At 48.2% G+C, this 72089-nt stretch overlaps 1 pseudogene; it reads right to left on the minus strand.

Moving 5' to 3' along the window:
* Nucleotides 1-37174: 37174 nt before the first annotated feature.
* LOC149349306 (uncharacterized) lies at nt 37175-37760 on the minus strand (annotated as a pseudogene).
* Between the last annotated feature and the right edge of the window lie 34329 nt (nt 37761-72089).

The raw sequence follows: 72089 nt of genomic DNA on the forward strand, positions 1-72089 counted from the left end.
TATCAGCATCTTCTTTTGACAACCTGGCAATAATTTCTGCCGATTCACAAGGCAGCACATGCAATATTTTCTGTGGCCAGGTCTCTTGTTGCATTCCTTCCTTCTCACAAACCCTCTCAAAGTTTATGTTGAACAACCCGATGTCCTCGTTTGCTTTGTAAGGCTGCAGAAGATCTTTGATTTTAATTTTTCTAGGCGCCGAGACCTCATGATTAATGGTCAAATTATTTTCGGTGCGCTTCGCCTCTGCTATTTTCAAATCTAAACGCTTTAGAGTAAGTTGCCTTTCTTCGGCTTCCTTGAGGTAAAGGCGTTCTTTTTCAACCCTGTCGGCCTCCTCCTCAGCCTTCCTGATTCCCTCCTGAATGACCTCCCAGGACTCCGCAATTTCGTCGTCCTCGGTACCACATTCCTCAATAGCCTCAATCAGCTGCGGCTTTCTGCTACTTTTCCCGACCTCAATACCCACACAGCAAGATCAACTCTGGCTTCCTTAGTTTGCTCAAATCCATGGAAATTCTCGAACGAGGACTTTCAAAAACAAGCTGCTACGTAAAATGCTTTAGCAAACTCGTGCAGAAAAATAATCCACAGGTTTTAAGGCAAAAGCCTTTAATGTCTCTTCCTTGTAAGCAGCAGTTGTCGACAGAAATGTCACGCTTTTCAATTGGTCGAAACGGTCGTGACGTCACAGTGCGCGAATTTCAAACGGGGCCACAATTGTACTTTGGCTAGTAACTGTGCAACCAATTGAAGGGATCGTATGTGATGCTCCAAGTGGGATGAGCTTAGTTAATTGCTTAATTACCCAATTAGCCTAGTTAACATTTCTTGTCAGGCCATATAAATAAACAAAACCGAGTAGGAAATTGGTCGAGCTTGGGAATCGAACCCCGGTCTTCGGCGTGCGAGACGAGCGTGCTATCCACTCCGCCATGCCAGCTCCATGGTTTGGAATGAACAAAGGCGCGTCTAGTGAATACGGTGTCTTAGCTCACTCCCATCCTCCTCCCTTTCCTCCTGGCGAGGTTTAGGAGTCCACCGAGGTATGAGAGACAGATACATATGCTTTCCCTAAAAACCAATTTACCGACGAGCTAGGCGTAGAACCGAATGGGCGATGGCGTTCTATGGACTACTTGGCAGCGTTGCAAGACGCTGTCGCGTTCCACTCTTAGAGGCGAAGCTTAACATCTTACCCACTCATCAGTGACCACACTTTAGGTCAAAAAAGTGCCCCCCTGAATTTTGACGGCTGTCCATCTAGATATGCGATACAGTTACTGCGTAATTTCTTTTCCTCAAATACAATTTTCATTTTCTTCATTACGGCCCCTCTTTGTCTTCTTTCACTCCTACTTCCTCCATTCCTCTACGGTGCGGTTCAGGTGTCCACCGAGATGACAGAGAATTACTGCGCCATTTCCTTTCCTCAAAAAGTGTTGCGTTTAAAGGGCAAGGCATCGCGCCGAACGGGTGGTGGCGTTCCGTGGACTCCCTGGCAGCGCTACAACACGCTGTCGCGTTCCACTCCTAAACGCGATACTTAAGCGTAATTAATTAGCAGTTAATTAGTACTCAGACATTAATCAGTAATTAAGCATTAATTAGTGATTTGTCATCACTTAGTGATTAGTACTCAATTATATGTGACGCCACCAGTGCCGCAATAGCAGCGAAAGTGGTGCGGAAAACGCTTTCGCCTGTACGCACTTTAGACAAAGTGCCCCCTGAATTTTTTGGTAAAATTTGTAGAGTTATCAGCCTGGAATATTCTCTAAGAAAGTCAAGCGCTTACCACTGCTGAAGCCAGGGCCAAGCGTGGACGATCCCGCCGCTGCCAACCAGTTGATATGTTTTGCCGGGCTAATAGCGTGTTCCACTAGGCATCGGGTCCAGGAGCACTACCGCTGTGCCGACGGTGGAAGGAACGTGGGCCGGAGACAGGGAATAGGAGAAGCAAAGGAAAACTATATTTACACATTTACAACATTAGTTACAAGCAACGACAAGCAGGGTAAAATCTGAGAACAGTCTCAGGAAATCGCTGAGGGAATCGCTGCTCGATGAACGTCTCGAGTGCTTTAAATAGTCCCTCCCGTGGTCTCCCCGCCTTTTTCGACCAATAGTAGGGACTTCGTATTGAGCGCCTCCTTTGAGTGGAGCTAACGACGCTCATTGGCTGGTTGTGCCATCTTGTCGAAATCGGATACTCCTTAAGCGCGCTCCCCGCTCCATCGTCTTCCTCGGCTGAGTCACTTGGATAAAGTCTCCCGGAAGTGTCCTTTCCGGCCAGGTGGATCCCATATCTTGTTTCAAGGAAACGCCCAAAGGCGAACACTTGCAGCGGCGTCCCCCGCGCAGTTGACAAAAGAGCGAAGCGCGGATGAATGGCAGACGCTCGTCTCCGCGCGTGGCAGCAGGCGTTGAGTGATGTCACCCTGGCGGATGTACACACATAGTCGCAGGGTGAATACTGCTGCGTTGGGTGCTGTTTAAGGGGAACTCTTAAGTCGGGAAAACGGGCGGTGGCAGTTATGCCGCAGTGGAGGTACGTGGAATCAAGGAGTCGTATCCGTCCCTCGTGCCCGGTTCCACCTTTCTTTTCGGGAGGTCGCATGGGAGCGCGTGCTCGGAGAAACACCACTTTAGCAGAACCCCGCACTGCCTCTGGGAAAGGCGTATGTGGAGACGGATGTGGCGGGAACAAACAAAGAAGGGGGTAGGGGGGTTGATTCACAACAGTGGATATAGGTAACATGACTAACTATAGGCCCATATTTTTGACATCAGTTATTTTAAATTATTACATGTTATATCACCTCCCAAAATGATGCATATCACTGAGATTCATATTGCTATGTACACTGGGAGGACGACGACGACGCTCTGGTGCGCGTTTGTGTTCTGTTCTGCTGTCCTAGGCCAACAATCCTGCGTCGAAAATTAGCTCTGCTGAACATAGTCGTCACGTAACATTTGTTGGACGTTGCCAAAATTCAATCTCAGACCCAAAGGTGGATCTTCGCAGTGGCCACCACCAGTCCGCCCCATCACCGCCAGCAACGCAACCCATCGTCCTGGCTCATCCCCGCGAACCAGGCACATTATGCGGGACAGACGACTTTGATGTGAACGACTGGCTCGCCCTTTATGAACACGTCCGCAGGCATAACAGGTGGGATGCGATGCTGATGCTCGCAAATGTGGCATTTCATCTGACCGGCACCTTGCGAGTGTGGTTCTTCACACACGAAAATGATGTAACCTCGCGGGACATCTGTAAGCCGAAACTCCGCGACCCGTTCGAGGAGCCTATCGAACGTCAACTCGCTGGCAAGAAGAGCCTCGCGCCGCGCGCCTAAGCATCTACAGGGCCTTACATAGCTTATATTAAGTGCGTCCTGGCCTTGTGACATAAAGTTTACAAATGCATATCCGGGGCAGATAGATCGGCCACATACTGAATGGTATTGCCGACGACATCTTCATGCTGCCGCTGTGGAAAGACTGTTCTACGGTCGCTTTTGTTCTTGAGGTGTGCCGGTGCTTCGAGCAGCCCAAACACAGGCGCATTTCCCACCGTTTTGACCAGCTGCCGAACACTGCTGTCAGCTCATCATGTGATGATCTGTCAACGTTGCTAGCTTAGCTCCGGCTAGCTTAGTCCCGGCTAGCTTATAGCCCACATCGTGCGCCGCGAACTGGAGGCGATGACGCCCGCTGTCTCCATCTTCCAACTACCGGTCAACACCATGGCCCTGATCCAGGCTGTCGTTCGCAAGGACGTTGTGAACATGGACGTCCCTCCTGGACAACGTTAATGCCAGCTCGTACCCTCCGGTGATCGCGACTGTCACTTCCAGTCCCAGCGTCTCGCCTCGGTACAGGTACAGCAGTCCTGACGAATGCCGTTCCGCTGATGACCGACCTATCTGTTTTCCGTGTTCGCGCTTCGGACACACCTCCTGTCACTTGGTTGGCTCCCGCCACCCCGTCCCTCCTCCGTCGACTGCCACAGCGACTACGCCGCGCGGTGTTACGTCGCCTCGATTTACTCTGTGACGAGCCCGCCCTCCCAGCTCGTGGGTCCAGCCGCTCGGCATCCCTGCGAGCTCCCGCTCACTCGCCGCAACTCATCTCCATCAGGCTCCCGCCATTATTTGGAAAACTATCTCATGCAGCCCCCGGAGGTGGCAGTGCATTATTGACCCGGCCTGCAAATCCTCTCTTGACCCTTGCTTCCCAACGCAGTCTCTTGAATGTTCTTGTGGATGGTGTCCTGGTCTCTGCCTTGTTTGCGCCGGTGATGTTTGCGCCGCCGCCTCAATAAAGTTTTAACACCAGCCGCGACGTCCACCGTTCGCCTCACCGTTGGCGGCACAGCTGCCGCGACTGGAATGGGCAGTGCGCGAGTAAGCATCGCCGGACATCATAATGCGGTTCTGTTCACCGTCCTGACCAGGTGCCCGAAGGACGTGATCCTTAGTCTTAACTTTTTAACCACCAATTCCGCTCCTAATGACTCTTCCTCTGCCGTTCTTTGATTGTATCTGCCCCTGTGCTATGACGACTCCACCAGCTCACCTCGCGTTCACTCCACTGATTTTCTCGTCTCCAGCCTAAAACTGCATCTACATATCTATGTCGCCTTCTCCTCCCGTCTCTGGTGGAGTCTACATCGATTGCCCTGTCACCGCTTTGATTCTGCAGCCTCACGTCGTCTTTCCCAACATTGTTGTCCATATCACCAAGAATGGCACTTACCTCCCTGTCATCAACTTCAGCCTGTCTACTCAAGTTCTTGCCGCCGGCATTTCACTTCGTGACCTGTCCCAGCTGACCGATTGCACAATTTCTGCCGTAGCTCCTGACCCAACGACTGACGTCCCCAACGCCCCTACGTCGCAGACCTTCCGTGTGGATTCTATTACCAGGATGATTACGCACCAACTGTGCGCTGCTGACTCCACAGGTTTTCACAACCTCTTGTCCTTATTTAGCGACATTTTGTTTTACTTTAATGACCGTCCTTTGGGTCAACCCTCTGTTGTCGTCCACCGCACTGACACCGCCGATGCAAGCTCTCCTCAGAGATGCCCTATAGGGTGTCTCTCTCTGAGTGCCATGTCTCTTGAAACCAGGGGCGGTAGCCGCACCGGGTATTACCCATTTGCCTTGAGACAAGTGGGCGCCGGACCTCCCCAAACGAGGACCTCGGATAGGTTATATTCCCTCTCCGGAAAGTGAAGTCTTCCTCCCTCGTAGAGAAAGGAGAAAGCGAAGGCCCAAGACGGTCGCGGAAGGGGCTGGAAGACGGGAGTAGTGTGTGTGAACTAGCCGTGGTCGGTGATGTAGCGTGCCGCCTTTTCTCCTCCACGGAAAAAATGGTCGTTGTTGTGTTGCAGAAAAAGAATGTGTGTGTGGTGGTGAGTGACTGATAACGTCGATCGCATCACTTCGTCACTACACTAACTTCTGGTGCCGAAACCCAGGAAAGATACTGCAACATCAACGTACCACCACGATTGACTCCTGGACAGACATGGAGGTCTCGAAAAAAAAGAGGAAGAAGACCCTGGAAACTTTAGCGACGCGTCAGGTTGGTGAGGCGACAGCTTTGCTGAAGTCTACCGCACCGAATGCCGATGATCTAGAGGTAGGCGATCAAGCCTCTGATCACCGAACAGGAAGCCGACACAGAGTTTGCAACCATGATCGAATATGGCGACAAGATCGTGACTTCTCCAACCAAGCTGAAGTCTTCAGCGAAGCGTAGCACAGAAGGAACGAATGTGGACAGCACTAACCCCATAAAATGGAACTCCTGAAATTTAACGGCGAAAGAAAGAGTAAAGTTCAGGTTCTCTTCCTTCCTTGCACCAGGGGTGCCCCGCCAGAGACGGTTTGTTCAACTGGAAGACTGAAGCTTTTCTTCGCACCAGAGGTGCCCCGTCAGGTACGGTCTTGCGATGAGTTACGATGCAGGTATAAAGCGAATACTTGAAGTTTATGTACTGAAATTTACATCACATATAAATTTAGGTACTACAGACAAATTATGCGGCAGAAAGACAAACAAAAACGTGGAACTGGCTCACACTAGGGGAGGCCCCTACTCGGGGTAGCCGAAGATGCATAGCACCTGACCTTAGCCCAGAACCCTTTTTCCGGCTCCAGAGCCCGGTTTAAAAGACCTAAAGGCACGGCTCACATTCGGTAGCATCCAATCCTGGTAGACTCTTAACATGAGTGGTTCATCAAGAGCATGGCCAGCCCTCCAGCTTCCGTAAGGTAAAACACTCTCTCCATTGCAAAATAGTAGTAAGTAAGGTTCACTTTTTTCACAAATGTGCGTACAGTCTTTAGAATGAGCCACAGGCCAAAAGTTAAAGGAAATAGCTTGAAAATGCCTGTGGCTCATCTAAGAGCCATAAAAATAAAACCAACACAGAATCATGCCAGCACGTGCAAGGTAGAACATTCTCTCCCTCGCAAAAATAAAAGAAAAACCAACAAACACACTCGTGCGAGCACATGCCATTGGTTTCTCCGATGACCCTCGACCTTGGCGTCGTCTCGGAATTGGGGATTATCGTGCTTAAACGGGGAGTTACCGCTGTAACTGCCACTGCGAGCTTGGACCCGCCTTCCTAGGCTGTTAGCTGTCCGGCGCCTCACCGACACCCGGTCAGTCGCGTCACCCGACTCAGGCCTGCGCTGTTCCCGGCTAGCCGCGCTGGCGCCGGCTACTCGTCATTTTCATTGCACCCTCCCTCGCCAACGGCGCCCTGACACCGTTCCGTCCGGCAGTACTTAATCTTCAGGAGGCCCGCCGACCTTTCGAACCAAACGTTCGTCGCGAGCTTGTGTCGCATATCTGTGTCCGTCAAGACGAGGGGGCGATCAGCGTGCGGCGGCTCTCACCGCTCCCTGGGCAGCCGGCGCGAATCGGCCCCAAAGGGCGATGGACACCCGCCCGGCCGGCGCGCGGTAGCATCGTTTCGAGAAAGGTGACACAAAGGTCGAGCGCCCCCAGCCGCCCCCTCCCGCGGCGAGGGGGGGGGGGGGGGGGGCATTGAAGACGGCAGCGGTGGGGTGCTGAGAAAGGATTAGCGGTCCTAATGACCCCGCACGCACTACCGTTCCCTTACAGGAGGAATTGGCAGCCATTTTGGGAGCTATTCGAAACAGCGATCCACAAGGATTCGGGCCTCTCAGCAGCACTGAAATTCCAATATTTGCAATCTGCACTGACAGGAGACAAAGGAACTGCTATCGAGGGGTTGCTGCCGACGGCGGAGTGCTACAGCCACGCCACTGACATTAAAACAGCGATTCGCTAATAAAGCCCTCCTCATCCAGGTCCACATGGAGGGCCTCATGGCTGCCGTAAAAGTGTGATCGACAGTCAACGCCCGCGCTCTGCGGCGCTGATATGGTCTTCAGGCTCACATATGAGGCCTTAAGGCATTGGGTGTGGGCGAAGAATGATATTGCGCAATGCTCTACCCTGTTGTGCTTTGGGCGCTTCCGACCGACCTGAGCCTGCTGTACAACAGCATGCTGGCTTCGAAGGACGCAGACGGTTCCAGCAACGGCAACATCTCAACCACCGACACTAGCTCCGAGACAGGAACAGAGTCGGTGCATAAGAAAGAGCGGCTCGCACTTGTGGAATTCCTTCGGGTTGAAGTTGAGAGCCGAGAAAGGGCGGGCAGGGAGCAGCCTAACGACGCAACCGGTAAGTCCATGTCCCCTAATCAGGCGCATGAACTGGTGAAGAGTGCAGCGCATCCTGACAAGCCTCGACACTCGTCAGCGGCAGCCTTGTATGGCACAATGAACGATATGGAATGCTTTCTGTGCAAGTCAAAACAGTATGCAACGGAGAATTTCACCGCTGCTAGGGAGCTGCCGGAGAAGAAACGCATGTTACGCGAGCGTGGCAGATGTTTCCGATGCACAAGGCCAAAACATACTGCGAGGTTGTGAAAGAGCATGCTGTCGTGCAAGCAGGTATTGCTCAACGATGTACTGCGTACGATCCGAACTTCACTCGGGACCGCCGAGCCGCTCGATCGCATTAAACGCTACAAGGCATAAACAGCGTTGTGCCAGGCAGCCTGCAAGCAACGCAGTGTAGCCCGACACCAGCTGTTCTGCTCCAAATTGTGACAGCATAGGCCGAGAGTGAGAAGAAAACTGACTGGAATTATTTTTGGCATTGGTAGCCAGCGCTCCTTCATTACTTAACAGTAGGGGTGTGCGAATATCAAATTGTTCGAATACGAATCGAATACGAATACTTGGCTCCGAATATCGAATCAAATATCGAATAATCAAGGACAGACGCACTTAACCACTACAAAACATTTATTTGAGCACCCAAGAACATCACAGTTCAACTATCGATGATTAAATGAACACAAAAGGTGTGTGTGGCTGCTCAAAAAGTATCAGTCTTCAACATTATTCTTAGAAGAGTGGAAATATCAGAGAAGATGGCTGGTGCACAGCATTGATTAAGGCTAGCTTGCCATCAGCACGAACGCGCGTTGCTGGGATGAACATAAAAGGTTGTCGTGAAGGAAAACCCGCTGCTCCACATGGTCAGGCAGAAGCAGTCCCTTCTATAGCTGAAACGACTCTTCCAGCTGCAGAAAATGCCCTCTCACTTGGCACTGAACTCGCACGTACTGCGAGTTACGTGCACAGCTCTGACTATACCAGCTTCGCAGGTATAGCCACAAAGAAGCTCACTAGCGCAGTAGGCTACGGCATGGCCCTTGGAGTATCTTGGAGGAAGGAATGCGCATTGCTCTGGGCGCCAACGTTACTAGTAACGTTGCTGGGCGCCGCCTTGTTGTTATGTCTCTGACGATAGGGCTTGCGGACCGAAATGAACGCCGGTGCTCACAATGAATATTCGGCTAGATACAAATATTCGTGTCGGGTCGAATATTCGAGACAACACGAATACTTGGATTTCGAATCGAATACGAATACTAAGAATATAATATTCGAATTATATTCGAACATTTCGAATATTCGCACACCCCTACTTAACAGCTATCGAAGAAGCTGAACAGCAAGCTGCTCGGTACCGACATCGTGATAGTAGGTGTGTTCGGAGACGGCAAACAAGAACGAACTTTTCTAAGGGTTCAGCTCCCTTTGCGAAGCAGGCGAAATAAGAAAAGGTAGAAGATCGACGCCCTCGGAACATCGACTATATGTAAATAGGATCTCCCAAGCCCAGACGACAGTATTTTGGAAAAGTTGGACGACTTGGGCTGGAGGTTAGGCGATGACCTCAAACAATTATAAAACCACAAAATAGACATTCTGATCGGATCGGACCATTACTAGGGAGCGGTGACAGGCCATATTCGTCGTCTGAAAGGTAGCCTCACCGCATTAGAGACCATGTTCGGATGGGCAGTGCAGGGAATGAGCAGTTCGTTTTCTGCGATCCAGAGCTTCACCCATGTGATCCTTCTGCGAGCCACACTATAGCAAAATTCCGCCGACCTCATGATGCGATGCACTTCCGCCTCTCGACTGGCCTCCGCGTGCTCTTGTTGGACGGGACCGAGAAGGTTGACGCTAGGACCGACGGAGTGGCCCCAGGAAACGCGAAGCGAGCTTCCTCGCGACGATCTTGAGGAGAGTGGACCGAGAGCATAAGTGCTCCAATGGGACCGTTACCAGAAGACCGGACAGCACGAGCAGACCCTTTCAAACTGGTCGGCATAGACTTTGTGGGACCGCTACATGCAAAGACCAATAATCGCCCGTGCAAAGCTTATACAGTGCTGTTTACTTGTGCGGTCACATAACCTGTGCACCTGGAGCTTGTCAGTGACATGTCGACAAGCAGCTTTCTGTTCGCCTTTATTTATTTAGTATTTAGTAAGGAACCCACAGCGCCGTGGCATTACAGTGGGGGGGGGGGGGGGGGGGGGAATGTACAAAAAAGAAGCACACATGACACCTCCGCTCGCAGGCGGAGTTACAAGCATAAAGCGTTCGCCATGTACATCTCACTTCAAAAGAACACATCACAATCGCATCACATCATTAAAGAACGAAAGAACGCATCATTGGATGTCACACTCACAACATCGCTCTGTAGTCTGTTCCATTCTCTAATGGTTTTCGGAAAAAAAGACATTTTAAACAATTCATTTTTTTGCCGCGAATTCGCGGACTTTAAAAACATGGTCAACACGGTTGGATCTATAAAAAGGCTCCTGCACATACCTTTCGCGTTCAACCCGAACAGTTGAATAATAAACAGCATGAAATAGCTTCAGACGCAACTTCTTTCGGCGCGTGTCAAGCAATTCCCAGTTGAGTGCATCCTTCGTACGCGATGCACTGTAACGAGCCCCGCGAGTGCCAGACACGAAACGAGAGGCAATGTTCTGCACCCTCTCCAACTTATCTTTATCTCTAGCAGTAGGCGGGTCCCAGACAGTGCACGCGTAGTCCAGAACCGACCTGACATAAGTCTTGAATAAAATGTCACGACATGACAGTGGAAAAGTGCTTGCATTTCGGCGAAGAAATCCCAAGTTTCTGCATGCTTTAGCAGAGACATAATCGACGTGACGGCGCCAGCTCAAATCAGGAGTAAAATAAACGCCTAGATATTTAAATTCAAATACCTGTTCTAACATTGTGTTCCTAATAACATATGAATACACATCAGGGTTTTTCTTTCTTGTAAACTTCATATGGACAGTCTTGGACAAATTCAAATTCATATTCCATTTAACGAACCACTCTGAGATTCTGTTCAAATCTTCTTGGAACATTTCAGCATCTCGATCACTAGTGACAACACTATAAAGAACGCACTCATCCGCAAATAACCGCATTTGGGATACTATTCCGTCACCAATGTCATTCACGTAGAGCAGGAACAATAGTGGTCCTAACACGGAGCCCTGGGGAACACCAGACACAACCTGCACTCTTTGAGACTCGGCGCCATTCATAACCACAAACTGCTGCCGTAAACATAGGTAATCTTTTACCCATGATATCACTTGAGGGCTAATATTGTAAAAAGACATTTTTTGAATTAGCAAAGAATGCGTCACGGTATCAAAGGCCTTTTTAAAGTCCAAAAACACGCAGTCCACGCTAAGTCGCCTGTCCAGTGCCTCAGCCAGATCGTGCGCAAATTCAGTCAGCTGCGTAGTACACGATAGGCCCCTTCGAAAACCATGCTGACGAGGATTAAACAATGAATGTGCGTCCATATGTGCTGCTATACTGGTGAACAAAATATGTTCGAGTGTCTTGCACGCAACTGAAGTTAGAGATACCGGTCTATGATTTGATACAGTGTTGCGAGGGCCAGATTTGTAGATTGGCACAACACTTGCAATTTTCCAGTCATCTGGAAGGCAGGATTCTTCAAGCGATTTTTCAAAAATTATCTTTAAGTAGGGTGCAACCGACTCAGCACACAGTTTGTAGAATTTGTTTGGCAAGTCATCAGGACAACCAGCCTTAGCAATGTTCAGATTCTGCAACAGAGACTGTATACCGTTGATGCTGATCACAACATCATCCATAACACTCGCCACTGGCTGGAAACTCGGGGTATTCATATCAGCATGTTCGATTTCAGAGCTGAAAACAGAGCTGAAATATTTGTTAAAGAACTCAGCTTTTTGTGCATCATCATCAACAAAGGTGTCACCAGAAACAAGAGGTGGTATAGTTACAGTCTTTTCCATTTCTCTTTACATGTTTCCAAAATTCCTTTGGATTTTCTTTTAATTTCGTCTCCATTGAAATGCCAAACGAATTCTTTGCAGCTGCCACAGCAACTTTCATTCTTCCGGCAATTTCCTGCAGCTTGAACCAATTCTCACGCGTCGCATTTCCTTTAAATTTAACGTAAACACGTTGCCTTTTGCGCGTAAGACTGCGTAGCTCCCGAGTAAACCATGGTTTGCTTTTACTCCTCCTTTTCGTTAATATCCATGCCGGAACAAAGCACTGCCTCAGTTCAAACATCTTATCCTTAAATCTAGACCATAGTTCAACCACTCCAGAGTTATCGGCATGCGTTTCAAAGATCGTTCGGTACTTATTCAACTCTTCGTTTATCTCCCTTACGTTTGCTTTTTCATAGTTATATACTCGCCTATGTGCTGTACCAGCGCTCCTTACATGTTCAACTTTCATTTCACAAAGCACAGCACTGTGATCGCTTATTCCAGGTAGCACCGGAGTGGAATTGACGAATTCAGGTTGATTTGTGAACAACAAATCTAGGATGTGATCCCCACGTGTCGGTTCCAGAACCGTTTGACGCAATGCATAAAGTTCAACCAAGTTGATCAGTTCTTGGCAGGAGCGACTCGTAAAGGGCTGGAAGTGAGGCTGATTAGTCCAGTTAATGCTAGGCAGATTGAAATCACCTACGATCACCATAAAATCTGTTTGAATTGCGTCAACTGTCCCCGCCAGCTGCGCAAACACATCAACGGATGAATCAGGCGGGCGGTAGAACGAACACACAGTTATAACTTTGTTGTTATTAAGCACCAGTTTACACCATACAGCTTCACATTCATCTGCAACATTTATTTGGTAAGAAGAAATTGTAGCATCCACAAGAATAAATACACCTCCTCCATGCAAGTGTCTGTCCTTTCTATAACATTTAAAGCGATCTGGGAATACTTCACCATCTGCAATTTCATTTGCTAACCATGATTCAGTGCCGAGAATAACAGACGGCTTCACCATATCAATTAGAGCTGCAAATTCATCAACCTTGTTTTTTATGCTACGGCAGTTAATTACAAGAAAGGAAATAAGCGTTGCATTACGACGACACCGTCACACAACCGGTACTACCTCCTTTGTAGCACTGGCCTTATCACCTACTATCGGTACGACCTCATTTGTATTATCATCAAACAAGTACTTCTCCCCGTTTATAATAAGAGTGTCTACCTGAGGCTGATCTTGTCGCCACTTTGTTCTCGTGATTTTGCGAACTGCCATAGAAACTTTCTCTTTCTACGTACTTCCTCAGAAAAGTCCTCTGAAATACTGACATCACTTCCTTTTAATTTAAAAGCCCTCTTTAAAACCTTCTGCTTGTCAGCGTATGAGGCGAAAATCGCTTTTAAAGGACGGTTGCTACCAGACTTGAATCTGCCTAACCTGTGAGCAATTTCTAGTTTTACGGATTGAACACCTAATTTCGAATTACACACGTCAATTACGCATTCTACTGAGTCCTCATTTGACTCGCTTGGTTTTGTATCCTCGACACCAAAGAAAAGCAAATTGCAGCGCCTCCTCTGGTTCTCCAGATGCTCAACCTTTGCCATTACTGAACTCAACATCCGCTGCTGATCTTCAAATCGTTTTTTCCATTCACCAACTGCACAGTTCATTTCATCAAGGCTCGCTATTCTTGATTCTATTGATGCAATACGGCTGCCGAGATCATGCATGGCTCTCTTACTTTCAATTTGGGTCAATTCTATTGCACTCAACTTGGCCTTAATCGTATCTTGGCCATCTAGGAGCATCTGCAGAGTTTCTGCGGTAGACGGACCTGGGTTAGGCTCAACATCACCACATAGAAGTAGCAACAACAGATAAAAGAAAATACGACGCAATAACCGAAAACGACGACGCGAGTAACCTTTCGGTTGCGAGCGAGTTCTGAGACAAGCAAATAACACATGGGGTGGAACCGGCAAAACGAAATGCGCGCGAAAACAGTGCTAGTTTCTGTTACAAACCTGCAAAAGCAACAGGAAAACCATGAGCGGCAGTGCTTCAGCCATGCCGGTTCTACGCCCCCCTGATTGACTGCATGATCCCGGTATTTGTAGGCTGTCGATAAGGCAATCACTGCACCAGTGTTCATAGACCGGTACGGCACATCTGTCGAAGTCAGCGGCGACGCACGTCGAATCGTCCCTGGCAGCAGCAGACGAACTTGCGTTCCTTGATCCGTCGGCGCATATCCCAGACGAAAAGGGTGAACTCGTAGGTGATGAACACGAAACGGCGCAACCGCAACATTCCTTCAAAGCTGAGACGCCATGTGTCTGCAAAAGCAACAGGAAAAACGTGAGCGGCAGTGCTTCAGCCATGCCGGTTCCACGCCCCCCTTGTTGACTGCAAGATCCCGGTATTTGTAGGCTGTCGATAAGGCAATCACTGCACCGGTGTTCATAGACCGGTACGGCACATCTGTCGAAGTCAGCGGCGACGCACGTCGAATCGTCCCTGGCAGCAGCAGACGAACTTGCGTTCCTTGATCCGTCGGCGCATATCCCAGACGAAAAGGGTGAACTCGTAGGCGATGAACACGAAACGGCGCAACCGCAACATTCCTTCAAAGCTGAGACGCCATGTGTCTGCAAAAGCAACAGGAAAAACGTGAGCGGCAGTGCTTCAGCCATGCCGGTTCCACGCCCCCCTGGTTGACTGCCAGATCCCGGTATTTGTAGGCTGTCGATAAGGCAATCACTGCACCAGTGTTCATAGACCGGTACGGCACATCTGTCGAAGTCAGCGGCGACGCACGTCGAATCGTCCCTGGCAGCAGCAGACGAACTTGCGTTCCTTGATCCGTCGGCGCATATCCCAGACGAAAAGGGTGAACTCGTAGGCGATGAACACGAAACGGCGCAACCGCAACATTCCTTCAAAGCTGAGACGCCATGTGTCTGCAAAAGCAACAGGAAAAACGTGAGCGGCAGTGCTTCAGCCATGCCGGTTCCACGTCCGAAGGTTTGTGTCGCGAATGGAACTGCGCCGTACCATCTCCTCGGACAACGCGCAGCAAAGGAACTGACCCAAGTGTGGAATACGCTGCGGCACCTCGAAGTCGCAGATCATTTTGCACCAGAAGTTGAGCGGCGCTTTAATGTCGAGTGGGCGCCATGGTAGGGCGGTTTCTAGGAAATGGTTTTTTCATAAACTATAACCTTTTTTCACAAACTATAACTTGAACCCCACACCCAACTCGCACCGCTAATTAGGCCTGCCATACGTACATTTCATCAACTTGACCACAATAAAAAAAATCGAACCTGCATTTGAGCGAGCCGACGAAGTCAGGTTTTCGTTCCTACACCTAACGATAAGCGAAAAGAATGCCCTCCCCCATTCTATTATTATTAATTGCGATAAATTTATTTAAGTACTAAAAGGTAGTCTAACAGAGTAGGTGTGCAAGATTGATCTTATGACCGGTTTGTTTTACATTATTTGCGCCTGAGCTGTTTTCTTCTTAAGCCTTTGAGTATGTTCTGTTCCATGCTTGCATATTTCAATTTCAGAATATTGTATCAATAATGTTATTGTTGACTGCTTCAACCTCTTATGATGTACTCCAGAATACTGTTTAGGCGCCATTATATTAGTAATGTAGGTATTTTGTTCATTGCTTTTCTTCTGTGATGTTCGCCCCTATGTAATGCCCCGGGTACTTGATTCTTTATAGTAGAAGAAAATAAAAATAAATAAAATAACAATCCTCCTTTCAAATAGCAGCATGGCTTTCAACAAGGAAATCTTGTGAAAAAAGCTTTCGAATTCAGCACTGATGTTCACTCGGTTATTCACTAATTAGGTCAGATTAACGCCATGTTCATAGATTTTTCGAACGCATTCGACCGGGTTCCTCATTATTGCCTGCTTGTAAAACTTTGAACTTATAATCTTAGTGAAAACATTTTAAGTTAGGCCCACAATACTCTAAAAGATAGATCGCACGCTGTCCTGCTAGACAACGCCCTCCTGAAAAAAAGTTGTATGATGCAATAACCTCAAACAGGCTTCGTTGGATATTATTGGATATTGGAATTTGGATGTTATTTTAGATCTCTATGAAAAATGTGTGACTTTGCAAAAATGAATCATATTTGTACGATAATTTTTCATAATCTGAATGATAACTGTATCACATTTGTACGACAAACTCAGTGAGTATATTGCTTTCATCTCCTACTGCTTTATTGGTTCATCCTCTACTGCTTTTAAATCTGTACCTCCTCAGGGATCTGTATTAGGTCCACTACAATTCCTGTTGTGCATAAATGATAGCCCCGATAATATCTCGTCACAAATTCGTCATCATGGAGATGACTGTATCATTTATCGTCCGCTTAATGAACCTAACTATTCTCTTCTACAGCACAGTCTGAATTGATTATTACCATGGTGTGACGTGTGGTTAAGGCTGATTAACGTTAACAAAACCAATGTAATGACATTAAATACACGTCGCTACAAAGTCTCATTTTCTTATAATATCCACAATGCTCCCATTGGAAGGGAAAATCAGTTCAAATACCTTGGTGTTATCATGTAAACTAGATAACATGGAATCACATATAGAATACACCATCAGGAAGGCAAGTAAATAACAAGGACTAATTCAAAAAACACCATACGGGCACACTAGACACAAAGCTTCTGGTATACAACACTTAGGTCAGACTGTACGTCGAGTATGCCTCAATTATTTGAAATCCGCGTCAGGGTTATTTAACGCAGTCAATAGAATCATTACAGAACCGTGCGGGTAGTTCTATAATAAGCAACTACACAGCGACATAATTACTAAGCTCCGAAACTCCTTTAATTTGTAAACAGGGTAACATAGATGTCGCATTTCTTTACGTAAACACTTTTTCAAACCCTACAGGAGCACTACCACTTTCTGACTGGTATAGATTCGCCCTCCTTCGAATATATTGCAACCTGTAGACCACTGATTCGAAATATATCTACAGCATTACAGGGCTAACTTGTTCCAATTCTCACCTGCGATTTTAGCCATTAAATTTTGGAAGGAGCTGCATTGAGTCATTATGTCTATTATTAAATATGATGCATTTTATACTGTTTTACGTTGCGTATAGACCTGCGGTTTTGTATTCTGTGTTGTCCTTGAGTGTACGATGATCTTTCCCCATTTATGTTATACCTCTTGTGTGTCATTAAGGGTATTGTAAATAAATAAAAACAAATAATGGTCGTTGTTTTCTGCATATTTCAAGAAGTTGCATGGCGCTTTTATAGGACGCACTCAATAGTGCAGAAGGTGGACACAGTGCCGCGTTCAGCTGAAGCTTCCAGTTGCTGTAGGCGCCAGCAGAGTGTGCCGGTTTTCTTTCTCTTGCTCTCTCGCACCGCCATGGCTATGAGAAATTTGGGTTTTGCGAAATGATAAGTTACCGGGAGAGCAGCACAACGGGCTCAAAAGAGGTTGGTGCTTATATGAGAGAGTGTTCGTGCTTACTCAATGTACAGAAATAGCTAGGGTGCAGGACAGGTCTCTGAAACTTCCTGGAAATCAACCGTGCGTATGACCGCGTATACAGAGAGCTGCTCTGAAGCATATCGAAGGATGAAGGTGTCCGTGATGCGATAATGTCACTGATAAAAGAAATTTACCAAGGTAATAAAATTCAAATTGCATACGAAGAGATAAGGAGAGCAACAATAGTTGAGATGAACAATGGATTAAGGCACCGTTCTCCACTACAACCATTACCGGGGCGCTATGCTGGAAGGCCCGAGTTTGCTGAAACTCGGAATCTTCCCGAGCTCTGGCGACGCCCTGAAATGAGCGAACTAATGGTAGCAAGACAAAATCCCACCCTCGTCACGCCTCAAACTTCATTGGGTTATCTCGATATATTCCGTGCTTTATCATCACATCGGCGCCACCTCATCGGCTTCTTGGGCGGTCTACAAAGAACGGGTCACGTGAGCCAACCGCCGGTGCACTTTTCATTTGTGTGTCGCTCCACCAAGTGCACTGCGTGAGCAATTAGACAGACGAGGTTTGTTGAATTTTATAATGCACTTAATACACCTTTATAAGCATGTTATAGTGTGCAAGATTTGGATTTAAAGCGCTTTGGAGTGATTTATGCATTATTAAATTTTGCTTTGTACCGCGAGGGAACGCTACCAACGCCCGTCATCAGCTGACCGCCAATGGTGACGAGGTACATGTGCAACGCTACGGAAGTAGTCCGCAAAAAAAATAAAGAGAGGTGTATCACTCCGCGCTGTTCTGTGGCCGTTTTTTCTTGCGGTCTAACGCGTCGCTCCGGAGAGTCGACAGGCAATGGGAGCGCGTGGGTTCAAATCCCGCATGGTGAAACTTTTTTTATCACATTTTTTTTCATCGCAAGTTGAATTTCGCGTGACTTGAATGAGAAAACTCGTTTTGTTCAGAATCGCTTCAATATTATGCCGTGTTCTGAAATGAACTGCATGCATCTGTTCATTTCATGCATACCGCGTTAATGTGAACTGTCCGAAATTCGTTGTCAATGAGCTCGCACCGGCTTTTGGCCAGCAGTGGCGGTTATCTTCACGATTCTGCAGCATTGTGACTATACTTTTTAGATGCCAGTGAGAGGTGTGTGCGAAAGATGACATTCATTCGTCGGATTTAATTAATTAGCACAGTGGTGAGTGCTCTGCAGTGGCCCGATTAACAAGTGGCCGTCTGCAACTTTCGATTTCGCCGTTGCCGAGGAGCCCACTTTTTTTTTGTGGGCCTCTCTTAAGGTACCTGGCATGTTATGAATTGTTCTGTGGAACCGGTTAGCGGCTGATCCAGTATTCGCCAAAAGAGTCTGGGACCGACTTTGGCACTGTGCTGTAGAGTAGCCCAAAGGACTTGGCGAGAACAACTATTTTTTACTGATTGCAATGTTCAATGCATAATGTGCCTTCCTCGTTGGCCTTCACCATGTCAGGGCTGGACTTCGAAGGGGCCTTTACGCCAATGTAGGTCCCGTGGACGCATCCCACGACGTCTGTGATGCCGCCGCGCAGAAGGAAACGCTCCTCAACATACGCACGCTCGGCCGCAGTCGTGGGAAAAGCGAGCCACCGCTTCTGCACTGCCGCGTCGATAAGCGCGTCGGAGACGTTCCTCACACAGCGGCTCATAATGCTTTATTGGCGTCCAATAAAGCGGTCTGCGCCAACCCTCCCCTGGAAGCTGCCGGTCGCGAAGGACCGCAGGGAGCAGAGGACTTGCTCTTCGACCGAAAGCGAATGAAGCCCGGTACGCACTCTCCGCAGGCATGGGTCGTCGCCTAACTATTCACACAACCATCGTACCAATTTTTTGGAGAGGCCAAAATGTCGCTAGAATTCGTCGTCGGCCAAGGCAGCAAACGTCCAGCCGGCCGTACTGACCTTTGCCGTCAGAGGAAGCGATTACCCAGGCTGCTGCTGCTGCCGCCATGTCAGTCCCGAGATGAATTCGGGGCACTTCACCGTTCACGAGTTTAGCTCCGAGTTCACCTGTCAATCAATACCATTGGTCACGCCCCCGGCGTGCCGTACATAAATTATAGGCGTACGCGCTATGGGTGGGCCACTCCCAACATCCCTGCCGGCTAGAGGTATGCTGCGCGGCTGTGCTGATTGCTGACAGACATCGACGATGTTTACCATCGCAATATAAGAGGCAAAACGGACGTCATCGCTGATAAAACTAAGCACCTCTGCGAAAGACACGCAACGTGGCGAACCCGACGATTTCTTCGCTCGTATACCAAGATTGTACAACAATATAGCCTGTTGCAACCACGTAAGACACAGCACAACGCTGAAGGCGCGTCACACCTGCTTGCAAGGCGTCAAACACGGAGTGCGACGACGAACCGGTGCTTGGAGCACGTCCTACTCCAACAACATCGCATCACAGGTGTTTGGCTTGGCCGTCCTTTCATCGGTGATAAAGCTCAGCATCAATGTGACAAACATATCTGGGATCGACGAACGATCGCTGCTCCAGACCCAGTGCAATAAAGTGTTTGTAATTTCTAGCACGCAAGCACTGCGTACTTCACAACCGTAACTCCTTTTTCTGTTATAAGTCCGATTCCATTATTAAAAACAGGATCCCTCACCTGCCCGAATGATATTAATGCGATGTCCGTGCGGTATACAACGGCGATCGACGTTAGTGACCAAACCAGTCCGCAACACCTTGAAGTGCTCGACGTTAAAAAATACTACGCAGATACGCGCGCCACCCCCTTCACAGCTTTTAGTCAGCGTCTGATGACATAGGATGAGTTGTGTCGCAGGGTAGCACGCTCTTCGCATCCGCAGTGCACTAAAGAGGCGTCACACACAACAGGCATACGTAATGAATCATTGAATACAGCCAAACAGCAATTTTTTTTTCTCACACCGCATCACAGCCGCTTGCACGGCCAATTTCTACCGCTGAGATTCGACAAGAGCGTACTAAAAGCAATGGTTGGCCATAGCGGGGTGCGGCAGCGGCCGTAGCAGCGGAGAACTCCACCTGAGGTCACTGCAGAGAGCAGCAGTGACGCGGGGGTGCAGTGAAGTTCAGTTTTATGCGAAGCATACTAAAATAGCCCAACCCAGCTCCTCGAGCGCGGCGGTGTCGTTACCATTGACCTTTCGTGACCTCCATGTCATACCACGTGATGCGTGACGTCACAGCAGATGAAAAACGGGGGCCCAACTCGCGCCGTCGCGCGAGGCGTCGTGACCAAGGATGACCACGTGGTGCGTGACGTCACAGCAGATGAGAAACGGGGGCCCAGCTCGCGCCGTCGTGCGAGGCGTCGCGACCAAGGAGGACCACGTGATGCGTGACGTAACGACATAGGAGAAACGGGGCCCCAGCTCGCGCCGTCGCGCGAGGCGTCGCGACCAATGTGTTTCCTGCTTCTGCCGCTAGGTGCACTGTAGTGAACACGTGATGCTGTGCGCCTGCCTCTGCTAGGCGTACACGGGATAGGGATGCCTCCTGGAGACAGGGCTGCTCGTTGGAATGAGAAGCAAAAATTTAGGGGGCACTTTGACTGTCTAAAGTGCGTAGAGGCGAAAGCGTTTTCCGCACCACTTTCAGTGCTTCTGTGGCACTGGTGGCGTCACATGTAATTGAGTACTAATTACTAAGTGATGACAAATCACTAATTAATGGTTAATTACTGATTAATGCCTTAATACTAATTAACTGCTAATTAAGCTTAAGCTTCGCCTTTAGGAGTGGAACGCGACAGCGTGTTGTAGCGCTGCCAGCGAGTCCACGGAACGCCACCACCCGTTCGGCGCGATGCCTTGCCGTTTCAACGCAACGGTTTTTGAGGAAAGGAAATGGCGCAGTAAATCTCTGTCATCTCGGTGGACACCTGAACCGCACCGTAGAGGAACGGAGGAAGTGGGAGTGAAAGAAGAAAGACGAAGATGGCCCGTAATGAAGAAAATGAAAATTGTATTTGAGGAAAGTAAATTACGCAGTAACTGTCTCACATATCTCGGTGGACACCCGTCAAAATTCAGGGGGGGGGGGGGGTGCACTTTTTTGACTTAAAGTGTGGTCACTGATGTGTGGTTAAGATGTTAAGCTTCGCCTCTAAGAGTGGAACGCGAGAGCGTCTTGCAACGCTGCCAGGGAGTCCATAGAACGCCATCGCCCATTCGGTTCTACGCCTCGCTCGTCGGTAAATTGGTTTTTGAGGAAAGGAAATGTATTTCTCTCTCATATCTCGGTGGACACCTAAACCTCGCCGGAAGGGAAGGGAGGAGGATGGCAGTGAGCGAAGACACCGTATTCACTAGACGTGCCTTTGTTCATTCCAAACCATCGAGCTGGCATGGCGGAGTGGATAGCATGCTCGTCTCGCTCTCCGAAGACCGGGGTTCGATTCCCGAGCTCGACCAATTTCTTACTAGGTTTTATTTATTTATATGGCCTGACTAGAGAAGTTAATTAGGCTAATTGGGTAATTAAGCAATTAACTAAGCTCAGTCCCACTTACTTGGAGCATCACTATATGGTCCCTTCAATTGGTTGCATGGTTACTAGCCAAAGTACAATTGGCCCCGTTTGAAATTGGCGCACTGTGACGTCACGATCGTTTCGACCAACTGAAAAGCGTGACATTCTCTGTCGACAACTGCTGCTTACAACGATGAGACATTAAAGGCTTTCGCCTTAAAAGTTGCGGCGTGCTACAGAGACTGACGAAGAACGTGAAGAACGTCTAGCCAAGCGGCGTGCTCGATATGCAACTCGGCGACAATATGCTTCGCATCTGACTAGGCTTAACCTAAGCTAAGCCTCAGCCATTTTTTTTTTGCTTTTGTTTATTATGCAAGCCAGAAGATGCATGACTGTTATATTTTGATATACGACACCATAAAATATATTATCGCAATGGCCGAAAAATAAGACAGATTCAGCGTGTAGTAGTTGCCCAGTCTTTCCAGTCGAAGGCAGCGCTACCGGCGGCGTGTCAGCGCAGGAGCTCTCTCGTTTTCGACACGGTGGGCTGCCGCTCTAGTTCGTATGGAAGCCACGCTGCAAGCAATTGCCTCACTATCGCCTCTAGCGGCAGAAAGTGTCAAATCTTTGTTAGTTTCCTAAAGCTATGCTTTTCAACAACGCTTCATTGGATTCAGATTTTGAAATACATTTGGAAATGAACAAAATGCTCATAATATTATCTGTTGCCTTTTAACGTATTCGAGAGAAGAGAAAGGGTTGATACAAGATTGCACCTAGTGCGCACTGTTCGTCTTCGGAAATGGAGAGACAGATAGAGCTGAAAGAGAAGACACGCCTTTGACGCGCCCGAAAAGGCGTGTCAAACAGCTAGCGGCGAGTGTGGAGATAGATAGCAGAGAAGTCACGAATTCGCGATTGCTGATATGGCGCTGATAACTTCAGGTAGCTCTGCGGCCTGGTATTGGGCAGTGTATTGTGTTTGAAGTGCGAAACAGGCGCGCAGGGTGCGCTTGCATCGCCTTTACGTGGCTTTATCTCTACATTTTATTGTCCGCTGCCTGCGCACGTTCCGCGCTATCTTCGTTCACTGACTGCCGTCATCGCAAACTCGGATGAAACTCGGGCGAGCGCCAAACTCGGGCCTTCCGGCATAGCGCCCCTGTTCATTATTTACACGATAAATATGGAAAGAAGGGTACAGGCGAGTAACTTAAGCTGTAATCTGTGCACATTAAACTGAAAAGTTGTAGAGAAGGGGCTACCGGGCATATGGTGTGCTGATTAGAGACTTGCTAAAATTTGTAGACACGAATGACTCGCTTCAGGCTTTACTTTTAGCGCAGATAAATTATTCGTTCATATCAAGAACAGCATTCTTCAGATACTTACTGAAGCAGGCCATTAGATGCCGAAGTTGACAAAACACAAGTGTCTCGAGGTATGGGTAAGCCAACGCCAGGCATACATGGAAAAGCGCAAGCTACTTGGGTTAAAGAACGGAAAGTTGTCGTGATAATGAAGCATAGGGTATGATGGAGGTGCAGGGTATATAAAGTATGAAGAGGAATTTGGATAAAAAAAGCTACTGGGTGCACTTAAGTCTGCTTACGTACTATCCAGGTAAAAGCATTGTGCACTAGTCCTGTTTCTCTTGGTGCGTTTGTGGCTTGTGCGCTTGTGTACCTTAGCTCGCGTTGGTCGCCAAACTGCGCACCATTCAGAGATCCGTGGGTTAGTGGCTATATATGCAGAATTGGGCATTCTCTACTTATCGGTTATAGACGGCAGCGAGTCCTCCTTCGCGGGGCGCTCCTTCGAACTTACCCGGGCTTTCTCTCATTGGCTACAGCTTGCGCGGCGCTCCTCCTAACTTACATGAGTTACTGAGTAACTCGGGAACGCTCGGGTAAGTGTCCACACTTTCTGTTCATACTTTCTGTACACACTTTCCGTGGACACACGCATGAGCCAAGTAATCCTTACGCAATAATATTGGTGCCAGTTCTGACTTTCGGGATTTGGTTTTGTACCAAAGGGCAGAAGTTCAATCTTGCCTAGAAATAACTCAGGGAGCCCCGGCAAATTAACACTAGTTGATAGAAGCTCACAAATAAGGAAGGGCAGGGGGACATGGGTCGGGAGCACAAAATAAAACCATTCTGATGAACGCCTGAGGAAACTGCATGATACAAGATGGGCAGTTTAGTCACTTAGTTATGTGTGCAGAAACAGGGTTGATTAAAAGGGGCAGACATGGACTAGAAAAATGAATATTAACTATGCAAGAAACCAGAACTGCCAAGTTACGAGGTTGAGAGACCGGATCGAAAAAGCAGAGGGTGACAGCTGGATTAATCCAACGGCAAAAACATCGGCTCTTGAATTGTATACTAAATGGAAAAAGAAAATGATGAAGGAAATGATCTATCATAATTCAAGAGGCAGAACCTTGGCCACACATACAAAAAAAATTAACCAAGGTGATGTCAGATGCACAGTGTGTGGTAAACCAGCAGAAATAATTGCGCCTATTTTTTTTTAGAATGTGGCAGCTTCCATGCAGATGTTGCTGACACAGTTTACTAATGCGGAAGTCTTAGGGTTTGGAGATACACAAAGTTTTGTGAATGGAACGGCGGTGGATGTCAGTAACAGAACGGTTGGAAAACCGTGTCTTGGTTTTCTGGCGTGAGTTCCTCGTCCAGCAAAACAGCACGTCCCCCTGCTCCTGTCTTTCGTCTCCTCGTCTTTTTGTGCGTGTACTTGTAGCATCTTGTTGTTTTCAAAAGAGCAAAACCAACTAGCCCGGCAACATACGTTACAATGCCGTATTTTGTGAATCACAGCTACCATCGAACATGGCCTGGCCGCGCTAAGAATAAAAACATGTGCTAGGTCGTGTTTTTACGCGAGGGCAGGCTGTGTTCACAGGCTGTGTTCGCTTCGGCCACACTTGAAAGGAATCGCCTCCAATGGTGAAAAGAACGCGCACTGGTGAAAGTTATCGAGGTTTAAATCCCAAAAGCGAAGCACTAAACGCACACTGCGCTGCTTAATCGACTTTGCCGCTGTGGCGAAGCAAGGAATTAAATGTACACAAGTATCGCAGCACTGTTGTATTGGAGAAATTCTCCATTCTTCTTCAAAGCGACGTAGAAAGGACTGCATTCTTTTCACACCCTGGTGCCCAATAGGCGGAGTAAGCCTGTTCGCACCGTAATATTAAGTATTCTACGGTGTGTTTCGTGGATTAAAATTGCCAAGTTGAGCGCAGCGATGCGAAAGGATCGACAGCAAGCGCTCGCGTTGATTCCACACACACCGAGATTGACGAGCGCGCGACTGGTGCAAGCGGGAGCGATTTATCACGGCACCCGGTTTTTCTTGCGCGGAAGTTTCGGGCAGTTTAGACGCAGATACCGATAAAGGAAGGGCATGCAGGATTGGAAACGAATGGTGTCTTTGTGCGTGAAAGGTCACGGAACAATAGCCGCCAGCTGGCGCTTATTCACTCTTAGTTGCGTGCATAAAAGGTCGAGGCAGAAAAATATCTATGCGGAGTTTTGTTCAAACATATTGCTTGTGAGGAACGGCGAGGTATTATATTATTCGTGTTGGTATGCTTTGTGTCTGACTGGGAGGTTGTGTTTACCTCGAATAAGTGCGTGCCGTTGTATGCGGCATGCGGCCAAAGACTTGAAGGAGACATCTTGTACAGAGGCGATTAGAGGGATGACCTTGAATCTGCCTTAGACGGGATTCCCGGTACCCCCGCCCCTGTGCCTATTACCGACGCCCCGCTAATCTGAGGTATTTCCGGGCAGGCACTTTCGATTCCAGCCGGCCCTAGTTCTATGAACCAATCCACTCTTTATATACATGATTTTAGTTTCGATACCTGGGCGCCGCCATGTTTGTTTTACTCGAGCGCCGCCTACCGCCGACGCCATCGTGGGCTGATAATTTGCAGCCGGTGGGCTGCAGACGAAGTAGCGTGCGATCTCTGAAAGTGTCATTCACCCGTTTTATTCCTGCCAAGCCTAGAAATTTTGGGTGGGCGTCGCCTCATGTCCATCCTCGTGTGTGCTATGCCATTAGCTCCTGCAATAACCAACTGGGAGCAAGCGACCATTCCTCGACGCAGCGAACGATCAGCATCGGTGAGTACCATGCTCGCAGTTCACGCGTGCTTTTTTGTCGCCGGTTGCCTGTAGGGCAAATGCGGCACGGTGTTGCATGTTAGAAAACGAAAGCAAAATGTGTTGAAACACAAAATCGCGGAGAGCAATGAATTCTAGTTTTTCGTGGAACGCAGTTTTTCATGAACGCTTTCGCTGCCTGCTTGGACATGGCGAGTGTGAAAGTTTAGATGCTGAGCTAGCGACAGAGTACCCCGTTTACAAACTGAACATTTCGGAAACAGCGAGTACATGACCGAAACGAATCCATTTCTGATGATTAGAATGTTTGTTTGCTGAGATACGCGCGATGAAATTGAAATTCGGCCCCTCCTGCAGCTTGCGTAGAGCGGTTCGTACTACGAGCGATACAAGCCAGTTGACTGAAAGCAATTCGCATTCTCGCCTTCTCCGCTCCCGCCAGTACTCACTGGTGCACAAATACCAGAAAATGTGCAATTACACGATCTAATAGGTTGGTACGCTAATGGAACGCTATTACCACTTACTGACAGGCAGAATCGCCGCACCTGTGTTGAGAATTCCAATCTCAATCGGGTCGGGGCACTGCTCAAGTCGCTTCGTTTGTTGTATCTTTGGCACGGTTATGCATAGTGTGGATTTTTTTTTACAGTGCATTCGATGCGATTTCAGTGGAATAATTTATTACAATGCGTGGCATAGTTTACCGTCCTGTGCATGCCATGTATTTTTTCATCTTACGTTGCCATGGCTGCCTTTTTCCTCACTTTGCAGTTGGGTAAAAGTTCATGTCGCCGCTTCTATTCATGCCATGCTGTTCAAATTAAATTAGCATTTTTGCGATAACGACATGTTTATTTTTTTCAGGTGGCGATCCCCACACCCTCCCGATATTGACGATCATGCGGGGCGGCGAAACGAAGTTGTGGCCAAATTTGTAAAGTCCTCACATAGTGTACTGCTGAATTAAAAGAGCTCTGGCAAGGCCGTCCAAATACTTGATCTCTTAAAATTATGCACAGATTATAGTTTGGTAACTCAGGCGCTGCGCTTCGTTCCGCGCCCGATATTAGGCACAGGCAGTGGGTTTGTTTCTGTCTGCATTTCGTTCACAAAGTGCGCTAACGTTTAAGTTTTTTGTTGGCGCAAGTATTTTTGGTTCCACAACTACGCCCACTGCCAATGCAACTCGGGACCGGCGGAAAAGCGGTGAAGAAATGGACAGCGCAGAAGTGCTGAGACCTTCACATAACATGGTGCGCGTACATACTGGCGGCCTTTTTTTTTTCTACTTTCGTCGACTATAAACAAAGATGTCTAGAAGACATTGGTGCTCCGTACAACATTGCTGCTTTTGTTGCAAAGACGAAAACACGCGCTTGACCGGTGGCTAAGCAGCCGCGGACGTTGCTCCGCGCGCCGGATTATCAGCCCAGGGGAAGACGGCAACAGTGGGGTGTCGCGCAGAGCACGTGTTTGAGAGTATTTCTGCCTCTCCTGCCCGCTCCTCATAAAATGGTGTATAGGGGCTCGCGGTAACGTCGTAGGGTAGCGTGACACGGCGGCCATGGTTGAATTACCTTCGTTTTGAGCGGCCCTCGATTGGTCTGACCACTTCATCTGATGGCAACGAAGTCGGTAGTTGAGCCGTTCATAATAGGAACTGTGCAGTGCAAGGGCGCTATGCGGGAACGTTTGGAGAGCTAGGACCCCAAAATTGGCTTTCAGCTAGTTACGCTTCAGAACCTCAGGGTGAACATACCCCAGTGGAGTTTCCGGTCCTCCCCCAAGAAAGCACACTTCCCGAAGTGGTGCCTACAATGTTAAAGAGAAAAGTACAACACTCTACTGAACTTCTGAACTCAAGGTACGAATTGCGTGATACATTTCAGCAAGTGTCTGTGCTCAGAGAGCACAATGATTTGTGAACCATTAACTTTGTTCGCGTCATTATGCTTCGATATTTTTTGGCCAAGCAAGCGCTAATGCTTGATACAGGCTCTGTACAAAGTGAGCTCTCAGGCAGCGTTTGAGCAGTGATTAGAGAAAAACTGTTACAAGCGGATACGAAAATACCGGATGAGCGCGACTAACAGCTGAAGCGAATTCCGGTGAGCTTTGATGCTCTCATGTAAGTACGTGAGAATAACTCCCGGGACATTTACCCCAGGTAAAAGCGATTTTGAGCGCAGCTCTTGTCGCTCCAGCGCGCTTGTCTGCTGGTTCTACCGCACCCATCGCGCTATATGAGCATTCGCGTCGAGTTGGTATCTTCGAGTTCGGTAGTTTGTTCACTCAGCCTGCGTCCCGACTCGTTTAAGACTGGCGTACGATCGCCTTTGCGGCGCATGCCGATTCATCTTTTTTAGTCAGCGCATGGGGTGGAAGAGGCGTTGTACGATCACTTTGCTCCTTGCGACCGAGCAGGATGATTCCAGCATTCTTATTGGCACGCCCGGAACTACCGCCCCTGTCTTATGGCGTGTGGTGCCACAAGCACGTACGTGTATTAGCAAAACATGCACATATCTTACGGTAATAATTGCCGCGTTGATTATGGCTCACTCGAGACATCAACAGATGTTTAGTTGCGAGGTTTTTCGTCCAAGGTAAAACGGCGATCGACTGTGATAAGCATGGAACTCGGCTCGGCCGACCCTGACGCTCGCGAACGAATTCACGATAACAAACTTTGCAACACCGCAGGCCAGAAGCAACTAGCATCGTGGGAAACGATAAACATTGGCTCTATTTCTATCCAGAAAGTGAGAAAGAAAGGCATTACTCCAACATTGTGTAGAACTCCTCATTCGATAGCTAGTCGGCTAATCACAGCTTGGAATAGCCCATATGCAAATGTTCTCGCAACGGCGCAGGATATCTGAAGAATGCCCCCATTGCATGTTACCCTACGGCCAAGCGTGCGATAATGCATTAAGAACTACGACGGGATTCTTGCCCCGAATTGTTGAAGCCAAGGACGTAGACTAGAATAATCTAATTAGCAGTACATTATTCAATCATTTGTGATTAAAACCAGGAAATTCGCCTTGATTTGTCAAATTGCTAAGATTAGGAGAAAGTGAAAGCACCAGTTTTGAAGCGAAAGCTTCGCTACGGGACCTCGTGCTTCGATCGCCGGGTGCCTAGTTTTCACCTTCAGCTGAGTTAGAGGTCAGACCGTGACAGAAGAATCGATATCCACGACTGGCGGCTGCGCGAACAGGTCAGGGCCGCTCAGCGAGGCCACTCGGCGCGATCACCTCCGCCGACAGCCTAGTGCTCGTATGGAGTGGGCAGCGCAGCTGATTTTGCGTTGCGCCGCCGCGGTTTCGAATCACAGTCACGCTAGAATTTATTTTATTTATTTATTTATTTATTCAAGGTCAGAGCTTCAGCATTGCCTCGCCTTTGCAGCTTTGGTCGTGAAGTAGAGCTTTCGCTCTGAAATAAATATTGCCTCGACTCGGTTTCGAACCCGTGGCTGTGCTGGCCACTGCGCGAGAGCACTTTGCTATCGCCGTAGCCTCGCAGCCGATAATACACTCTGGCGCTGTGGATTGCACATCGTCAACAAGTTCCATTTGCGTGGCGAAGGAGCCTAGCCTCGACCAGAGCTTAATCTGACTCTGACGCAGCCTTTCGCACGGCTCAACTACGTTAAAACCTGCCACTTTTTTTGCACCGTGAAAACATGCCACCAGTTTCATTTTAGCAGTTATTCCTGAGCTCTACTGCAATGAAAATCGCATTAGCCGGAATGCAGCAGTCCACACAAACCTGGAGAGCTGTGCTCAGAGCCGCTAGTCAATCAGCTATTTAAGGACAGCGGGCTAGGATTGAAGTTCAGGCAAGGGGTTCGCAGCGAAGGGAAGTTACAGTTTCTTGATGTTAGGTTTTTAAAGAAGCCGAGCCATCTCTGTGGGATATACCGCTCACGGTCGAGAAAAGGGCTGCTAAATTTTGCTTGAGCGCACTCCAAAATTATTGAGGATGGGGTCGCTGTCTTCTGCCTGAAATCCGCTGTTTCTAAGACCTGCCATCATCTAGTCATAGAAAGCGTAAATTATCAGGTTAACAGACTAGCAAAGTGGCTGCCCACGTCATGTAGTAAGCGGGGCAAGTGAGCAGGTTGCTCGCTGGGTGCAGTGGAATGCTAGGAGCGTGAAGACGAAAGAACGCCACAGTCCCGTCGTGACGCCATATGTTCAGTCTGTCACACGGGGTTAGGAAAGTTGCTAGCAGATATAGCGATCGAGTCATGTTTTCTGCTCCGAAAAAGTTATCGGGGTTATGCTGTCTGACGGAAAGGAAGACGGGATTGTTGTGTCAACCACATTTCACCGGACGTTGATTGCAAGGAAGGAGTAGTATAAAGCGTTCCTTTGTCATCCGGTAGGAGATATGTAGGACGGTGTCTGAATGTGCGGCTTATGGAACATGCGAATGGCCTCGATAGGGTTGATACTTCAATCAATTTGGTGGTGCATTGTCGAAACTGAAGTAATAAAAAGGGAAAAAAGGATTGCTCTCCGTTACTTTCGAGAACGAGCGTTCTGTTCCGTCACCGAGATGGACTAACACGAGAGATAGTGGAAGCGTTCTTCATATCAAAATACGGGACTTCTTCTGTTAGCGATGCATCGGTTAGGCTCTCTGGAAGAGAGAGAGATTTTTAGATACATAGATAACGAATACGAGGTAACAGTTTCCTGCGCTTAGGTTGACACGTGAGTGCCCTGGGTTGGTGGGGTGTGGGTATATATTGAAGCTTCTTAATAAACCCTTGTGTGCAGCTGGCGAGGGCAGGACTTGCTCGCATGTTCCTGTCCCGACCCCTCGTTGGGCTTCGTGGCGGATGGCTGCCACCGCGGCTGTATATAAAGCTCTTTACGGCTACTTCCTTTTTTTTCAACCGACCGCACTCCGAAACAAGGACGCACCGAAGTGACTGCAATTTTTTTCTAGAAAAATGCAAACAATTTTTCAAGGTTACAGGTGGTCCGCAGTGAACACGCTGACATAACTGCACGACTGTTGTCACTCTTACTCGTAACAAGAACCCTAATTGAAAGCTTCGAACAAGGCTATGAAATGAAATGGTGACGTCCTGTTGTAAGTCGGTTAAAATCATCAATGAGACAAGTTGTAAGGAGTGACAGGTTTGGGAGAAATACCAGTGTCAATCAGCCAAAACAGTTCATTGCATCCTGTCTGCGGAGTAAATTCTGATGATTACCTCAAGTATCTAACTGAAGATATCCTGAACAGACTTAAAGAACAAAATGTAACAAATGTTGGTTGGTTGGTTTATTGGGTTTAACGTCCCAAAGCGACTAAGGCTATGAGAGACGCCGTAGTGGAGGGCTCCGGAAATTTCGACCACCTGGGGTTCTTTAACGTGCACTGACATCGCACAGTACACGGGCCTCTAGAATTTCTCCTCCAAAGAAATTCCAGCCGCCGCGGCCGGGATCGAACCCGCGTCTTTTGGGTCAGCAGCCGAGCACCATAGCCACTGAGCCACCGCGGCGGCGTGTATACAAGATCAAAATAAGACGTGACAACACCGAAACACCAACGAAGAACGTTGTTCTCACCTTTTTCCCTAGTATACTTCCCGATTCTGTAGAGGTAGCGTAAACAAAGCTCAAACTCAGACGGTAGATACCCAATCCAAGTAGATGCTACAATTATCAGAGGTACTGCCACGGTTCGCAGTGCTGCCGGAGCCAACAAACCTGTGCCAAATGTGCTTCACACCACCATCCCGCTGAAAACTGTGAGGCTGAACCCCACCTTTGCGTAAACTGTGAGGGAAACCATCCGGCTTACTCACGGTCATGTCCAGCCTGGAAAAAGGACAAGGCATAATAACACTAAAAGCCAAAGAGAACATATCTTTTAGAGAAGCGCGGAAACGACTTTCGTTGCAAAACCCAAGCTTCTCCGCCGTGGTGCTTCAGGGCACAACATCAAAGCGGTTTTCGGCGCCTGCACAGCTCACACACACTCGTGCCCCAGGTAGCAGCAGCTTGCGCTGCGCCACCGCCCACAAAACAGGCCACGCGGACCTCCAGGTCAGTGGGCCACAAGGCCCCTCCCCACGCGGGGGGGGGGGGGGTGAGGGCAACACGAAAACAACTTTGCGTACTGCACGAACGTCCAACGCACCTAAGGATGCGATGGACATAACTCAAGGCAGTCCTGTACCGTTAACATGAGGTAGACGGCGCGGCTCCTTGGATTGAGAAAAAAAAGAAGCTCTGAATTAGAGCACCTGAAAACACTACCTAGTTTTTCTCCCCACAAATAAAATATGGCTTTTATACGTTGGAACTGCACAGGACTTTTACATAACACAAGTAACTTAAAAGACATTCTATGCACACACTAACCTTTGGCCTTATGTGTGCAGGAGACAAATTTAGGTTCAAAACAAATAGACATTCCCAAAAACTATGAAGTCTTCCTCCACGACCAAGAGCAGGCAAACAGGCTCTCGGGTGGCGTTGCAATCATAGTTAAAACTGCAGTCCCAGCTGGTGAACATAAACTGAAAATCAGATTAGGAGCTGTGGCGGCCGTCCAACACGCATTTAAAACAATTACACTGGGCTTTGTATACCCGGGGCCACATCTTAATGTAACCATTCATCAATTAGAGAAGTCTGACTGCGCCCACTGCAGGGCTGATGCCTCCCCCATGTCTCTCCAATTAACCCTGTCCTTTGCCAGCTGCGGCCACCGTATCCCCGCAAACTTTTTAGGCTCATCCGCCCACCTGACTTGCTGCTGCCCCCTGCCTTCTCTTAAAATGCACTCAGTTACCCTTAAGGACCAATATTGTTTATATTGTGTAATCACATTTGACTCTTAAACACTGGGAAGCAAAGTATTGTTTTCCTAGCTCAGGAAAAATGATCTTAGCTTTTAGTTCACCCTCTAAAAATGAGATTTAACTTTCAGTTCACCCTCTATTTCTACAGATATGAAATGGGATGTCCTAGACAACTCATATGGAAGCAATCACTTACCAATACTAATCACGTTAACACATTAAGCAGAAGTCATCCCAACGAACCACGACGTTGGAAGCTGCATTTATCTGCATTTGGAAGCTGGGCACTTTTCCGAGAAAAGGCCAGCTAGCTACCGACATCCTCAGTGTAGATGAAATAACTGAACATTTCGCAAACTGTATTATTACCGCTCCGCGCCTAGCCATTCCTAATTCCTTTGTAGTATTAAAAATATCACAAATTATGGTATACACCAGAATTCAGAAAAGGAAAAATGAAACAAAACAAAGCTTAGGGAATTTTCCGTAGATATCCAACAGAGGAGAATTTAACAGACTTTAAAAATGCCAGAGCGAAAGACCGATGTATCCACCGCGGAACCGAAAAAACTTCTTGGCAAAGCTACATGACGTCAATTACCAGCGCAACCACTTCAAAAAAATGTGGGCAAAAATTTGAAAGCTAAATGGCAGCTACTGGCCATTCACAGGTGCACCTCTGACAGCTCCCAGGACACATACAGGTCTAGAAGAACAAGCAGATATTGTCGGTGAATATTTTTCTAGTTTCCACTTCATCCCACTACAATGATTAATTTCTAAAATACAAAACACACAGTAGAAAGTGCCGACAGGTTGTGGTACAAATGAACCCTACAATAAACAATTCGCAGTTCAAAATATCTATCCGTACTTTCCGCCGGTAAGCAGACTGCACCCTGTCCAGACCAAATAAATTACCAAATACTGGACCATGTCTCTGAACCTGCCGTAGAGGCACTTTTAAGATTATTTAACAAAGTTTGGATATCAGGGACAATACCTGAAGCCTGGAAAAAAGCTATTAGTGTACTGTTTCTTAAAGCCGAGAAGCCACCAACCTCGGCTAGCAGTTACAGACCCATAGCCCTTCCCAGTTGTCTCGCCAAATCATTTGAAAGTGTCCTGAATATTTGTTTATTTTATTTATACAAAATACCCCTAAAGGCCCTCGAGAGGGTATTACATGGGGGGGGGGGGGGTACAGGCAATTGATCAAAACAAAACAAAACCACAAATATAAAACAACAAACCACAAATAAAACATTTAGTATGCAAAAAGAATAAAAAATATGGCAGCTCGGCAAACAGGGAAAATTACTACAGTATTAAAATTATACAAACAGAACTCTAATGCAAGAATCTTTTAATAACATACCCTGCAAAAAAGGAAACCCTGAACAAATAAAATTACAATATACGCAGACTTAAGCAGTAGTTATTGAAGGTGGCGCGAAGGCCAAGGGCGACGGCTTGAATGGCTTCGAGCCAGGTCGAGTCCGGGTGGCACAAGATAGCTGCTTTGAACTGTCGGTGGAAACGCTCCATCATCCCGTTCGCGCAGGGGTGGTAGCTGGTGGTCCTTGAGCGCTCGAACCCGATGGTCAGCCCGAGCAACCTGAACAGGTGTGATTCGAACGGTCGCCCGTGGTCGGTGGTGACGCGGCGAGGGGGCCCGAAGCGTGCAATCCAGCCGGCGAAGAAGGCCGAGGCGACGTGTTCCGCGGTGATTCCCCCGATGGGCCATGCCTCAGGCCATCGAGTATACCGATCGATGGCCGTGAGGCAGTAGCAATAGAGTCCAGCTGTGGGAAACGGCTCTATTATATCAAGATATACGTGTTGAAACCGACCAGAGGGCTGGAGCAATGCTCTGAGCGGTGAAGTGACATGCCTGGTGACTAGCGCGCTGGCATTGAATGCAGGAGCGCACCCAGCTGCGACAATCCCGCTGCATGGAGGGCCAGACATAGCGGTCAGCCACGAGGCGTGTAGAGGCGCGTATGCCGGGATGGGTGAGATTATGCAGCTGGTTGAAGAGGCCACGGCAATGAAAAAGAAGTAGGTGTCGATCCAGGTATGGGGACTTGTTGCAGCTGTAGTGAGGACCCGCCCTTAAGAAGTTCTTGCCGTTCGACGTCCGTAGTCTGAGCCTCGGCGAGGACGTCAGCTGTTATCTGTGAACAGCTAATAGCTGCCACACGTGAAAGCGCGTCGGCGACCACGTTGTCCTTCCCGCTAACATGTTTATGTCGGTTGTAAACTGGGCAATGAACGAGAGCTCGTTCTACTGGACCGGCGGGAGTTTGTCGCGGCGTTGAGAGAAGGCGTAGGTGAGAGGTTTATGGTCAGTGCACATACTGCAGTGCTGTGCTTCGGGAATTGGCTAAAGTGTTGAACTGCTTCGTATATTGCCAGAAGTTCCCTGTGGTAAGCTGGCGAACTCGACAGGGCGGGGGTCATGGTTTTGTTTGTGGGACTGGCCACAGAAAGGGTCGTTTTCCGAGCTCAGAGTTTCTTGGAGAAGAACGCCAAGGGATGCCAGGTGTTGTCTACGCGTTGCATAAGGGCGGCGCCGACGGCGAAGTTAGAGGCGTCCGTGAAGAGCCCCAAGGGAGCGTCTGGCACGGAATGGGAGAGAGGCGTGGCGGTACAGAGAGCAGCTTTGCATACTTCGAAAAGTTGCGTTAAAGCCGGTGTCCACGTGACGGGTGTGTTTCCTCGTAGACCAGCCAAGGCGTCATGGAGGGGAGCCTGGTAGTCGGCTGTGTGTTGCAATAAACTCCTGCAGAAGTTCAGCATGCCGAGGAAACGGCGAAGGTCTTTAGCGGTCGTGGACTGGGGGTAATTTTGCAGATCTGAGATGCGTTGAGGCAAAGGTCGAGTTCCCTCTGATGAAACTTCATGGCCGAGGAATTCGACGACTGAAGCGCCGAGCGTGCTCTTATGGACATTGACAAGTAGGCCGTGGTCACTGAGGCGTTGGAAAAGTAGACGAAGGTGCGTGTGGTGTTCGTCGGCGTTACGGGAAAAGACCAATATGTCGTCAAGACAGACGAAGCAGAAGTCGAGGCCGCGGACGACTTCGTCGATGAAACGTTGAAAGGTTTGTCCAGCATTGCTCAGTCCAAAGCCCGTCGTCCGGGTTGACGGGTATCCGCGAGTAGGCCTTCATCATGTCTAGCACGGAGAAAAGGTGGCAGCCATAAATCCGATGGGTGAAGTCCTGTATGTGGTGAACGGGGTACGTGTCCGGAATGGTGCGGGCGTTGAGGGCACGGTAGACCCTACAGGGCCGCAATCCTTTGGTCTTCTCCGGGACAAGGTGGAATGGCGGGGCCCATGGGCGGTCGGAGCGGCGGGCGATTCCCTCACGGAGCATGGGTTCGAACTTTGCTTTGCTATACGCGTGCGGTCCGGGGCAAGGCGACAGGCGCGGAAGAAAACCGGGGGGCCTGGGGTGGTCCGAATGCAGTGCACAGTGGTGTGCTGCACATCACGTGGCAACCCGCTAGGGCGCGTCAAACCGGGAAATTCGGCGAGGATGGCGTGATACGGTGAATGATTTTCTACACCGAGTACTTTGATGCTTGGCTTGGGCAGTCGTCGTTCGCTGTCCTGGCAAAGAATCCTGTTATCGCGTCGATGAGACGGTCGTGGCGGCAGTCCGGAAGAAGGTTGTAGTGCGCCAAAAAGTCTGAGGCGATGATTGGCTCGATGACGTCGGCGATTAGAAAATTCCAGTGAAGGCCAGGGCGTTGGTTTTTAAGCTGGACGTACGGGCGGAGCGAGCTGTAAGTCTTGATTGTGGACCGGTTGGCCGCGCTGAGCTCGAAAGACATAGGAGGACGGGTTCCTTGAAGGTGGGCTCCTGAGTAGCAGCAGATGTCGGAACCACTGTCGACAAGAAACAGCTGCTATGTAATTTGGTCGGTGACGACGATGCGACGGCCTCCAGGTTGGCAGCTCGTAGCCGTGTCTACGAGCTGCCATTGGCGTTTCCCTGATGTCCATCGGAGCAGGGTGGTCGACATTTTCGTGCTGTCCCCGAAGCGTCGATGGTAGCAGCACCAGTCGTCGTCACCAGGCTGCTCCGACGGGGTGATGTTAGGGTCACGGCTTTGCGGGGGTGGCGCGTCGGCAAGTGTTGATCCAGGCGTCGTTGAAGGGAGCTAAACGGTCGATTGATATCGTCGATGCGGCGCGCAAGCTCTGTGGTGTTCAGCGGTGCGGCGACAGCCTGGACGGCGGGCGACAAATGCGGCAAAGAGACCTCCATGATGCGTCAGCGATGTCGGCAAGTTGGCGGAGAGGTAGTGTAAGCTGAGCCTGCAGTACTGCCTAGACGCGCGGTGGAAGTCATTGAAGCCAAAGTGCACGCAGTAAGGAATCCTGGACTACCATGCTGCCTGCGAGAGCACGCATGTGGCGGAGGAGCTGCGAAGGCTTGCGTTCGGAAAGTTCTGTGAACTGTAGCTGTCGCACTTTCTGGTCTTCCGAGAGTGACAGGCGGCGGATGAGTTCAGCTTTGAGGTGTTCGTAAAGGTTGACCGTTGGTGGGTTGGCAAAGATATCCCGGACCTCGTTGACGTAGCGGGCATGGAGGTGGCCGACGACATGATCGTAGCGGGTCCGGTCTCGCGTGATGTGTGCGAGGGAGAACTGGGCCTCGACTTGGGCGAACCATACCTCGGGCGAATCGCACCAAAACGGCCGAAGCTTGACAGCGACATGCCAGACTTCGTGCGGGGTAGCGTGCGGGATGCCGTCTGGCGGGGTTTTGATGTCCTCGGCGGAGCCGGCGGGATGCTGCTGCATGGAAGCACTGAGTGGCCGTGCCGTTCCTGAAGCTGTTTTCTTGCTCGTTCATGGCGGTGCGTTATTGTTCGTTGTTCGGGTCACCTGATGTGAGATGTCGTTTCTGCTCAAGGACGGATCCCAACATAAAAAAACGTAACATCTGTTTATTCAACTAGCGGTGGCAGCGGACTTGCATACCAACGCTACGCTTGTCTCGGTAGCGGAAGGAAAAAGCCGCCCTTCCCAGCCGGGTAGCCTGTTTTTAGTAGCCAGTGGGCCTCTTCCATTATCCGCCTCTGGCAGCCCGCGGGCTGCTCGCGGGCTGCCCGGGCGCGGCGCCAGGCATTCGATTCTGTCGGGCTGCTCCGCGCACTTCCGGTGGCCGCGCGGAACGCGTTCGTTTTCTCTGGCTGCGCGGTTTCTGGCAGCCTGACTCGCCAGGACGATTTTGTGCTGGCAGTGCTCGGGCAAATAGCAGGCGACGGAGAGGTGTATGGTAGCGGGAAACTCGCGCGGCCATTTTTATATGGACTAGAAGAACCGCGGTTCTTCATGCGATGTTTTGCGTGATGCAGGCGCTTGTTTCGACTAGGCCATGGTGCATATCGGCTGTGTCGCTTGCATTGGCACCTTTTGCGCTAGTTCTCGCTTTTTATTGATACGTTTTGCGTGCGTATGTGCTATCATATTTCGATCGTCTCACCACCTCGCAAGCACAAGTGCTCGCTTTATATTAAGATCGCATACTTCTGATTCACAAAATATTTCGGCCGTTAATTTCGTGCGCCCGGCTGATATTGCGATGGTGTTCGAGGCCTTTCACGAGAGCAGCCGCAGTATCCATTTCGGAGTACGCATTCAGACGCGCGCATATATATGCATGTGCTGAACATGTTTTACAAAGTGTTGGTTGAGCGCGATACGGGAGCGTATGGTTTTCATTGCGTTTGGCACAGTGCAAAAGCGGATATGCTCTGAAAAACGCTTGACTGAAACATGTCCTTTATTAAAAGCCCTCATGAGCACATTGCTCAAGGCATCTCTGCGGGCATATATGTGGCCACACAGTTGTCGCTATTACGGCAGCCGACCAAGTGCTGATTCTGTCGTCACCAAATGTTGTACAGATGCTCGGGCCTTCTGCCACATATGCTCAAAATATCTCAAAAGTACCGTAGGCATGCATCTCCTCGCGTTTGGCTCATTAAAAAAAAAGAGAGAGATAAAAATAAGAGCGCTGATCTTCATGCAAGCACACGCGGAACGTGGGGCGCCGAATCGCAGGGCTTTATTGTAGCGCCTTCCATTCCAGTGCCAGTTCTCTGCCATAAAGAGGTATTATTACAGATACGATACGCAGCTAAATTTATACAGTAAATGCGTTGGCCCCGGGAATGGACGAAGTATCAAAGCGGCAAAGGCTTCAGAATGCATCGGAAGCGCTACACCCGCTTGTTCTAGGTGAACGTTCAACAAGCTAATATGCGCTTTTGTCGAGATTAAACGTGCATTACTCGCCCGCAGCAAAAGCCGGCGGCCGACAGACTACAGTTGAACGAAACGTACCCTGATTCTTTTCTGCTTACAGCTTACAGGAAGCAGGCTACAAGCGTAGAAATCGCAACGACCACAGCAGAGTCAATCACCATGCAGGGTCGATCGTCGGCTCGGCGGTCATACCAGTCATATAGTATACTTACTGCGTAGTAAGCAAACACACAATAAACCGAGAGTACGGCTTGTTTCATAAACAACGCAGGCGCAGTTTTTCCGTCCTATGTGGTGTCGACTGAAACACGTTAGATTGCGATTGCTCATCGCATGCTTTTGAGGATTTCTTGAAGCTTACACAGCACACTGCGCACCGAAGGCACACGCTCGCATTGTCGTCGCCGATGTATACGAGTGCGAGCTCGATCAGCTGCATGTTCTGCAGTCTGCTGCACGCAGCCCTCAAAAACTGAAATTCGTTGTTTTAGATACCAAACAGCCTATTTCTACCATACGCGTGCGTAGCAATGAGACGCAGCAGAACGCGAAGTTAGAGAGAGCATCAGCCCTCCGTGATCCGTGACTTGCTTGCCGCCGTCGGTGGGCTGGTTCCGGTGGCCGGTTCCGGTGGCCGCCAGCCCACGTGACCATGATGCGTTTTCCTGTCAGAGGCGAATTTGCGGGCACCAGCGGGCGGCCCGAGCGCGGTAAATCGAGGAGGCCCACAGTCGTTGACGCATGCCTCGGGTGACGCAGCGGTGGCGCTGTGTTTTATCGGTAACGCAGTCAAGCGTGTAGCCGTGTTACGCTGGGCCGGATGATAACAAGGTGGAGGCTCCGCGGAAATGTGCGCAGAGTGTGTCGCCACAGACGCTCTCTTCACCGAGCATCCTCTTTTATTGCATATTCAGATACAACCTGACAACGAGCGATTTTCCACTGGTGACTACGGCTGCCCTTTGACTGCACCAGATAGCGAGGCCAAGAACTTCGGACTATCATCGCCTGAAGAGGCGCGTGACCCTGCACGACAGTTACCACGTGGTCACCTGAAGGCTACAAAAGCTGGGAAGATCGGTGCCTTTAGCCACTTGGCAGCAGCGAGGCAGCAAAGGACGCTTTCTTCAGCGAGAATCCTCTTTTCTTGCATATTCAGGTTTGACATCGATTTTTACGGTTTGTTCTTTAAGACGCATACTGCTGCTTTCGCTGCTGCCAGTGTTTGTTTTCATATTGCTAGTATATTCATATGCCAATGTTTTTTTGTAGTCATTCCTGTTTGCTTATCTGTACAGTAACATGGAATCGCGTTTTGAAGACTTAAAGAAAGAAATGAAAGAATTTAAGAGCCAGGTTGAACGAGACCTCCGAAAAGAACTGAGGGAGATAATTGAGTTCTACAACAACGAATTTGAAGACGCTAAAGCAAAAAACGAAGCCCTAGAGAAGGAAAATGCAGCATTGAAAAAGGAAAACGAGGCCCTGCAGAACGGCTATGACAACATAAAAAGGCAAACCAGAGGAGCACGATCTCAGGATCGTAGCAGGAGAACAGTACTCTAGAAACTGGAATGTCAAAATGAAAGGTATTGCAGCAGGACCAGGACGAGGATGTTACAGGCACTGTATGCAAGGTTACAACATTGCTGGACATGACAATAACGCCTGATGACATTGACGTTTGCCACAGAGTAAAGGCTCGCAATGACTCAACTTGTCCAAACATTGCTGTGAAACTGAAAAGCCGATCGCTCAGCAGCCTGCTTTTTCAGAAGGCAAAAAAAAACAGACTTTCAATGACTGACCTTGGACATTCTTAAAGTAACCCCCTTTCTATCAATGAGCACCTCTGCCCAGCCCTAAAGGTGTTATTGGGTAAAACTGTAAAACTGTAAAGAAGAAAAGTCAAACGTGCTGTATGTGCGGTGTGAGCGTGATGTTGAAAAGATTGCGTAACGTGTGTACCTGACCGCGTGCTGTGTTTCTGCATCCCGAAATGGCCAAAACACCTGTAGAACTAACTGAATTTTTTGCTCCCATGGTCTAAACAGTCTCACATGTTTTCACTTAAATATAAGGTCGGCGCGAAACAAAGAAGATGAATTAACCGCTCTTTTAAACAGTTTTAGATATCAATTCGACGTAATAATACTCAAGTAAACATGGTTTACATCTGATTCTGACGTCATGAAGGATGCAGATTACAACGTTTTTTTCTAAACCGACCAAACAAACGCGGAGGTGGTGTGCTCATGCATATAAAACGATAACTTCAGTGTGAATTACTTGAAGAATGTATCTTTACCACGTTGATTACTGAGTGTCTTGCTGTAACATGTTAAAAATATCTGCTTGTATTAATGAATCGTCCGCCTGAGTGTAACGTCTCCAGTTTTCTCTCTCTTATTGATATGATACCTATAATAAGCTCGTTCTTATCCTCGGAGGTGATATTAATATTGGCATTCTAACTCCATCTGCATTAGAGCATAACTTTGAAACACTGCTTGACTCGCATAGATTTAACTAATTGAAAGAGCTACACGCGTGACACCAAACAGCAACACATTGATAGATCTATTTATAACCAATGAAGCTATACAAAATACTAACTCTTGTGTTCTTGCCTCACATATCAGTGACCTCATGCCAATTTTCCTATTTAGTGGAATGACACCTAAAGACAGGCTGAAGAAGCCAGCCGTTAGCCCAAAAATACAGAACATAAACAATAACACATTACCAAAATTTCGCACTATGCTCCTAGGAACAAACTAGGATGTCGTATATAACTCAGAAATCTCTGGTGAAGCGTATAATAATTTCTATTCTCTATTTCTAAATGCGTATCTCGTATCATTTATTTCAGTCCCTAAGCAAAAACCAACAAGATCTCAGAAACCTTGGATATCAAAAGAATGCCTTAAAATCATACGAAGGAATGATAAATTGTCCAAAAAGTTCATAACCACACGAGGCACGAATGATTGGGAGATATTTAAACGCCATAGAAACAAGACCAACGATTTTATACGTAATAAGACGCGAGAATACCTTTACGATCTTTTTCAGCCAGAGTGCAACTCTAAAACGGATGTTCTCTGGAAAAACATGAATAAGATCCTAAACCGTTCTATTGCAGATCATAGCGTTAGCGAATTGACAATAAACAACTCCCTGGTTTCTGGCATTGAGTTGGCGGAGGCTTTCAGTAATCATTTTGTACATTTAGTTTCGAGTTCATATCATCCTCAGGCTATAAATATAATCAATAGGAACAGTGAGAGTTTGTACTTGGGTCCCGCAGATGAGAGTGAGATTCATACAGCATTCATTTCTTTGAACAAGAGCACCGTTCGTGATATCGATGATATACAAATTAAGCCGGCGAAATATGTTTTAGATCCAATCTTACCACCTCTTTCATATATATATAGTTTGGTTCTTTCCACAGGAAGCTTTCCTCACAAAATGCAGGTATCAAAAGTAGTACTGTACAAGGGGGGTGATAAAAACAATTCGTCGAACTACCGCCCGATATCTATACTACCTGTTTTTTCTTAGGCCTTAGAAAAATAATAATATCTAGAATCATTAAATTTGCGGACAAATGTAATCTAATTAATTCCGCACAATATGGTTTTCGTACATGCCGGCCCCCTGAACTGGCCCTCCTGGCACTGAAAGAATTTATCCTGAAAGGCTTTGAAAACAAAGAGATGGTCGCTGGTGTATGCATTGACTACTCCAAAGCGTTCGACTGTTTAAATCATGAGACTCTACTAAAAAAGTTAAAAACCTATGGAATTCGAGGTATACCCTTAGACTTAATACGTTCGTACCTGGAGCATCGCACACAGTGTTGTAAATCTTTCTTCTTCTGTGTGGTGTTGTGGTGTTGGGTTTAATGGCGCAGTCAGTCTGACGTAGACGCCGCGTACGAGTCATTTCTGTGTCTTTTCAAAAAGGCTTGCTCGGAATCTTTTCACCCTAAAACACTGAAGCCTAGAAAAGCTAGGAAACCTTGGATAACCAATGCACTTCTGAAACTAATCAAGGAAAAAGATGCTCTATTCAAACGTTTTTTGGACACAAGAGACACGTGCCATCTATCCGAATTTAAGAAATTTCGGAATAAGTTAACTGCAACCCTCAGACAAGCTAAGAAAGATTACCTTCATAGGTTGTTTGATCCTGAAGCTATAAAGCGGACGGACATCACGTGGAGAAACATTAGCGCAGTGCTTAACATTGGACGTCAGCATCCAGAGGGCGTACGAGAATTGATCGTTAATGGGGAATTTTCATCAGGCGCGCATTTAGCAAATGCTTTTAATAATTATTTTGTGTCCCTAGTGAATAGTTTGCACGATCCTCGCTCAGCAGGGTACGTCAATTCCAAAACTTGCGATAGTGCTTTTCTGCATCCAACTAGCGCCGAAGAAATTTGTCTCACGTTCTCCGCTCTGCGAAACAGTAAAAGCTGCGATATTGATGACCTGCAAATACGCCCCGTAAAACACGTTTTAGATCTGATATGTCCAGTTCTTGAGCGTGTGTATAATTTGTGCTTTGTAAACAGTATATTTCCTAAGCGCATGCAACTCGCAAGGGTTACAGTGTTCTTCAAAGCCGGTGATAGAAACAACATGTCTAACTACAGACCAATATCCATTTTACCTGTTTTTTCAAAATGCCTAGAAAAATTAATAACACTCAGAATGACCGCTTTCTGCTAAAAACAAAATATCCTTACTGACTGTCAGTTCGGTTTCCGAAAGAGTCGTTCGACAGTTAGCTCTACTAACACAAAAGGAACTAATATTATAAGCATTTGAGCAAAATTTTGTGACACTAGGCGTTTTCATTGATTTTTCAAAGGCCTTTGACACAATTAATCACATCACACTGCTAACAAAACTTGAAATTTATGGTTTCAGGGGCCCATTCCTTAGCTTAATCAAAAGCTATCTGCAGTTCAGGTGTCAGAGGGTTTCAATAAATAACTGTCTTTCAGATAACTTACCCATTCATTCTGGTGTACCCCAAGGAAGCATTCTTGGACCTTCGTTATTTAATATTTACATTAACGACATAATAAATATTGACACCACTGCCCAATTCATCATATACGCTGACGACACTAGTCTGTTTTTTACATATGGCTGTGCAAGGGACCTGTTGGCTCTTGCGAACGCTGCTTTAAGCGAACTCAATCGATGGGGTTCATTGAATTCACTGTCTATGAATAAAAGCAAGACAAAGGCTGTACTTTTTCAACCTAATAACAAAAATGTCCACATTGACGGCCATTTGCAAATGGGTTCCTCGGTTATCAACATTGTGCCATCCATTAAGTGCCTCGGGGTCGTATTTCAAGAGAACTTACTTTGGAATCTTTGTACAGACTCAGTTGCTAACAAAATCGCTCGTGTTGTGGGAATACTAACGAAACTTCGATTTTTTCTTCCCTTGAGCATGAAAAAGCTGCTTTACAACTGTCTCTTACTGTCCCATCTGAATTACTGCCATTTAGTGTGGGGAAACACCACGATGTCTAACATCACAAAACTTTATCTTTTGCAGAAGAAAGCAGTGCGCGCTATCGCTAATTCCTCATATGACGCTCATACGCAGCCTCTTTTCAGTGCCCTTAACTTACAGCCGGTCACCTCCATATATCGTAGTATTTTACTCAAGCATTTCACTACTGCGAAAAAACAGAACACCAAATTCTTTGAGCATTTATCTCTATTGACAATGAGTTCTAACATTTACAACACACGTCACAGAGAAACATGGTACGTTCCTAAAACGCGCACTAACTACGGTCAACAAATGTTACGCCACACACTGCCATCTTTGTTAAACTCATTAGAAGCTTAATAACAACGTATCTCTCCTTTTATGGGCTCATTGTGGATTCCTTTTTTTGTTTTGTTTGCTTTGCTGTAGTATACACTGACGCCATGAATGCCTAACCAATTTTCTTTGCTTGTTAGTAACTTATTATTTATGTTTGTGAATTTCAAAGCTATTTTATTTGTATAATTTTATGCTATATGCTTTCTGCTATTTAAATCCTTTCAGCATTCTATCATTGATTTTTTTGGCCGTATGTATTTCTGTTATAGCATAGAATGTTATAGAATGTTCAATAATGCTTTTTTTTCGTTTATCCATTATTGTATCTTTGCGTTCTCTTTATTGTGCATAGTGCCATTTCTGTAGGGGGTACAGACCCCGTCAAGCCAAATCCATTTGGCTTTTTGTCTGCACTCCCGTCATCTGTACATGTATAGATGCAAATAAACTTGAATTGAATTAAGCGACTAAGGCTATCATGCGCCAAGAACAAGGTTTAGAAAAATTGGTTTTGCAAAGTTCGAAAACAAAGTGTATAAAAACGGTGGTGTAAAGGGCCTAAAAGTTATTTTTACTACCTAGTTGATAAAAAACAAACATTTTCGAAATGGCTGTTTGCAGAAGCTTTTAAAAGTTGGTAAACCTCCGTGGACATCCTTGGCTTGGCAAGGATCTCGAGGCTCCCAACAACTCAGATAAAAACCTCAGCCTCCTTCTCAGCACTGAGAAAGTGGCTGAGCTGTATCGTTCTAATTAGAGAAGCACAGGGTCAGAACATTACAGTTTTTGAAGAATACCGGCTTCCCTTAAAAAGCTAAAAACATCAAGCATACTAACAGGTGCATGTTCAGCTAAAATCAACGCTGGATGAAATGTAATATGTTCTTTGTAAAATGTAGCAAAATATTTTTTCCTTAGTGATTCAAGTTTTGTGCATGAGAGTAGTATGTGGTTTACGGTAAGTTCATGTCCGCATTGCTCGCAAACAGGTTTATCTTCTTTTTTGAGTAGGATGTTGCGTGTGAGATGTGTGTGTCCAATCCGGAGACGGCATAAAATAACTTCGATGAATCGTTTTTGGTGTGAGCATGATTTCCATTCGTCTAGGATGAGTTTTACTAAATGTAGCTTATTGTTTCTTTCAATATTCCATTGCGACTGCCATTTATTTCTTAGTTTACACTGTAATAACTTCATACCATCTTTGTAGGGAATGTACACTTTCTTTCTTTGTTCCAAGCTTTTCCACCACATTCATCCGCCTTCTCATTGCCAGTGATTCCAATGTGACTGGGAACACAGCAAAATGTTATGTCTTGTCCCTGTATTGTGGTGTTTGTTATGTTGTGTATGATATCCCCAATTAGTGGTGTCGCTGCATTTCTATGGTTAAGTGAGGTTAGTATGCTAAGAGAATCAGTGTAAAATATATTTTTCTGAATGTTTTCATTTTTCTACATTTTTTCTACATTTTTTCTACAGCCACCGAGACTGCGTAACACTCGGCGGTGAAAATGGATGCACACTCAGGCATGCGTACTATTTTTTCCCAATTATTCCGAACCACAGCACTTCCGACGTAGTGTGCTGATTTTGATCCATCAGTATAAAATGCTTCGTACTCTGTATTTTTCATTTAGTGCTAAGTGTTCTTGTAATATTTGCTCATGCGGTGTGTGTTTTTTTTTTGAAATTGTGTTAATGTGAAGTCGCACACAGATGGTAGGCAGTACCAAGGCGGGAGTGGATCAGGTTTGTGGGCAATGTTAGGCAGTGTGTCCATTATGTCTAGTTCTTGGCATTTCTCTTTAAAGCGCAGAAGAAGTGGCCTGATTGCGAGAGGTTTGTTGGTAAATAGTGTTCGAGATGGGCACTTTGTAACAAGTGGGTAACAGATGTGTTTAGGCTGGGAGCATGTTAGCATTGTTCTTCTGTCTGCAAGTGGTGGTTCATTGGTTTCTACGTACAGGCTCTTTATGGGTGATGTCCTGTAAGCACCAGTTGAAAGACGCAATCCCAAATTGTGCACAGGGTTCAGTCGCTTCAAGTACGACGGCCTTGCTGATCCATACAGTATGCAACCATAATCTAGAATAGAACGTACTACAGAGCGATAAATCTGTAGAAGGCATACCCGATCAGAACCCCAGTGTTTGCGTGAAAGGACTTTCAGTATCTTCAGTGATAGCAACGCTTTCTTTTTCAGTGCGTTTATGTGAGGCAGGAAAGTAAGTTTTTGGTCGAAAGTGATGCCTAGAAATTTGTGTTCCTTTTTTAAAGGCAGTTCGGTTTGGTTTATGTGTAATGCTGGATTTGTGTGCAAGCCTCGTTTGAGTGAAAAAAGTAAGGCCACTGTTTTCTGTGGTGAGAACTGGAAACCATTCTTGTCTGCCCATGTTGCCATTTTGCTGATTGTAAGCTGTACTTGTCTTTCGCATGTAGATATATTGGAAGATGTGCGCGCTATCTGAAGATCATCAACATACACTGAATACATTATGGACCTTGGGATTATTTTCTTAATAGAATTCATTTTTACAACGAAGAGAGTTGTGCTTAAAATGCACCCTTGAGGTACTCCATTTTCCTGAATGAAATTCCTCGAAAGGGTTGAGCCTAGGCGGACATTAAATGAGCGGTTAGACAAAAATTATTTAATGTAGTTCAGCATTATGCCACGGATGCCGAGCTCAGCTAAGTCCTGGAGAATTCCGAACCTCCAGGTTGTATCATATGCTTTCTCTAAATCAGAAAAGACGCTAAGACAGTGTTGTTTGTGTATAAAAGCTTCTCTGACAGTATTTTCAAGGCGGACTAGGTGATCTGTAGTGGAGCATCCTTTTTTAAATCCACACTGATGGATATGAAGATGTTCACAGGATTCAAGAACAAAAGTTAAACTTATATTAAGGACACTTTCAAAGCCTTTGGCGAGACAACTGGTTAAGGCTATGGGTCTATAACTGCTAGGAGAGGTTGGGGGTTTACTTGGTTTAAGAAATGGTACAATAATAGCTTTCTTCCAGGCGTCAGGTATTTTCCCTGACATCCAAACTGTGTCAGGGAAAGAATCTTAAAAGTGCTTCTACGGCAGGCTCAGAACGATGCGAAAGCATCTCATGATGTATTTTGTCGGGTCCTGGAGCAGTTTTTTTGCCGGCAGATAGTACTGCATTGATTTCTTGGAGGGTAATTAGACTATTGTATTTTTCGTTTGCACCTCCACTTGTTAGGAGCCTCTGTTTTTCAGCTATGTTTTTGTATTTTAAAAAGGACTGCGTGTAGTGTGCTGAACTTGAAACTGGAGTGAAATGTTCCCCGAATATGTCTGCCTGTTCCTCTATGCTTGTTTGTGTGCCGGGTGTTGTTAAAAATTTCTTCTTCTCAGCGTGTTACTACAGGCGTGCCTAAAGGAAGCATCATAGGGACCCTATTGTTTAGTTTTTATATCAATGATATTGTAAACGTTAGTACAAGCCCAGAATATATAATATACGCTGATGACACAACACTTTTATTTTGAAACAATGATCACAGCCAGCTTGTAAATAACGTAAATCAATCATTGCATAATTTACACTCTTGGAGCCAATTGAATTCACTGGAGCTAAATGTAACCAAAACAAAAGCCGTGCTTTTATCCACAACGCAGTCTCCGATGCCTATCATGCCCTCAAATAGTAATCTAATTTTTGGCCACGCTCCTATTGAAGTTGTTGATGAAATGAAAACACTAGGCGTTTATTTCAACAAAATATATCCTGGGATAGGCACATAAATTAAATAATTTCACGCCTGGCAAAAACAGTAGGTATTTTAGCAAAACTCCATTTCTTCCTACCGTCGAAAATTAAGTTACATATCGAAAACTCGTTACTCTTCTCTCAACTAAACTATTGTTTCTTTGTATGAGGTACAACTACATAAACAAATTTAAATCGAATATAAGCACTACAAAAAAGGCTATTCGCCATATCGCTGGAAAAGACTACTGCACTCATACCGCGCCACTTTTTAAGAATTTTGAAGTAATGCCAGCACACTAGACCTTCTCTGCGGTCACGGCGCAGGAGGGCCAGCAAGGGGGAGACCCTCCCTCTGGCTGAGCCCCTGCCCCCGAGGCCCACGTCGGTGGGAATAGAGTCGTGTCTCTCTCTATCTACTCGTATAACTTAGCAGTTCGCTACAAACAGCACCTAACTCCCAATAAAAGCACAATGCTTTCGATCGCCAATTTAACAACACTTACAGGAACATATCCTTCGCGTTCTGTTCATAACTGGACGGTATCGTTCGTACGAACGAAGTTTGACCAGTAAATGTTCACACATACACTGCCCACTCTGTTAAACTATTTTCGCCAAAATAAAGTTAACATTGAAAATGTTAATAAGAAAACAATACATTGATTCTTTCTCTCGCAAATGTAATTTTTTTCTGATTTCCTGCAGTGTGTTCCTCCAATGACTTTTTGTATTTTTTTGGGTTTGTGGCTGTGCACAATTGCTGTTTTTTGCTCATCATATTTATCATTCACATTGTGCCTTTACCCTTAACACACAAAGAAAAACTGAACTATGTGTAGTAAGAGCTACAATATCAGGTAAATGTACTGGTATAACTGTTATTACCGACATCTCGCTGTTTTGCCATGTAATGGGGCCCGAGCGCCGTCAAGTAAATTAAAGTTCCCTTTTTGTCTCGGCTTTCTCATTTCTTACTGAAATAGAAATAAACTTCAACGTTGTCAATGCCAAAGCATGTAGCGCACATCTGTCACTACCGCCACGTTGCTTAAAGGACGATTGAGGTGTGCACTGTTCCAAGAGGGCAGTTATGCGCCTTCCCTCTGGTCCAGGTGTCCACCGAGATGTGTGAGACAGATACTGTGCATTTCCTTTCCTCAAAAACCAATTTACAAATTTTACCCTCTGCTTTCCAAGCCCCCGCTCTGTTGGTTTCGCAGCTGCGGGAGACAGACACTGCGCATTTCCTTTCCTCAAAAAAATACCGAAGACACTTTGAAACTTCTAAAGCGTGGTTGGCGAAAGCCTTGCGGTCAACCCACTGCCGCTTCCCCGAGCCGCTTGGCGCGGAATCACTGGGCCGCTTCGGAGCCATGCGTCTCATTCACTCGACTGCAACGAGACGTCTGGCGAAGGAGCGGCGGTGCACCTGCCACCGCCGACGCGCGCGCGCTCGTTCTACCGCTACTGTGTGACGTCACGGTTGCTGTGTACAGCTATGCCCCCCCCCCCCCCCCCCCCCCGGTGCGCTGGTTGCTAAGGAGGGGAAAGGTTGCGCTTTCACCTTTTCCTTTCCAGGCTGGTTACAACGGACAACGGCGGCGCCGCGAAACGCAGAAACGGGCGCCTAAGAGCAGCGCTGTAAAACATAGATGCAGTTCTCCATGGCTGTGATCAATCGAGATTAGTGCGGTCGCTTCTCGTGTCACGAACAAAAATGATAACATCTCGTTTCTGCCGCCTTGAGCGCGAACGAACGGACTAAACGGGATCGGTTGTTTAAAAACCTGCTCCAGAACCTAACGTAACGATCTTGCCACTAAAATGAATATTTGAAATTTTGCATGATTCATCACAGTTAATTAACTAATTAAGCGCAATTAAAAAATATGCTCAGGAGCGCCACGTGATGGCGAACAATGTGTCGTTAGTTTCAGCGGGCTGCGGTTTATCCCTTTTTTTAAATCCTTGGTACAAGTTACGTGAACACCCTGTATACACCGATAGCAACCTGTATGTTTTAATTGGTTCTGGGCGACCGCCCAGATATACCGTCGTCTGAAATCAATATTCGCTAATTTAGAACGTGATGAAGCACCGCCCACTTTTCGCGGTAAAGGTTCGGCAAAAGTAGCAGGATTGAGCCCCGGAAGAACTTCGGAGGAAGCGAAACGGCCGGTGCACGGCCCGCGACCTCCAGGGCTTTGCTGAACGATAGCCCAAAATTAGGGGGCTACGCCTTAAGGAAATGGTTATTTGCTTTCTTTATTAATTAGTACATCTTTCTACTTACACTCATTGGCGTGCATCAGTAGGCATACCTGACCACGTGATAGACAAGGTCTCCCTTTAATGGCGTCGAACAAATGTGCCTCAGTTGCCTATGGGGGGCAGCCTGCCCGGCTCTCGCACCGCGGGTTGTGGGTTCGGTTCCGATCTAATTGTCCGAATTTCCTCTACAGCGATATTAATTTGCTTTACATCTTTACATGTCACGATGGTCTCATAATCAATATTTAACTTAAGTTTTAATTCTTTTCATTCCACAAAGCAACGTGTGACGTCGCAACCCTCTCGACCAACCCAGAATAAGTGTGACAGCGCACTCAGCTTTTCCTCTGAACGTCCGCTCAAACGCCTCCACTTTAAAATGCTCAAAGGCACCCATGTGTTCAAAGGACCTGACACGAATCTACCGAATATAGGGCCAGACGGGCATAAACTCGCTCGTCTTCGAGCGCGTTCCCGTTTTGGGAAGTCACTTCCTTCCTTCAAAAGGGCATAAAAAAATTTATGCCCGCCCAAGGTGTTTTGTTTTTTTCAGGCGCAATAGGAATATTTATTAGCTACTTCAAGGAAATAATAAAGAGAGGCAGAGAGAGGCGACGAGTGCCAAGGAGGCGTCAATGCTTTCCCATTCTCCCAATGCGGGTCGCCGCAGTGATCTCTGATTTTTGACTTCTGGCGCATGCCTTCGATGCTTATGCGCCCCTAAACGCATCACAACCAACCAGCAATTATTGCCTTCATTGCAGCGTCGGATGATAATGAGTAAGTAAACAGGACCGCACTGAAACAGTGACACAAATAACTGTCACCAGGAATGTGTGCCCTACACGCGCACGTACACGTCCACGCTAAGGGGGCTCTCCGCTATGCTGCAGGGTGACGACTGTGCTCGATCTCGGCTTTTTCCCAAGCGGCACAGGTAGTCGTCCCAGTATTCGGGATGGATGGCATCACTCTGGTCCTACGTAGGACCGGCCTTTACGAATACATTTCCAATATTGGGCCGATTAACTGTGCTGCTGGGGTTCATTACAGGGAGTTCTTCTGGTTCTAACGGTGAATTTAACATTCATATTTTTCCTGTTACAAGGGAACTGTGACGACGTCATAGTTAACAGGCGGCGCATGAGCATCGCCATTAACAACAAGTATCACGTAGGCAGTTTTAATTACATGCTCGTAACTCACCGCCTGGTGCAGGCATTTGCGGCAGTGTTTTCAGGGGAATCTCCCTTCCCCCTCAACGTGCAGTACGTTTGAAAATGTAGTGGTAGAATAACAGACCCTTGACTACGCTGCTTCCACTTCGGCAAGTTTCGTTTCAATGCATAAGAAACATCCTTTTTGTTGGACTTGATCACATCTTAGTACTTACAAGTGTATGGAACCATGTGCGAGCAAAGGTCCAAATTTTTTGTTTGTTGGTTAGTTGACACAGGCACCTTGTAACAATGCAATGGATAAGCGTTATCACGGCTGTCTTATTGTATCAGACCCCAGCAAGCCCTCCGCTGAACGTTCTTCATTTTTTTCCCCACTTCTGCATTGCAAGGTCACCGTGCACTACGTTGATAACTACCTCAGCAACATCATCGAGCGCATCAAGTCCTGTGGTGAACACTGCACCCCCGAGGCCTCTGACGACGAGGCCGGAAGTGACCGCAGTGGCGGAAGCTCGGATTCGTCTCCCTGTGACTCAGCCACCCCGGCGGCCCGCCAGTGATGCTTCCACCCCAGCCGCACGTAATAAAGGCCTTGCCATACTGCGCTGGTGTTCAGAGACAAGCAGCGCCATACGAACAGCAGGCATGCAATTGGCGCTGCTCTGCTTTTCCTGCAGCACTTGGCGCCACAAACCGCATCTTGTCGCTAGGACACACACACAGCCTTTCCTGCGATCCCATCGAAAGTGACTTGTTCGGTTGCAACAGGAGTCGGCACTGCAGTCTGTGGGAAGTGCCCAAGGCTGCATTATCTTCCATAGCAGCAAAAAGTTTAGTTTATTGTAGGTACAGTAAAAACTGCTCCGTAGAACGAAGGTCGATATTGGTGGTTTAGGCTGGGCCGCATGCTGCTATTCATTTCAATGTTTCAACAGCGTTTGTTTGAGGGCTAGTTGGTTCATGCTTTCAGGGCGGAATACTTACGCCTTCAAGGCGGCATACAGAAGCTCTTGTCCTGTCCCCTTTATGTGTTGCTCTAAAAAGCATTACACCTTGAAAACATTACTTCGATGTGTGCTTCTGCTCACCCAGATGGCCTTTCAATTCATTTATTTTCAACTCGAGGTTGAATGCCCCCAGGCGTAAAAGCTGTTCTACGACAGCTCGAAAGGTGACTGGGGGCCCATACAAGGCAGCAGTGGTTACAAACTAAATTACAGTGTGAGTACACATCGTCAAACAATCATTCGAACAACTGTACAATACAATTATTAACAAAACAATCGTTGTTAATGAGAATTTCAGGTGATCGGCGTTCGGCCTCAATTCTTCCTGAACATCAGAAAACCTTAAATGAAACTCCACGTTCGTTATAATACTTCTCTCTCCTCAGGGCGATCGTGGCAGCCTCAAAGGCCCAGCTTTGTATTACCTTATTTACCTTAATAATGAACGAACTTTTCTTGCAAGAACGTGCGTTAGTGCGTTACCGGGGGGGGGGGGGTGAAGTATTCCGAAAAAATTCGAAGCTTTCAAAACGGGAAAGACATAGGGGTAAATACTTAAATAAAATAAAACAAAACGCACTCGTAGCGTTTTATGATAGGTGAAGATGCGTGCATGATCGGTTGCGGTGTCGGACTCCCAGTAAATCGTGACTTATAAGTTCAACGCTCGTCTGTTGCCTCGACCGTCTGGTTTTTCTCTGCGCTGTTTCTGTGTCAAATACACGCCAAAGGGCCTGAAATCTGGAGGCTACTAAAAAGGCTGCAAAGAAGAGTAAGCACAGTACAGCGAATGATGGAAGGTTGACTGCACCCTCAAACAGAGAAACTGGATTAAAAATCACACGTAAGTCATGATGTTTATAATAAGGGAGTACTTACTCACTGAGATCCACCCAAGCGCAGCCTTACGGCTACTAAGGAAAGCTGTTCCCACTTCGAGTTATTGATCAATTCGCTCTCGCCCTACCATGAGCTTGGCGTCCCGGTTAGCGCAATTGGTAGAGCGACTGCTCCAGTGTAGCGGTGGTCCCGGGTTTGAACCCCGGACCAGGACGAATTTTTCTTTAACTGCGAAGTTTCTGAGATAGCTGTATAGCTTTCTTTTGTAGCCGTATGGCTGCACTCGGGTGGACGTCAATGAGTAATTACTCCCTTATTACAAATCTACTCCACCTTGCGGGATTCCCCTAAACATTTGATCAACAAGTCATGATGTTTTGTCTGAAATAAGATGCCGAAGTTGCGCAGGATATGTAATCGGCAGCACTGCGCAGTGGTGCCTGCTTCGAGCCGAGAAATTGATACCAAAGAAAGGAAAATAATCGAAATGTGTTTTTACGCGGCAGCGCAACGCTGTCAGTTATAAGGCACGCCTTAGTAGGGGAAATAATTGCGATCCCTTCAAGTACCCGTCGAAATGCGGCAACCTCCGCGGCCAAGATGGATCAGCCGAACGCCGTGCAGCCACTCAGCCCCCACGGAATGGTAGGCGCAGCCATGAGGTTGAAAAATTGAGGGGGGGGGGGGGCAGCTGCCAGTGGAATATCACGCTTCTGGGAGACCTGCGATGAACTCGCCTCGTGCTCATGCCGATGTTTTTAACGACGCCGTAAATCGAAAAGGTGCCCCTGTACGGCAACTCTACGATCGCTGGCTGAGTTGTAGTGCGAGCGAGCTGCCGCAAAGTGTTCTATCACCGTCACTACTTCGAGTTACTGCAGCGAGCTTACTCCGTTTCCAGACTTGCGATGGCGGCTGGTAGGTTCTAATGAAAAACCTACTCGACTGTCATAAAAACGCTCTTGTTTGAATACATGCCAATGCTCCTATAAAATTTCGCAACGTCGAAATACTGCGAAAATCTCCACAGTTCAATCTCCTGGTGAACTTTCATTGTTAACTTTAACTCGGCTTCAAGCATGACATAAACCATGCAGAGCTCAATTTCATAAGAGCTTCTTGGCCCGCGTACGTCTGACACTGGCCATGATGATGTTATTGCAGTGTTTAGTACATCCATGCGGCGCAATAATTAAAACAAATCGGTTATTAAAGGCTCAAGGTACTAAAAACGTTAGCACGACCCCAAATTTCCCCTTTCGATGCCTTGGAAGGATGGAAGGAAGGGTTACAAGCGGGGCCAGCCTGGTAGATAAAACTTTTCTGAACAACTAACCCAGGGCACGATGCCATTGGGCGTACGCAACATTTACTGGATCACAACACGCATCGTAAACAGCAGCCTAGGGCGATCGAAACCAGGGTACTCGGCGCCCACGGAACACAGAACAGACGCCCCTGTTGCACGTGGCGCCACCTCTCGGCACTTACGAAAGACGATGCAGCATACTGTTGCGCGTTAATCGAGCAAGATTCTGCAGCGCTTCATTGAGAATTATTTATAAAAGCGACTCTTTCAGGAGCCTATTCCGCGGATTCTTGCACGCACGTATTTGTCAGGTTCTTGTGATGCCTTTTCATTGACGACATGATTGTTTCTCTCCTTTAATTATGCACGCTGCGGCTGCTCCTAGACAAGTTTGGGTTAAACACAACAGTAGAGGTCTTTTTACGCATATCTTTTTTAGAAGAATTGTGACGCAATAGTTAGAACGCAAAGAGGTTAAGAAACTATGCCAGGCTGCCAAATTATTAAGGGATGTGGTTAAGGAGAATATATGGGGACGCATGAGAAATTTATTGGGCACTAGTGACAACAGATAATGTGCATGGCTGCAGCTACAGCTTGAAGCGTCGCTATAAAGTGACCGCAGTAAAGCGAGTGGGGGTCAAGGGGATAGAGAGCACACTGCATGCCTCGACACGCAATGGAACTCTTCGATAGATGCGATGCCCCGAGACGGACGCGAATGAAACCGGGCTGGTGTATGTGGAAGTTTTTTTTCGCTGCGTTTAATGTGGGAGCAACCAATGCCTCGCGGTCAGTAGAGACGGCTTGTCACGTGACGTGGTAAGTAAGTATGTGCCTTATTTTTCTGCTAGCAATATAAATTTGAGAACGGACAGGTTTGAGCTTGACAAGTCCTGAAACCCAGTTATTGGCAGCAGCAGCAGTGTGGGATGACAATGCTTTGAAAACAGTGATAATAAAGCACGCGCAAGAAAAAAAAGAAAAGAATAGAAAAGAAGACAGAAAAGAGACAGCAAACAAAAAAAAAACTAGTTCATTTAACAAGCTACATAGGTTACATAATATTGTGACGCCCATGAGAAGGCGACACCTATTCTGCATGGTCGGCGCTGTTGACTAAGCCGAAATTGAGGAGAACGAGGTTGGTGGCGTCTCGTGCTCGGCAAGCGGACCCAGCTGTTTTCAATCCTACGTCCCAGTCTTAATAAACCCCTGGACGTAACAGTATGACAAAATAGGCATCATATAGAAAATAATACACTCAAATCAATCACTAATGATGTACTTATCACAAGGAATATAGACAGCGATTGTACAATAATACAAAAACACTAATGACTAACTAGCTTAATAGGCACATAATAAACATTAGCGACAAAAATAATTGTACAGACTTGATAACGAGACATGTAAAACATTGATATTCTCTGAGATCAGTTTGTTAAGCAAGCCCCGGAGGGTATAATCAATCATTTGCTTACCGTAATTAGTTTGCCAGATACTCCGGACATCGCATTTGGTAATGAAGTATATTTTGTTCAAGATTAGCTGATGAACGAATGTAAAAATTGTTTGATTTGCCACTCTTTAATGTATGCATATACTAACCTGTAATTGTATAAATTCGGTAATTTCTGTGTGTTCACCTTTTGGAATAAAGTTAACTTGGGGAATCCTAAGGCACATCACATAGTGGGCGTGTGAACAGCATCGTGGCACGGTTGCTTGACAGCATGCGTTTCTTCATGCAGATAGCGGGATATCTTCAGATCTACGTGGCATCGACCGCTCCGACAGACACCGCATGGATTGCGCCTGCACCTTAGTGCTGTTATGCTGACCTGGCTTCATATGACCCGTCCTGGCAACCCTCTTGGACCGTGGCTCCTTCGCAGAAGTTCAGCTCATCGCCTACGACATCACCATTTCCTCTGGATATAAACGAACGCCAGCGGCCCGCGCCTTCCAGTGGGCGTGTGAACAGCATCGTGGCACGGTTGCTTGACAGCATGCGTTTGTTCGTGCAGGTTAGTAATGACGTTCCTGTGTTTGCAAAGAAATCTAGCAATGTTTGTCTTGTGCTGTTCCCACGCCCACAAGTGATATTAGGTTTGCTTGTGCAGTCATTTGATATGTGTGCTCAGCCCGCACGTCAAGTCGCCTGTCAGGCGAAGCGGCGTGACTTTGTCCGCCACCTCCTCCAGGTCGTCCGACGTCACGCTCGACTCGTTGCCGCTGCTGCTCTCGGTGTTGAAGGAAACTGTGCCGGGTGGAGGCGGCAAGGGTTCCCCGAAAACAGCACCGAACAGCTCCACCTCGTTTGAACTCGTGCTGCTCGTTCACGGGTGCCTCCGTCGCGGGGGCGGGCTCGGGATCCCTCGGGCGGCTGCTCGTAGGGTCCGCGTCGGCAACAGACGTCCGGATGGCTGGTGTGCTCCGCGTTTCTGTGGCCACGTTGTCCCTACTCGGCTCCTTCCTAGAGGCGGCGGCCGCCGCATAGGACCGCGGTCGTAGGCAGTCTGCTTTGGCGTGGCTTCCGCCGCAGCGCCTGCAAGCCGCTCCGCATCCGGCCGTGTCGTGGCCGAACACCTCTCAGCGCACCGCGGCGTTCGACACGCCGCGCCGATGTGGCCGTCCTGCCCGCAACGGGAACACACCTTCCGGACGCCTCGGTAGTCAAACATGACGCGGTGGCCCTGGACGGTCAGGAAGTTCGGCACCGCCTGCTTCATCTCGCTCCGGACCACGCGCGTCCCGTTGCCGACGTGACGACGGCCCTTGAGGACGGGATGGGTGATGTCCAGCACCTTGCCGTAAGAGCTCAGTGCCGCCGCCAGCGCCGCGTCTCCCACGAACAGCGGCACACGGAAAGCCGTCACGTGGACCACTGCGGGACCCACGCAGGCTACTGGGACAGAAGTGCCGTTCAGGTTGAAGGCGCCTTCCACAAGCATTTTCTCCGCCGCCGCAGCCGAGGCCATGGCGACGCAGAACTTCATGCCTCCATGGTGCTGGAGGCTCTCTAGCCCTTTCGGGCCGACAACCGACTTGATGCCGTCGACGATGTCGTCAGCTGTCGCGTCGGAAGTAACTGTGAACTGGAAACAGTGCGCCTTTGGGGGCGGCGCACGGAACACCGGAGGGGCAGTAGGTCCCGGGCCCCCCATGACGTCACGGGCGGCCGACTGGGCTGCTGCTGGCACGAAGGTCCTGAAGATTGCACGAGCACCGGCAAAGGCACGGCGCCTGGGCTGGGAGGCTGGTTGCGGATCCTCCGGGTCGCAGTGGATCCGGGGCCCGCCTGCACTTGTCGAAACTTCTCAGCAAGCCAGCGCCGGAAAAAACTTCGCTGGGTCTGAACGAGCTCGGGCGTAGCAACAAGCGTGCTCGGCGGTCGTCGAACAGAATGCCCACCGCTCGCCGCATCGCTTAATTTAAAGCCGGTAAGGAAACTTCGATATAACAAGTCAAAAGTAACTACAGTAATCTGGAAAAACGTACATGCAGTTCTTCATGGCTATGATCAATCGAGATTAGTTCGGCCGCTTCTCGCGTCACGGACAAAAATCATAACACCCCGTTCCTGCTGCCTTGAGCGCGAAACAACGGACACTACAGTGATACGTGGCAGTATCTGCCAAAATAGTTGGCCACACCTAGCTCGCGCGGACTTTGTGGTTTGCATTTGGGTACAGGAATTTCAAGCAAGCTTTTGACAAGCTTGTGGTTAGGCGAAATCCCTGTGTTTGTGAAAAAGCTACCTACGAATTGCACTTCAGTAATGTCAAACTCTCATTTTTCAGTGTTGAATAATATACCGGCTTTTTCTGCCGTTTTCATCGCCGCCATTAGCACTTCATCGTGTTATTTTCTGGCTGCGCCCCACACCAACATATCGTCAATGTAGGCGTGTACACCTGGAAGGCCCTCGACCAAAAAGCTTCCGGGGCCGATGAGACGTCGAATGGCATCCGGAGATAAAGGCACCTTCCGATCAGGGTAGAAAAAGTACAATCTTTTGGATGTCTTCTCGTGTAGGGGTGTCTAGTGTAAACCAGAATTCGCATCCAAACCGGTGATGTAAGCAGCCCCGCACAGTTCGCCTTTCATATCTTTGCGCTTTGGGAGCTGGCAGTACAGCCCTTTTACATGCTCGTTCATTTTCCTCGGGTCCATGCCCAAGTTTGCCATCTTTCTTCTTAATTAAGACCAGGGGTCGTACCCATCTGTGGGACCGTCCTCTTCTACGATAAAGCCCGCATGCTCCATTCTTCGCAGCTCCTCCCGCAGAGGCTCTCGCAGGGACAGGGGAGCGAGCAGGGCTAGCCGGGCGACAGGCGTCGCATCGGGTGGCAAGGACATGCTCTATGGTCTCCTCAAACAGCCTAGTCCCTGGAAGACATGCTTGAAAATTACGAATTGCTTCATACTGCGAAGCGTTTATAGCGGCCACCGTGCGCTGGGCAAGTCGCAGGGCTTCGCTCGTATCTAGTCCTGGTTTGGCTTGGCGGTCATTTTTTACAACAAAAAACTTGACGGCGATGGAAGCTTTACCAACACTCACCTCCTGTGTCGTCGTTCCTAAATGAGTTATGACACTCCCGTTGTACGGTCGCAGTAGCGCATCATTGATCTCCCTTGCAACATAAACTCTAATTTACGGCTTTTTGCAGATGATTGCGTCACATACAGAGTAATTGAGGCGACCAACGATTCATCTTTACTTCAAACCGATCTTAACACACTCGCCTCATGGTGTAATAAGTCCCTCCTTTCCTTAAACATTAGCAAGTGCAAATCTATGTCTTTCACAAGAAAACGCAGTGTGAATCCGCATCAGTACAGCATTGGCTCACTTCTTGTGACCCCACATTATCCTGCAAATATCTCGGCCTCAACCTAACACCATCAATACCATGGGTAACCCACATTCAAAACATTTGCGCAGAAGCCTCACGCACACTCGGTTACTTACGACGTAACTTGAAGGCCGCATCCCCTGAAATAAAGAAACTAGCATACATGGCATTCATTCGCCCGAAATTAGAATATGCGTCATCCATTTGGCATCCATCTCAAGCTTATCTCGCCGCCGACCTCGAAGCCGTACAGAACCGCGCCATCCGCTTTATAGCATCTTCCTATTGAAGGAAAACCAGCATCACAGCACTGAAACAGTCCGTCTCCATTCCATCGCTCATGTCACGCCGCATCATATCTCGCCTCTGTCTTCTGCATCATTTATATTATCATCCGCACTCACGCCACGCAAAACTAGAACCCCCCCATAGGACGTCTAGCCGCTTGAACCATAATCATAGCATCGCTCGCATCAACGGTCGCACGTTAGCACTCAGTTCTTCTTTTTTCCCGCACGCAATAGCACTATGGAATGCCCTGCCAAACACCTTTGCATCATGTACTAATCGCAAATCATTCAGTGAAATACTAAAGGACCATTTTTCGTGAGAGCAATCTTTTCAATTATATGTTGTGCTTCATACAGACAAGTGTCCTTGCTTTTTTCATTTCTTAGACTTTGTTTACTCATGTGTTGAATTTTTTTTTTACTTGTGACATATTGTATAACCTTTTCGGCGGCACTTACCTGCTGTACAGTGGTGAGCAGCCTTGTCTAGAGCGCTTGAGCAGTGCGCACTTGGTAACAAAAACCGAAATTAGAGAGCAGCCCCTCATTACAGGGCAAAGTTTTCGTGCCTGCTTTGTTTACGAGGCTATCTCGCGCTACTTCCGTGCAAGCGTTGCAGCTGGACCCTAGAGGCTGCCACAAAATCTGGATTTGTTTACAAGGAAGTGCACCGCCCGAGCGCTCTAGACAAGGCTGCTCACCACTGTACATATCTATTCCTTTTTACTATTATTTTTTTCTTTCTCTGTAGTGTTCTTGTCTTGTTGGTACAAATCTTGAGTTTGCTCCCCCCTTATGTAATGCCCTCGGGCCTTTAAGGGAAAAATAAATGAAATGAAATTAGGCGTCAACTCTCGTCTGCCTCCCGTGTCCTGCGGTAGACGGAGAACGGAAGCAGGCTGGCCTGCCCCCCGATGTCTACTTTGAAGAAAATATTTCTGCCAGCAACTTGAGTTTCCACTATCCAGTCTTGGCTGCTTCCGCTTTCAGCTCCAACCTCCATTATGTAAAAGTCATCGTCATTGCTCTCTTTGCTGACTTGACCGACTTTGGGCATCGCTCACAGCAAGCCGCGAAATGGTGAAACTTGTGGCATTTATTGCACTTTTTGCCGTAAACTGCACACTGCAACGGCACAGCTTGCTGCCCGCTTCGCCACTTTTGCTTCTATCTTAAGGCACGTGCCTTGAAGCAGCATCAACACGGTCGTGCACTGCCGTTCACACCTCCTTGCACTGCGCTAAAACTTCTACTATCTTGCACAACTCTTCAGCATTCGGCAGTGTTACAGACTTTTTTTGCAGCAATTTCTCGCGCATCTTCGACCCATTTGTGCCGATTACGATCTGATCTCTGATCAATGAACCACGCTGGTCTCCGAAATTGCACTGCGTGGCCTGTTTTTTCAGGTCGAGGGCCGACTTTTCGCATGGCTCTCCTTTTGCCTGCTTCTTAGAGCGAAACACGTAACGCTCATTAGCTTCACTGCTCACTTCGGCGCAATGGTGGTGGTAAAACTTTATTTCCCACAGTAGGGGTCCTGAAGGACACTCGGCTAGGCGCCAGGTGTAGAGGGCAGCTCCCACGTAGGCACAGAGAGCCCGAAGCTCTCCGCCGCCGCGCGGGCCTCCTGGACAGCCCGAAGCTGGTCGTGAAGTGAAGCACTCTTTAGTACTTTGTCCCAATGTTCCTTGTTCTGGGCGTAGGCGTCACTTGATGCACAACCACACAGCATATGGGTCAAGTCTACACGTTCACTGCACTGGTCACACACATGTTGTCCGTCGTAATCTGGGTCGATGTGCTTCATGCGCCAGGGGTTGGGGTATGCGTTCGTTTGGAGCAAGCGTAACGTGACCGACTGGCTGCGGGTTAATTTCTTATCCGGGAGGGGAAACGCTCGTCTGCCTAGATAAAAGTGTTTAGTGAGCTCGTTGTACGTGAATAATTGATCCCTGAACTCGATATGTGGAGTAGCGGGGGAAACCGGAGGGACGCGGCCGATGAGCCCTCGCGCCGCCTCGTGTGCGATCTCGTTGAGATTCCGCAGGCCACCCCCTAAGCTGCCCATGTGTGCCGGGAACCATACGATGGAGTGAGCGGTGATGTTACTTCCGCCTAAGATTCGTAGCGTCGTCTTGTCTATTCCGCCCTTGGCGAAAGCTCGAGTGGCTGCTCTAGAGTCGCTGTACACAGTTGTGAAGCTCGAGTCTTTGAGAGCTAGTGCTATCGCTGCTTGTTCAGCTACCTCTGGTTTCTTCGTGAAAAGTGTGAGTTACGCGTTCGCCCGTGTCCGTCGACTACTGCTACCGAGTAGGCATGCTTTCCCGGTATGTACGCTGCATCCACGAAAGCTGTCTGGTCTGGAAACCTTGCCGCGTCCGCAGCGAGGGCTTTGGCGCGGGCGAGTCTTCTTCCTTGATTGTGGATCGGGTGTACGTTTCTTGGGAAGGGGAACACTTTAATTGCTTCTCGCACGACTTTAGGTAACTGCAGGACGTTGTCCCTTTCTGCTATGGTGTTCAGGCCGAGCTTGACGAGAATCTCTCTGCCCGCTTTAGTGCTTGATAGGCGTGCGATCTGTGCCGTGTGCTGTGCCTCGATGATTTCGGCAAGGGTATTGTGCACTCCTAGCTGTAAGAGAAGATCAGTGGAGGCATTATCGGGAAGCCCCAACGCTGTCTTGAAAGCTCGACGTATGTGTACTTCGAGCCTTTTCCGATGTACTTTTTTCCAGTTGAGCATCGCAGCCACGTATGTGATGTGACAGAGTACAAAAGCGTGGACCATTCTAATGGCGTTGGCCTCGTTCAATCCCCTGTGCCTATTCATGATGCGCCGAAACATCCGGATCGCGTTTGCAATCTTGATCGTGATGCTGTCCAACATTGCCGAGTTGGACCCGTTGCTTTCGATGATTAGTCCTAGAATTCGTATTTTGTCAACCGCAGGTATGCGATTTCCATCCCTGTCGTGTAACTCTATGCATGGAGTGGGGTGTCTGCGCCAGTCGTTGGACGGGCGCCCTGGTCTTGGGGGGTGGTAAATGAGCAGCTCCGATTTTCTGGAAGAGCAGCGAAGTCCCATTGGGGCGAGATGGGCCTCGGTAACCGTGATGGCTTCTTGCATGCGAGCTTCTAATTCCGCATCGCTCCCACCGGTGCTCCAGATGGTGACATCGTCTGCGTATATGGTGTGCTCCACACCAGCAATTTCACCCAGTGCGCGAGAAAGCTTTGTCATCGCCAAGTTAAATAAGAATGGTGAAAGTACTGAGCCTTGTGGTGTTCCCTTATCGCCCAGTTCAAAGCTCTCCGAGACGTGCTCGCCTATCCGGAGAGTGGCCGTTCGATCCTCCAGAAATGCCTTGACGTAGCGGTAGTAGCGTGTTCCGAGATTGTGGTCAGATATGGCTTTGAGAATGGCTTGATGTTGGATGTTGTCAAAAGCTTGTTCCACGTCGAGTCCCAGCAGCGCCTTGGTGTCTCGTGTGGGGCGATCCAACAGACTTTTCTTGATTCGTAGCATAGCGTCTTGCGTTGAGAGACCCGGCCTGTAGCCTATCATATTGGATGGGAAGTACTCCTTTTCTTCTACGTATTCCGATAGTCTATTAAGTATGACGTGTTCGGCTAGCTTTCCTAGGCAGGACGTTAGTGAGATGGGCCTTAGGTTTTGTAGGCCCATTGGCTTGCCTGGTTTTGGGATGAGGACCGTGTTTGCATGTTTCCATTCGGCAGGAAGATGGCCAGTTTTCCAGGCTTCGTTGATTTGTTGCGTTAGGAACATGACCGAGCTGTCCTCTAAATTTCGGAGTGACTGTTGAGTTCGTGAATTGCAAAGTGTATTTCGCTTTCTGTGAAGTCCGTATCTAGCTGCGAGTTTGGGGCACCGTCATAGTTCTTCCTTTCTAAGGTACTGGGTAGCCCCGATTTAAGCGGTAAGTACCGTTTGGCAAGGTCATCCACAAGGACTTCGGCAGTAGTGGTTTGCTTCGCGCAGTGCACTAATTTACTGAGCCTGGTCCGTTGCATAGTTTTGGACTTTGTTCCGTGTTCGTCGAGGAGGTGTTTTATGAGCCCCCACCCACTCCCTCTGCGTATTTGGCCGTTGAGGGAGTTACAGACTTCGTCCCATTGTTGTCGGGAGAGATCCACGCAGTATTCTTCAATGGTCTTGTTGAGTTCGGCAAGTTTCCTTCGTAGTCTTCTGTTGAAACGTTGCCCCTTCCACCTGGCTAGAATGGAATGTTTGGCTTCGAGAAGATTCGCTAATCGACTGTCCATTCTCTCTACCTTAACGTCCGTGGTAATCGTTCGTTCTGAGGCTACGATGTCGTCTTTGAGCTGCTTGGTCCAGCTCGTTATCGTTTGCTTTGTGGTTTCTCCGGATGAGTTGGATCGCTGCGTCCGTACTGCACGAAATTTGTCCCAATCGATTAGCTTGTACTCCCTTTGCCTCTTTCCTGGTATCTCTGCATCAATTCGTATAATATAGTGGTCACTGCCAAGGTCGATGCCCGAGTTGTGCCAAGCGCATTTCTCTAGGCCCCGGACGAAAGTGAGGTCCGGTGTGGTGTCTCGGCATGTGGAAGTGCCACATCTCGTTGGAATTTCCGGGTCTGTGATCAGCGTGAAGTCGAGATCGGAGGCTGTCGTGAGAAGACGATCTCCCTTGCTAGAGGGATACGCGTAGCCCCAAGCCTGGTGTGGGGCGTTGAAATCTCCACCTAAAATCAGCGGACTATCTTTGGCGATGTGCGCAATCTTGCCCAGAATGCCTCTGAACCCTTGCCTCGTATCCTTAGGGCTGCTGTACAGATTTGTGAGGAAGATGCTTTGCTTGTTCCCTACGAGGTCGTTCGGTATGATCTCGATCGTGAGGTGTTCTAGATAGCAGGCTGTGTGGCGGATGTCATGCCGAATGTATGGGATCTTCTTTCCAATCAGTAAAGCGACGCCTCTGCCTTGCTCGTTTCTGTGGGCTTCGGCCTTATAGCCTGTAAGGGACAATTCGGTTGTGAGTGTTTCTTGTAGCAGGATGACGTGTGGCTTCTCGGTTTCTGATTTGACCATCTGCAGGAGGACCGCCCTTTTCGAGGCGATCCCCCTGCAGTTCCATTGCCAGACGCGGAGATTGCGTGTCTTATTTGGCACTGCCATGTTGACCGTTGTAGCCCCCTTCGCTTGCAGTGAGACCGTCGCGAGGTGGGCTTCGCGTTCCGATGTGTTGTGAACTCATCCTCTCCATCGCCGGTACTACCGTATTGTTCAGATACATTTCCATTTTCTGTACTCGCGTGCTAAACATGTCCATTTTCTCGTTCATTCGCACCATGCTCTCGTGCATTAGTCTCATATTTTCGCTCATGGCGTCCATGGCGTCCTTAACATTTGATCGCACGGCTATTCGCGGTTGCGTTACAGCGCGCTTCTTAGGAGGCGGGCATTCTTCGCGTTGTTCTTCCTGTTTCTCATCCTCAACGAGTTGGGGAGTTTCCATATCGGTTGATGGCTCGGGAGTGCGCGTTCGTTGACTGCTGTTCGCTTTACCTATCTCAGTTAATTCGAGTTTCAGCTTATTATAAGCGGCTTTTAGCTCTCTTAGTTCCTGTTCTAACATAGGTATCCGTTCTTTATCTTGGTTGCGGGACTCACTTTCCTTTGGAGTGGTCGTCGTAGCGCCTCTGACCTTGTCCGCCCACGTGCCATCACCTCCGTTGTTCTTTCCACCGAAGCGCACCTGCGAACGACTCCTGCTTGTGCGGCTCCGCGATTGAGAGCGGGAGCGGCTGTGTGCAATCGGACTCGCAATTTTCTAATGGGCGTTGCCTAGTCCTTGCTTTCTACAGCCTCGAACTTCAACGTGTTGAACACCTTCAGCGCTTCATCGCCAGCTACGTTCAGCAGGAGTGCGGATTTTGCAGCGTCACTCAGAGGCTGCTCCTTCGTTGTGGTCGCCTGCAGGAACAGGTAAAACTTCTTGAAGCATTTCCAGTTTTCCTAGTTGTTTCCAGTCATCTGCAATGGTGGCGGCACTTTCAAAAGTTCCATCGCTGTCGCTACTTCGCTCAGTCCACCTCTTCGATGCGCAGTGGCCACACTTCTGACCACGTGCATCATGTAGTGGGGAGACAGAGGCGACGACATAGTGGGCGGAGGAAGAAGAGCGCGCAGGGTTTATTTGTATGCCTTTTTATACATGATGGTGGCGGGGCTATATCAGCGCCAAGCGCTCAGTTTGTGTTAGCCCTGTGATAACACGATAATACTGTCACGTAGCGGCGACTGCAGTCCAGAAAGCAGGATGACAGCGAAAATGGCTTCTAAACAAAACTATTTATTTGGGCTGTCTTGCACTCGCAAATAAATGAATGCGTCGGCGGCGCCCTATCATGAAGCGAACATAGCCGACGAAGAACCTTGTACGGGCTGAAGTAGAGGCGCAATAGTTTTTCACTCAATCCGCGGCGGCGAATAGTCGTCCAAACACAGACTCGGTCTCCTGGCTTGTCGTCGATGCGGGGGAGGGGATAGACGTCCTTCTTTGTGGTATTGTTCAAGCGGCGGTAATCAACGCAGAATCGAAGTGCGGCGTCTTTCTTTCTCACTAGAACAACCGGTGCCACCAAGGGGCTCTTTGAAGCTTGAATGACGTCGTCGCGAAGAATTTCTTAAACTTAGTCCCGGATGGCTTGTCGTTCTCGCGGCGAAACTCGGTAGGGGCTTTGGCGGAGGGGTCGGGCGTGCTGGCCGGTTATAATGCGTTGCTTGGCAATCGGCGTTCGTCGGATCTTTGGCGATGAGAAGCAGTCGCTGTAGCTTCGAAGCAGACTGTGGATCTGGTCCTGTCTTTTCCGGGGCAGGGCTGGATTGATATCGAAAGTGAGCGAGTTCTCTTGGTCAGGTGAATCTTCGACGGATGGGTCGGAGAGGGCGAGGAAGTTTCGTAGGTCAGATATTTCGTCAAAGAAAGCAATCGCCGTTCCCCTGTTAACGTGCCGGTATTCTTCGCTGAAGTTAGTCAGCAGTAATTCAGCTTGGCCATTGCGGAAATGTACAATGCCTCTTTCGATGCCGATTCCTCGGTCGAGAAGCAATTGCATGTTGCCCTCGATGATGGCTTGTTATTGGCTTCCGTGGCGCCTACGATGAAGATGACGATTGAGCGGGGTGGGACGCTCACTTGTTCCCCCAGGACACTTAGGGCAACGTGATGGTCCTCAGTTCTCATTGAAGAGATAGCCTCGTCTGTGGAAAGCATGATGAGCTTCGATCGCAGGTCGATGATCCCCTAATGCTCATTAAGGAAATCCATGCCCAAGATCACTTCGCAGGTACATTGGTGTAGCACTACAAAGGTCGCGGGATAAGTATGTCCCTTGAGAGTAACTCGCGCTGTGCATCGCCCTGATGCTGTAATGAGGTGGCCCCCTGCGGTGCGAATTTGTGGGCTGTCCCAAGTGGTCGTTACTTTCCTCAGCTGTGCAGCGAATGTTCCATTCATCACCGAGAAAATCAGCTCCTGTGTTCACTAGAGCGGTAACTTTCCGGCCGTCGATAACCACTTCTAATTCTGATGTCTTGGCTCTTGCATTGCACGTCGTCCTCAGCGTCAGGACACGGCTTCGCCGTGTACGTGAATCGTGGGTAGGACGTGTCGTGGAAGCTTTTCAGGGTAGCGGTGTTGTTTTGAAGACTGTTCGCGTCGTGGTCGAAGCTGTTGTTGTATGCGGCGGCGGCGGCGTGTCGGGTGTGGAATATTATGCGGTATGGTCGTCGGCGGTTCTTCGGCGTTTCGCTCGTGAGCAACCTCACCTCCAGAGGTTGCTGTCTTTAGTTTCCCCTTCGGGGGCTGGGGTACCTTCCTCTTACTGCGGCTGCATAGGTGCGGTGTGGCTACGCGAAACGCGATTCTGACGGCGATAGTGAGCGCGAAGGGTGGTTCGGCCCATACTTCTCTCGACGCAGGTAGTCGATTTCTTGCGGACGTTGGCCGAAGCGTGGTTGCGGTGCGTCAACGGTAAAGCCACGAAGACCGATACGGTGGTACAGGCAGTGACGAAGAATTTGGCCGGCTTCACTGCAATGGAAGTACAGCAGGCGGTTGTCTGAAGTCCTCCAGGCGTCGCATTTCCTGGGACTTCGGCGCCGTTCGTAGGCTGGGTGGGCGACGGCAGTGGGGCGGCGTTCCGAAACAGCTAGTTCACGTCGAAAAATGGCCTTAGAAAGTGTCGCTGGGGTAGGGGACTGCGTACTGCAGCAGCGTAGGTCAAGACTGGAGCTTTAGCTGGAGACGTCGATGACGGGGAGCCGAGCACATGCTGCACTTCTTCGAGCACGATTTCTTCAAGGGTCGCTACTTGAGGATGGTTGAAAGACGGAAACAGGCGAGGCAGCTCTTCCCGTACATTGTCGCGGATGACATCCCGCAGGTTTTCTCCGAATGCTTTGCCATCAGTGTGGGTTCTGGAGGTCACTTGGAGCTTTCGAGGGAAATGACGGGCTCGTGCTTCTAAAGTTTTCGCAATTGTGGCTGCTTCGCTGGTGAATTCATCTACGGTCTTCGGTGGATTGTGGGTTAGGCAAACAAAAAGTGCCTCTTTAGCACCACGAATCAGAAGCTCCACCTTCTTGTCTTCCATCATGTCAGGATCGACACGTCGGAAAAGGCGCTTCATGTCTTCTACGTATGGGGTCACTGTCTTGTTCGGGTGCTGGATGAGTTACTGTAGAAGCAACTCAGCTCTTCCTTTCCTGACAATGCTTGTAAATGCTTTCAGGAACTCCCGCTTGAATGAGTATCACGCCGATAAGGAAGCTTCCTGGTTTGTGAACCAAATACTCGCTGCTCCTTCCAAGGCGAAGAAAACATGGCTCACTTTAGTCTGGTCGTCCCAGCTTTTAAACACGGTGACACGAACAAACTGTTCCAGCCATTCTTCAGGATCCTCGGCTGGTGAACCGTTGAACGTGGGCGGCAGTCGTGGCTGCTGGAAAATAATGTGGGCTGGTGTCGAAGTCATGGATGACGTTGCTCTTGAGGAGTTCTTTACTCGCGTGCGTTCCGGTAGTAGGCCGAATTCAGGTGGACGCCTCTGGAGACGACGGCTGCTTTGCACTTCGTCTTCGGTTGGGACTGCTTCTGCGGCTTTCTCGTGATCTGCTTCTTCGAGACGCCTTGGGCTGCTTTCGCGGCTTCCAGGGGGTGAGGGCGACAGGGACATCCGTTAGCTCTTCCACCAGATATTACGTAGTGGTGAGTATAGTGCGGAGAGCAGGATGACAGCGAAAATGGCTTCTAAGCAAAACGCTTTATAGCCGCCGTGGTGGCTCAGCGGTTATGGTGCTCGGCTGCTGACCCGAAAGACGCGGGTTCGAACCCGGCCGCGGCGGTTGAATTTCTTTGGAGGAGAAATTCTAGAGGCCCGTGTACTGTGCGATGTCAGTGCACGTTAAAGAACCTGAGGTGGTCGAAATTTCCGGAGCCCTCCACTACGGCGTCTCTCATAGCCTTAGTCGCTTTGGGACGTTAAACCCCATAAACCAACCAACCAAAACGCTTTATTACGCTGACTTGCGCCCGCAAAGAACTGAATGCGTCGGCGGCGACGTAGCAACAAGCGTGATCGGTGGTCGTCGAAGCGAATGCCCGCCGATCTGGGCCGTGCTCTTTTTAAAGCTGATAGCAAACTTTCGAGATAAAAGCTTGGAAAGTTGCTAGAACATTCTGGAACAAGGTAGAATCGGCTCCGCCTGGATGCGATCAATCGAGATAATCTAGGCGCATCTTGCATGACAAACAAACGATAAAGCGGCGTGCCGGCAGCCTTGAAGAATAAACAAATAAACACTACTAAGATTCACGGCAATGCAATTCAAGCGCTGCGATTGTGAGACAGCGCACGTCCGATACACATTAGGTTAAAATGAATTTATCTTTAACCTAAATTGCTTGAATATCTTTGCCAAGGCTATGTCTACTTTGCTGCTTCATATAGGGAGTCGAAGTGAGTTTAAAACGCTCTAGAATGGCTACCTGTAATCAGGAAGAAAAATGTATTGTTTTCTGGCCTCTGCTCACAAGCTTATGTACCGAAATGATAATCCTCTTTGAGACCTTACATAGAAACAACTCGTGTTACTTGGCCCAAGGGAAGCCATCTCTATAAAGGCTTTGGTGATAGCTGCGTGGATGCGAGTGTAGAGGTGGTTAAAGGGACACTGAGGAGAGCTCTATTAATATTTTTTTATAGCAAAATCCGATAGTTCGGCATTTCATGGCTTTGTTGCCACTTGGCCGGCAGCGAAAGATGCCTTTATTTCTAAGAAATTAGGATTCGAAGTTGAAAAAGTTTTTCCCGCCGCTCTGATTCAAACTTGCGATTCTCCTATGACGACACACGACTAAGTGACGTGAAACATGACGTGCACATGACGTAACGCAGGCTCCGTGATTTCTACCGGCCAGCAGTGCGGCCCAGCAGCAGCCGAAAAGAAAGCTACCGCCGGCCGCACGTTGAAGGCATCTATCGGCTATTGCGGCCGTCGCTTCGTTTACGTTTGCACCGGCGTTTTGCCAGCGTTACAATGGATCCCGTTCTCGAAGTCGTCAACGAAGTTCTCGCAAATAGACACCTTTAGCATACCGTGTACCTTGTTACCGTTAGCGGAATACCGGGAGCCCGCATACCGGTGTGAGCAGGCGCTGATTGGTCCCAGCGCTGCAGGAGCGCGCGTAGCTGTCGGGCACGTGGCGCCATCTGGCGACGTCAAGAAGATTTGCGCATGCATTTGCTGCGCCTCAGTGATTCGTGGCTTCTCGTTTCCTACTGTTGCTAGAACTATTGGTTCTAGCAACACTGTTTTCTCCTATGACGTCATGAAGCTTGTGCTTACGAGTTTGGCCTGTGGCGGCGATACCTCTATTTTGGTTCTTGCTCTTTTCTACGTTACAAGAGCTTTGTTGTCAGTATGAATGGCATTTTTGTAATCAGGAGCTGGTATTCTGTCGATGCAAGTCAACTTCAATTTCTCCTCAGTGTCCCTTTAATGAATCTAAAATGACGTACGAGCACCAGTAAAGCAAGAGCGCTTCTTTACTTGGTCACTTCTCGCAGAATCTAATCCTCTAAGGTCGAAAACCCGTTTCCTTCAACCTGCCAACCATCTGTTCGGCGCGCGTAACGGGCATCCTTTATCTGTTGCGCATCTACAGCTGATTCACCCTGAGGAGCGGCTTGCCAACCGATCCGGTAGGTGATGTTTGTTGCAGTAGACCTGTCCATAATCACTGGTCAACGGCCGCAGATTTAGACCAATTCCCATAATTAGCTCAAGCCCTTTAGAAAGCGCGTTCTTTAGTTGTTCTGCGACAGCACCCTGCCATTCAACCTAGTCCTCGGCCCGTTAGACAGCTGATTTACTATCAGTGTCACCACGTTTTTCGCAGATACTCAAGGCTAGTGCTGTCTTGCTCATGGCTCCGAGCTATCACGCCGTTGCCTCCTTCCTTGGTGCTAGGCTGCATGGAGCTGGCTTCTGCAGCAGTGTTCCGGTGCGGCTGCGTCTTGGCACTTCCTGCTCCTGCTTTGACTGCCTACGTGTCAGCCC

Source organism: Amblyomma mixtum, chromosome 3 (assembly GCF_055824585.1).
Source record: "Amblyomma mixtum isolate Tamu chromosome 3, ASM5582458v1, whole genome shotgun sequence".
Taxonomy (NCBI): Eukaryota; Metazoa; Arthropoda; class Arachnida; order Ixodida; family Ixodidae; genus Amblyomma; species Amblyomma mixtum.